This window comes from Anas platyrhynchos, chromosome 7 (assembly GCF_047663525.1).
Source record: "Anas platyrhynchos isolate ZD024472 breed Pekin duck chromosome 7, IASCAAS_PekinDuck_T2T, whole genome shotgun sequence".
In the NCBI taxonomy this organism is placed as follows: domain Eukaryota; kingdom Metazoa; phylum Chordata; class Aves; order Anseriformes; family Anatidae; genus Anas; species Anas platyrhynchos.
The window spans coordinates 1,469,171-1,541,259 of NC_092593.1; the positions used below are offsets into that span (position 1 = coordinate 1,469,171).

The 72,089-nt window shown below is 40.9% G+C and overlaps 2 long non-coding RNA genes across 2 annotated transcripts; both read left to right on the forward strand.

Moving 5' to 3' along the window:
- The first annotated feature begins 11,264 nt into the window (after positions 1 to 11,264).
- Positions 11,265 to 36,831, forward strand: LOC106017770 (uncharacterized). The gene is made up of 4 exons (XR_002403433.4): positions 11,265 to 11,468; positions 11,694 to 11,879; positions 34,444 to 34,535; positions 36,277 to 36,831. It is a non-coding gene; the product is annotated as an uncharacterized lncRNA (long non-coding RNA).
- Positions 36,832 to 68,294: 31,463 nt separating this feature from the next.
- LOC119717519 (uncharacterized) lies at positions 68,295 to 69,190 on the forward strand. Its single transcript, XR_011810557.1, has 3 exons — positions 68,295 to 68,363; positions 68,467 to 68,585; positions 69,074 to 69,190. It is a non-coding gene; the product is annotated as an uncharacterized lncRNA (long non-coding RNA).
- Positions 69,191 to 72,089: the final 2,899 nt, after the last annotated feature.

Below are 72,089 nucleotides of genomic sequence, written 5' to 3' on the forward strand. Positions count from 1 at the left end.
TTGACATTTCATCTATAGAAGATTACCTGTTGTCTCTGAAACCAGGCCATGCATTAATATTCATCTGTAAGGATTTGTAGTCCTTGGAAAAATGTCTTGTTTCTTCCAAGTGAAAACAAATCTGAAATGCAATGCTATGTTGAATGTCCTACTGTTACTTCTAGTCCCTGTTTCCCCATAGAAGTTCTTAACTAAAATCCAGGCTAGTGATGCTTTCTGACATATGTCATACATCTAGCAAACAGTTCATAGGACTACCTATTAAACTTCTCAGGTCTGGCCTTTACCCTGCTAGACCATATTGTCTTCTGTAGTCTTATGCAGAGTGTCAGCCCTGTTCATGGGCCCAAATCATCCCTGGTTTTAGACCAACAACAAATTCCAGGCTAAAGATCAAAATGCACAGTGTTGACCAACACATTTTTAGCAGTAGAATTGGCACCAAAGCAGTGAAATCCCAGTGAAACACCTATAAATAAGTGTTCTTGCCAATATGAGGCTGTGAGTATGGCATTTGTGTACTCCTGAGACAGGGTTTACCCTGAAGCCCCAACTTCTCCAATTTCCAACAGTAAATCTAGCTCTGATGCCTAAAAGCATATGAAATGATACTTTGCAGAATTGGAAATACTGAAATTTGAAGAGATGGAGATTGTGGAAAAAGTAAGGGGGCAGGTTTTCAGGTCATGTGGAGTTTCATAGCAATTGTAAGTGGTGGGTTAGAGTCCTGTGTCAGAGGATGTCTTCATGAACAGTACTGGAAAAGGGATTGCAAAATGCTGGGCTTTCAAACGGGAAAATAGTCACCAAAATGGTGCTTCCACAAAACATACATTTATTCCTCTCGTATGCATTCTGCAAATTCAAAGAACGTGTATATAATTGGGCTGTAGAAATTCTTGCTGTGGATAAATCAGTAAGTTCCTACCAGTAAACTGTAACTTTGCAACAAAACATTTTCTGACCTTCACACATCCTAGACTGGTAGTGCTTCCACACTGACCCACAGCCAGAGAGCATGCAAGGGTAACAAGTGCTGAGAATCTGATCACAGAAATGCTAGCACTGGCACAGCAAACTGATGAGTCACTTTCACAGGAGTTTTTCATAACTAATTACTCTTTAAGCATTAACTATAATGCTGTCCTCACAGTAGTAAAAAATGTTTTAGTGAAAAAGATGCATCTATATGGCAAACAAATCGTTAAGTCTAGAACCAAACAGTATGTTCCATTAATTCCAGTGGGACCACTGGTCTACTAAGATCTGCTTTGTGTGGATAGGTTAATATTATTTGTGAATAATTATTCAAAGGCAAATAGCCAAAATTTCCTGCGCATCCTCTTTGGCATAAATTTCTCAACTAGAAAAAGCATTAAGTAAATTCTACAAGATTTGATCTTAGAAGCAGAAAAATGTTTGCAAATGCAATTGTTTAGAAACAGTGGGCAAATTACACATATTCATATCTTTACAGTTTCTCAGTAGGGTCTGAGGTAGGGCCCTCACTTTTAAGCATGTAATGGTCAAGAGTTAATTGATGTATCTCTTAGGTGTCTGCACAGCTTAAGTTTCAAACTGGGAATTGTGCCTGGTGAAGTGCCTGTCTGCGCTATGAATTGGAGTGACTTACTGCTCCCTGACTATAAGATGTATGAACATGGAGTTTTTCTGGGCCACAGAAAAAAACATGCTAACAATTTACACTTTTTTTTTTTTTTTTCCTTCTCTTACTGAGACACCTGAGGTCACCAGATCACTATATGCAACTCAGACCAAGAAAACTGCCTGTAATAAATTAGGAGTTCAAAAGTGTCAATTTCCAGGAGCTGGAAATAGGATGTAGAGAAGCGATTCATATCTCGCATCTGGTGTGTGTTTTTTCACATCCAGATACTGGAGTAAACTTGAATACTTGAAAAAAAAAAATGCCCTGTGAATACTTAGGATAGAAGGTATATCTGATAATAAATCTGCAGAACAGTCAGTGATCCTGTGTTCTCTGTACTGCATACAGCATAAGTACTCGTGATTTGTTATTGCCTTGCCTGGTGATTTGCATGCAGGGGATCACTGTTGGTCATGGTAATTCCAAAATAAAAATAACTTGCATTTCAAAAGAATATTTTATGTCTCATTTGTAATTCTCCCATGCAAATTATAACAATTCAACAATTCTACTTTCGTATGTGTATTGCACAGAAAGCATATGAGATGCATTCATACACTATTTATTGTAATTGACTGCTTTTCATTGGCAGGATGATTGCATTTTCTCAACTTACTTATAAGAAGTATTTTCTAATATTGGACTCACACCTTAATCATTTGCCACTTATGCTTTTATCTTAGCATATATTTATTGCATTTCTCTTTGACATTTTTAAAAACCCTACACTCTACAGAAACTTTTTGGATTTTATAGCTCCTCACTTTATGATTATTTCTTTTTCTGAGATTAAATACTTTAATGGGAGTTTTAAAAAGGTAAGATACTTTTACCAGTCTTGCTGTGATTCTGGCATCTTTGGGGAGAGCAGGGACAGAAGAATGTGTGGTTTTGTATTTAAACTTTTCTCTCATGGATCTTCAGTAAAATATATTACTTGGGACAGTGAAAAGGATATCAAAGATCTAAGTTTTAAAATGGTGTTCATGAGGCCTGGCCTCTGTATCAGATATAGCTGAAGTGTTAGGGAATTTGATAGATTTAGGACATATGCATATGACAAATCTTTTAATATGTCATCTCTTTCCTTACAGTCTGCATCTATTTCAAACTTACTTTAAGATCCCTGTGATATTATTAATGTAGTGTTCTTAAACTGGCAAAGCATGAGCTTACATTTCATGAGCTTACATTTTATGAGAGGGTTAAAATTCCTTCAGTCTACCTGCTACGTTCATTCAGAACAAATTTAGAGGTGCTTTAGGCATAAATCTGAAGCCTGAACTGTTCTGTATTTCATGGGTTTACACGGGTTTGGACTTGATGTACTTATTTAAAAGACAGTGCTTTGCATTGAATGCAGTGTGGAAAAGGAGTGACACTAGAACACAACGAAGTTATGAGGGTGAGCTCTTCCAGGTGAATACACGGGACAACAGATGGTGTCACACTTTAAAATTAAGCAATGGTGATCCTGAAGCTAGAAAAAAGTAACACAGATCTGATATTTTAAGATGAAGATTCAATGAGGTTCAACTTGGCTGCAGCATTAAATCGGCTTCTGTATGGTGTTCTCATACTTCTGGAGAGTTCTGAAATTCTTTTGACTAGAGAGGAATTTTTTTAAGGTTTGGGGGATAAATTTCATGTTTTGAAGAATTAATATAAAAGAGTAGCTAGAATATTGTTAAACCTAGAATGTTTTTCTCTCATGCAAGTTTAGGATAACCGGCACTTGCACACCATTCTTTGCTGCTGTAAGCAGCTCTCCACCTCACCTTTAGCAGTTCATTTTCTTGTTTTGCTATTCATTATTTTAGGATTGTAGTAGGAGAGCCAGAGTTTTAGGGTTTATTGAAGTATGTGTGCTGTCTCCACTTTCTTTTCCTACACGTGAGCACTTCTACTGAGATCTGTTAATTTAAGGGCAACGTTATTGCACCCTTAAAGCATCATCGGTGTTCTTTCAGAGCTTCCTACAAGACCATCTCCTTTCAAAGTCCCTATTTATGCAGGTGTTAATTAAAAATCAGTTTGATCTATAGATTTGTGCCGAGCAGAATTCAGAAATCAGACTACCACCCAGGTGGGACCTTGAAAGCAGCCTATTTGCAGTCGCCCATGCTGTGCGCCTCACCCTGCGTGTTTCTGCCATGGCAAACGCTGCGGAGCACTGCAGACCGTACGGATTGTCCACGTACAGACATTTGGCCTGGCATTTGTCTTTCTGAACTGGCGTGGGGGAGATCGGTGACATTTTCTGTGGCTGCCTGGAATCTGGGGATGTGTGAATGAGCCCAGAGCCGGTGGCTGACGTTCCTGCAAGGCGAAGGCTGTGCTTCATCTTCCCCCATGCTGGTCCCTCCCTGAGCTGGAATCACTGAGCCCAACCCAGGGATATTTTGAGGTTGTTCATGCTGCACTCCTGTGAACTTTCCCTGGCCTAGTCCGAACTTAAGTATGTGTTTGCAGGCATTTGAAGAGTTTTTGCTGCATCTCCTTTCTGTGACCAGTCCACCCATGTACCTAGCTGAGCAGTGAGCTGAAGGTCTTCTGTTGAGAGCATAGATTAATTCAGCTGGTGGACTGTATGTTTATGAGGACATTTGCAGAAGAGTGGATGCCTTCACGGAGTTCTGAGTTGTGTTGGCATCTCTGTTGCTCACTGTAGGACAATGTTTTCTCCTTTGCAATCTCTGAACAGTCAGGGCCATCTGCTTGGAGCTGCAGCTTGGCCCTCACAGACCTCCCTTCAGCAGTTCAGCACGTGCCGTGGGTGTCCCTGTTTGTTTGTTTTGGATGACACATTCCAAAACACGTATGATTGCAATGGCATAATTATTTTTGAAGGTATGTGGATGTTGGATAGGAAATATTAGACAATGATAGCATTACGTGATGAGATCTATGAGTTTTCTTGGAGGGGAAAGAACAGCTCTTGTCTGAAAGTGGGAGCGAGGCCCAAAGGCAGCATAAATTCGGGGGCACAGTCCCCGCAGTACTTTTCTGCCTGGGGGCTGACTCATCCTTCAGGCTCTCCCCAGGTTATTCACGTTAAGCAGATTTGCCCTTCCCCTGCACCCAGCCCAAGCCTGTCCCCTGAGCTCTCAGCATCGACTGCGCCCCTCGCTCCGGCACCGGCCCAAGGGGGCACGGAGCGGCGACCCCCAGGCAGGGGGCACCGGGACACGGCCGGGCAGGGGGCGGCGGGGCCGCTCCGCATCCCGAGCGCAGCCCCCGGCCCGGCGGGGCCGCCGCCGCCCTCTGCCGCCCTCTGCCGGCGGCCGGGGGGCCCGGGGGGGCCCGGGGGGGCCAGGGCCGAGGGTCCCGGTCCTGGTGCCGGTGTCGGGCGGTGCTGGGGCACCCGGAGCTTTGCAGCTGCCGGAGCTGCTGCCCGCAGGATCGCGGTCGGTCTGGTGTGCAGGGCTGGGGCAGAGCGGCTCTGAGCGTTTGGTGTTTGCTTTAAGAGAGAAACATCCTTTTTATTTTATTTTTTTTTTCTAATGCAATGAATGGCAATCTGAGTAGAACTATTTTATTTTTGCTGACTAGTTACAGTTTTTGAGCGCTAATAAGAGCCACCAGCTGCTGTGGAGGCTCTTCTTGTTCCATTTATTTATTTATTTATTTATTTAAATGTGAGGCTCAGGGTATACCTGAGAATGGAGAAAACCGTCGATGTGTTATTTGTTCAGAAATCCTGCATGACGTGGTGATTGTGCTCCGTTACAATACTTGTGCTGCATCTCCCCTGTCTTTGTACCCCGCGCCAGGATCACAGGCGATGCCCGGCTGCCTGGTTTTTATGTACCCGTAATATGCAGGCCGTTTTTATAAACAACCGCGATGCAGCCAAGCGAGTCCTATTAGATTGTTTGTTTTGATCCTTACTAGTTTCAGGAGCAGAGCAGTGGAGCTGCAGAGCGATTGCACTTTGTCCACGCAGAACAGAGGGATCCGTGCATAGAGGCAAGGTTATGTGTTAAAATGTTTTAAAAATATGATGCATTGAGCTATTTAAAATATGTATATTGTTAGAGTTTAATGTTAAAAACAAAACAAAACAAAAACACCACAAAGCATCTCCCTCAAAACAAACAAACAAAAAACATCAAAAACACCCCAGAACAATCCAACTCAAGCCCTATCCCCTTGCATTAAATGAGCTCCATGGTCGGGGGTGAAATGAAGTAAAGTTACCCACAATTTTTTAGAGCTGGTTTGCCTGAAGACTGAGTGGACAGCTTTTCTGTGCTGGGCCGACTGGGGTGTTTCCTGATGCCTGCTATTTACACGCAGGTAATATCCATCATCTCCCAAGCCTGGTGTACAGAAGCTATGTGAACTTGAAGGTTTGAGTTATTCATTGTACGTAACTTGGCTTCCCACGTCACATAAGACAGAGTGCTGCTGTGACTCAGCCACAGAAGTATTTATTTACTCACAGTACTTTACCAGTCCTCCTGAACCATTATTTCGGGCTCAGAATTATTCCAATCAACTGCTTGTTTAAATCACATGTTTTAGTTCTTGGTCTCATGATCTTTTTTGTTAATGCTTATGTAGTTTGGGTCACCGTGCACAGGACGCCACTGAGGCAGAGGTAGTAAATTGGGATTTTACACAGTAAAGGTGTTCAAGAGGCGAGCTGAGAATCAGGCCCTTAATAGCCATACAGAAGTGGGGCCTCTTCTTTTGAAGGTTTTGCCCAAAAGCTTCCTGACTTAGTAAACTGCATGGAAATGAATGAATTTCCTTTCAGAAGAAGAAATGAGGGAAGTGGCTCTGGAATTTAATTTTTCAGTTCAGAAAATATATATATTTTAAACCCAATACTTGAAGCTCCTTTTGCTGCTCAAGGTAGTCACAGTAAAATATGCTAACTATATTTTCAATGTAAATTGCCAGTGATGGCAGAATGGTGAAAAGTTGTTTAGCACATTGGTCAAAAGATGGATAACTGTTCACTTTTTAAACTTCGAGTCTGTTGACCAGAAGAAATTAGAGGTAGCTGAGTCGAGCTGATAATGTTAGCATTTCTCAGCCTTCTGTTCATTTGAAAGCATTTTTAACCCTTTTCCAAGAACTTTTGTACTGAGTTGCTCACAAGCAAAGCATGTTGAAAGCATGTGTACTTCCATGCACGTTAGTGTTGGTTAAGTCGCATATCACTTTGAAATACTCTTTGGATTGGGAAACATTTCATAGGGTGCAGATACTGCCATGCCTGGTCACCACGTTCACTGCTAGCAGAAAGTGCAGCTTGTAATCTCTCTAGGTTGAAGTACGGTTTCATGAACTTCTGGACTAATTGCAGACTGTGAATGAATGAGGGCGTGCTAAAGTCTTCAGAGTTAATGGAAGAAAATGAAAACTATAACTGTTTAGAATATGTTTTTCTCCTGCATGTGCTCGTATTTTCAGTTTTTATCATTTTTTTTTTGTTTTTTTTAATGGTAGTCTAGCTTTGCTCTGGTTGACCACTCTCTGCATTTGAAAATAGCCTTATGGTAATTGACAGGTGTGCTGGCAAATCCAGTGGGATCGAGGTGGAATGGGTGTGGGTATGTGCTGGCAAAGCCCAGGGCAGCACTGCCACGGGGAGGCTAGCAGCTCAGGGTCTGTGGGGTGGTATCACACTGAAAATGGGGGATTTCAGTCCGCACAGCTCTTGGGGTGGCCTTCCTCCCAGGAGTTTCAAAAGAAGATACTGGGGAGTGATTAATAAGGCTGAAAAGTGAGCACTTTCCCCTGCCAAATTAAATTGGCTGTACCCGGGACGTGTTGATGATCTCAGTCGCACACTGGTGAGATAGTAGAGGATGCTTCTGGCCAGCATCCCAGGCTCGTGGAGCAATTGCCAAAGAGGTCGCTCCTGCTCTGACCTCTCTGTCTCTTCTGAAGTCCCGTCACAGCTGATTTCTCACTACAGACATCTTTTACGTTACAGAGCTTATGCTTCAGAGCTGATGCTAAATTGTTCATAACAGAGAAGAGGACGTGTGTAATTTTTTATGTGTGTAGCTAATTCATCCAGATTCACATTTAGCTGTAATTAAATACATTTTATACATCAGGTATAATTAATATTCTAGGACATCCAAAAGACAGTGCTTAAATACCTAAATTTTGTTAATGGATTCAGTATATGAGCCTGTTTTGTAAGCACGGGACTACATAATTGGTCAGGGATTACCCTAGATCTTTCATTAGTGATCTAACGTACCACCCAGGCTAAACCACCTATTTATCTGGAGGGCAATTGATTATAAACACAGATTTAACTAACAAATCAATCATAATAGCTGAGATTATACTGCCAATCCTCTTTTAGTGGATTTTTATCAATGAGTACCTAAACTTAGCTTTTTAATGTCTTCTGTATATTTGTTGATGCTTGATAAAATTTGGGTAGGAAACTAACGTGTTTAAAAAAATAGTGGAAACGCAGTGTTTTGAGGTAATTTCAGAAATTAATTATTTATCTGATTTACCAACATTCCTTTGTTTCACAAATAAATATGTAAATTGAGATTAAGGGCCTGTTCTGTAACCACAGATAAAATCATCTCTAATGAGCATGTGGTTTTGGTCTTGTCACAACACTCCTTGCTCCTTCCTGTAGGACATAATCCAAAATCTATTCATAAGAGAGAAAGAATCTCCATTGACTTCAGTGGGCATCGGATCATCAAAGTCAACATTGCTGTACGTGAAGAAAACAGGCAGGAGTCAGGATTGGACCTTTTTGAGAACGTCTGGTCCTCTCTGACCATCTGGGAAATATTTGTGTTTGACAGTGAAACTCAACGCGCTGTATTTCCTGTATTATTTTTCCAGAGATACACGCTAAAAGAAATAGCCAAGCCTTGTAAAATAAGCAAAGCTAAGATTTACAGGGCCAGGTTCTCATACTTTCATGTGCTCTTGACATGATCCTGATTTGTTCCCTGTTTAGAGATCTATAAAATCCGTTCTCGTGGTGTGAGGGGAATGTAATCTGAACACAGGGGATGAGAGGCTGGCGCAGAGCGCATCTTGTGGGATGTACACAGTATTGCCTGGGAGGTGCTGAGGGTGTTGCTTATGAATGACCAAATTCTGAATGTTTATGGCCTCCGTGTCATGCCAGAGAAACTCTTTTTTCCTCAGGCTGCAGCCTTGCAACCACAAGCAGCAGGCACACTCACCCATCTGAAATCTTTGGCCAGCGGGCTGTGCTCATGCCTGTTGGTACATCTGGGTCACCTTCCCATACAGCCACGTGCGGGCTGCATTTGGCGACCCTTAAATCTCCCACTAGCCCCTGAGCATGTGTAATGCTCATTCCCTGCGTGTGATTTAGTCTGTACCGCTTTTAAAATAAAGCAGCTTCGTACCTGCTAGGTGCAGAGCAGCTCTCTGTACTCCGTGTCACGTTGTGGAATGTCCGTGTTCTGCATTATGCTGGGTAAGCACGTGCCCCATGACTAATTTATACCATTATTAATGGGTTACATTTTTCTTCCAACGGCTTCCCGGTGCCTTTGTAGATTGTTCTGCCCCACAACATCAGTGACTGAATGGAAAACAGGACCAGAATGTCTTTGTATTGAAAATACGGGGCTACCTGTATAGCGGTAGGTAGTTGTGTTTAAGAATCCAGAGCTGGACAATCTCATCTTTGATTTTCTTCTCCATGTAGAACAAAAATTGAAGTCTTCTGCTATTTAGAACCAGAGATACCTTTTATTGTGTTAGGCTCAGCAGTCAGACCAGCATGTGACTGCTCTTTATGATGTCAACACTCTGGAAACAATTGGAACCAGCAAAATTGTTAATATTCTTCAAAAATGCAAGTTTAATTTTCAGTCTTTCTAGTATATGTCCTCAGCTGATGGCTCAGGTGTTTCTACCACTGAATCTACGCTGGGATTTGTCTGAGCATGAGCAACGGAGTGCATCGTTTGGATGCATGCAGGGAAAGACCACAGAAATGTAAAACAGCTCTTGGGTTGCAAGTAGAAGGTAGATTGTTAAAGGCATAGGCTTGTCACCTATTACCTTTGTCCTTTTCTCCATTCATTTAACCAATGGACACTCAATTTTATTGCCTATAAACCTCTTATTTTAATACATGCGTTTAGCAGCTGTCTGAGGGTTTAGTGAGAAATGTAGATTATGTCAGATTAGAGGGTAGCTGGGGAGTGGAAAAACAGTTTTTATACACTGCTCTCATTCTGTGTTATATTCAAGAATTTGATGTCAGTCACCTCCCATTTTCTCAAAATAACCCCTTATCAGTGCAGTACTTGTGAGGTGCATTTAGTAAACACTGATATTCTTTGGACTACTGTTGTTTTCTGTTTTCTACTGTCTGCTTGGTCAGCTGTACCCTCTGACACCAGCATTACAGGAAAAAAAAACGCTCTTCTAGAAGTGAAATCAAGAGTTTTTACTCTTCATCTCTCTCTTCCCCCCCCTCCCCCCGTCAGTATCAGAGGTGAACAGGAAGATGATATTTCATGAAAATAAGGTCTCTAAAGATTTCAGAATTTTTCACAAATACTCATCTGTAACTGGTAGTAGATTCATAACCCCAGGTGGATGATTCATGGCTTGGGGATGTGTGCACACCTTGAGATAATGTTAGTTAGATAGTTTTTATGGATATGTTGAGATTATTATGATCATCCTCGTAGCACATTTGATAAATGAACGTAATTACAAATACAATAGCAATTGATGTGATCACAGTGTTTACCAAGTGTGGTTCATTTTTTGTATTGATTGGAACATTCAGAGGAGATACGGAAGCATTTGCTGAGATCTCCAAACAAAAGCCACGGCGGCAGAGGAGGTCAGGGCGGCTGTGCCACTTCATTCACGCTGCAGAGGCTGCAGTTCCTCTCCGTTCAACTTTTTGAGAGAGTGAAAGTGTTCATTTTGGTGTCTTTGCTCTGTAGTTTCATTTCCAGAAATTTTACATTCAGTTAACTTGCCCTTTTTGTTCCTGGAAGGCAAATGACAAAACGGGTGGACTCTGCCTTGCTGCAAACACCAGCCTTGCTCCTCCTCAACTTAAGGGTGAGAAGGGTCATTTTGGGGAATCACATCAAAAAATTAGTTTAAAATTGAATAAGAAAAAAAAAAACAAACACCATGTTTTAGTTAGATTGTTGCTAATTAATACATACAGTAATATGTTTTGGAGAGACCTTATTTTTATTTTTATTTATTTTTTAGCTCAGGCTAGTTAAGATAGTTTTGGATGTCTGCAATTATGGGATACATTCATGTATGTAACAGTGGAGATCAGTACTCATTCTCCTGTTGGGGTACACGCTCCTCTTGTGAACTGGCACATGAAAAGCTGTGGAGAAAAGAGATCAAGGTTAGAATTATTCAAAAGGAAGGAGACAGCACTGCATCAGTCACAAAAATACTGAACTAGAGCAGAGATCATCTGTAAAGTTGTACCTGGTGAGATTTATATTGGAGCTGGAGTAGCCCTAAATGAAAGAAACAAATTTCTGAGTATTTCAAAGCAGAGTAGGTCCGTCCTACTGCTGGAATCCTCCTTCTATTGTGAAAACAAGACAGAAACTTCTCGCTGCTGTGGCAGGCTGTGAGTTTTGAGAAGCCTGACCAGTTCTGGAGTGTCTCCAAGGTGTTGATCGGTTCATCAGTGCCTTCAGCTGGGGACTCCCCAGCTGCTGCCTTCAGACGGGCAGAGTACTGCCGTGCTCCAGCTGGCCTCTGTGTGGTCTCTGCAGAAAAGGCTCAACTCTGTCCTGCTCCTGAGATCAAAAGGGCTGTGGTACAGTTTGGCATGGCTTTGGGTCAGTTAGAAAGCAATGGGATGGGATTGGAATACCTTACTCTACCACTGCTCAGGACTTGTCCTGACCTCCTGCTGGTTTGGGAGTCTGTGTTCCAGAAGCAACCTCTGATGTTGTCCATCTCCCTGTTCCCAAAGATATCCTGCAAAGGAAATTGCTTTTTTGTTTGTGTATGTGTAAATCTCCCTTGAATTTTGAGGTAGCAGTGGGATGAACAGTCCTGTCCAAGTGCTTGTTGAGAGAGGAATTCTTTAATTCTCCCGGTTCTCTCTGACTTCCCATCTTGAAGAAGGATGCTTGGCAGCACGCTTCCAGATCCCAGCTGAGACCTCACACCCTTGTCACGTCAGAAAAAGTCCGTCTAGTGAATCATTGATCTGGGCTGAAATGTGAGTACTTTGTACCTTACATTGTTTGGCTCAAAATGTTTGAAAGACATTTAAATTAAATTATTTTAAATAAGTGGCATTGAACGTTCAGTGTTGCAGCAGGTGGTTGTAAATTTCTTTAGAAGTCATTACAGTAACTCGGTCTTTGTACGTGCTGCCACAGATGGGAATGCTGATGGCACAGCTAGAGCTGTCCTGGGAGAGGCTGGCGGTTGCCACTGAGGTGTGTCTTACTCAGACCCAAGGCAGAAAAACTGGATGAGGCAGTTCTTGGGTTGCTTGATTTTTTTATTTTATTTTTTTCTTCCTGTATTTACAGAATTCTTGGCTTCAGCAGCCTCTGGACAAACAGGGAAGTGTCTATGCTAACTTCAGCTCTTAGCGATATGCTCACATCTCCCAGTCCTGTGGTTTTCCCAAATACTTTTTCTCGTTAGAGAGGAAGAGATGCTTGGAAAACTTCAGCAGGTTAGAAAGGAAAGAAGCAGTCACTCCCAGCAGCAGCCTGGCAAGGCTGCACAAAGGAGCAGTCTCAAAGCAGCAATCTTGAAATGTTTCAACCAACACATGATTATCAAGTAGCTCTTTGCAGCCTTCAGGAGAAAATGTTTCTCCCCATTAGAGGCGTGTGTCTCACTCTTAGACCATTGTTTGATTGCCCATTACGAACACAATGTGATCGCCAAGTCTCTGCGCATTTACCTGTTGTACCATTATGTTTTCCCTGCCAAGTTTCCCCTGTTCTGTTTAAGTAAGATTTATCAGTTTGATAAAGTAGTTGTACAAGTGCTATTGCAGGAGGAAGAAAATCTTACTCCACGTAGCCTTGACTTCTCCTTTTTATCCCATTTTGATGCAATCAGCTCCTCATAAACTGATACCCTCCGTGAATGTAAATTTCATTAAAGCCCTCTTGGTTCCTTGCCCACTTCTCCACTATGAATCCGATTGCTGTTATTATTTCTGCCTGTGTCACTTTTATTTTCTCTTACCTTTTTCCCCTCGGTTTTATGTAAATAATGTTTGGATAATGGAGTGAAATGGTTTCCATGGTGCTGAACAAATACAGGTCACAGTGTGTGGGACTTCTCTGCACCTGAACATAAAGGTGAACATGTATATAATTTTTAATTATTTGGTTTCTTACAACTAAGAAAGAAGTTTTGTATATCTTGTAACATCATTTTTGTTGAAGAGAAAAATTAGTTCATTATGAATTCTGCAAAAATAGTTTTGCCTTTCAAATGGTAATTTTTTCACTGTATTCATATCCTTTTTTCTTTTTTTTTTCTTTTTCCTTTTTTTTTTTTTTTTCCTTTTAAAATGACACTATCATGCATTACACCATCTGATTAAAAAATTTGCTGGAATAATATTTGCACTGAACATCTGTCATTGGCAGCTGTAAATATGTTCTGTATTTATCTACAAGAAATCGAGTTAAGAGCCCCTTACAGCCAGCAGAACTTTTGTTGAGCAGTACGAGGGGTCTGATTGCGTGGTTCTCAAGCATTTTCTTTAGATGCAGATGTCCTCAGATGGGTTAATCGTATGGACCATTAACTTTGAAGCCAAACTGACATTATATGGGCTTTTTTTAAACTGCTCCACAACACTTACTGTCACGGAGAACAGTTGCAAACTCAACTTTTGCAGCAGAATTGGGATTTGACTGCAGAGGGTCAGCAATCCCTGCAGGGCAGGCCTGGGGAACGTCACAGGCTGTAGCACCTGCGAGCACCAGGGCCCCGGAGGGCTGGGCGGGCTCTGCTGTGGCGTGCCAAGCACCACAGCACTGCACCTTTACTGCCACAGTCACACGGGGAGCACGAGAGCAAAGAGTTTTCCTGGGGTTACTGTCACACATGCATTTTTTGTGCTGGGTCTGAATAGTGGCCTGAGCAAAATCAGCAGATGATGTGTTGTGAGAAGAGAAATAGATATTAATGTCCTAGTCCGTGCTGCATGCACCTCTCCATAGGTTTTGTATGGCTTTCTTACCCACTGCAAACAGTGAAAGAGGATTTCATTGATCCTCAGTGAAAGAGGATGATACAATGGATTTTGTGATCTTTATCTTATTGTCTGAGTTGCTATCTAAATAGAATTTACATTGTCTATCCCTACGTAGATCCTGTCTTCCCCCATAAACTCTAGAGAGAAGTTCAATGGGTTCTGTGCTTCTTTGCCAAGAGCCAAAGTCACTGCAGCTGTGACTTACAAGCTTCTGGAAGCCACTCGTGTAGGCAACAGGCATGATCCTGATTCTTACCTTCAATCCATATATTCCTCACATAACATGGTAATGCAGCATCACATTGACCAGGTGGTGCTGATGAATCCTAAAAGGAAGGTGTAAGAACCTGCTTTTTAAAAATCAGAAGTAGTTGTTTTGTTATTCATTAAACTTGCTTCTTTGTTTTATGTTGGATCTCGGAGCAATGGACTTTAAATACAAAAATTTGCAGCAAATGAATACCTTGACTAGCAGATGAAAATACATTCTCATCAAGATATTATAGGAAATCTTTCAGAAACAAAGTAGCGCCTCCTTCTCTGAACCTCATCCTGGGATGTGTTTCAATAAAAAAAAAAAAAAAAAAATCCAGAAGGAAGGTTCCTTAATTGAAAATTCCCTTCCAAAATGTTTAAGGCATTTACACCCAGACCAAGTTCCACCTGCTAGGGATACACAAGCCATTCTGAAGTTGTAGGATAGCTATCGGTGACTAGAAACAACACCATGTGACTTAAACAACTAATCAGACAGAAAAATAAATGCTCAAGCCAACAGGCTCAAGAATAGTCTGAGGGCAATCTTTAGTTATCCTTGTTATTGTAAATGAGTCGTTGAATAAATCAAAGTAACTTATAAATGAATATAATAAATGAGTATCAACAGAAGTTTATATAGGGATAATTCATAAGCAGAAGAGGGTGGTACATTTGTCAAAAAAATGTTCAGTGCACGTAATTCATCTATTACTCTAATCATCACCTTGAATTGGTCCTGGTGATGAATAAGGAGTTAGTACGGCCTCTACCCTGATACCAAGGTACGTTGTCCTCAGCTGCTGGCCTTCAATGATCCCATTGCCACCTTCTGCACCAGATGGAGATTGAGTGAGCTCTTGGCATAGCCTCCTGCTGTAGCCCCTGCAGTAGCTGGTCTGAAGGTGACGGAGGGATGAGTGACTGCTGCGAGGACCTGATCTGAGCTGTGCAGTGGTGTGATAGACCCAGGATGGGAGGTACGCAGAGCACTGCAGAGCCCTCATTGTCCTTCCTCCTGCCATTCTCTGCCTGGAAGTCTGTTTTTTAAGAAGTCCAGTGAGCACAGTGCTTTGGGTCTGCTTCCACCCTGCTGTCAGGTGGCCCCTCAGCAAGTTCCATTTTTGCCCCACAATAGGTAACAAAATGCCATTAAAGGAGGGCCTGTAGCTAAGGTGTGAAGTGTAGGGAAGGAGCTAAAAGATTTGCTTCTGACTTCTCAGTGGTCACCTCAAGGTTATTTAAGCTCTGAAGTTATTTTATTTGAATTTTCCCTTCACCACTTTGAAGGGCAGTGTTTGTAGCTGCTCGTGTGCTGCAGTGGGTGCTCTAGAACATCGCTACGAAGTATGTGAATGCGGCTGAACCCCTGCCACACAATAAATACCGCTCTGCAGAGCAGGAGAGTTCTCCAAGGACATCGTTGCTTGGTTCGATGGACATCCCACTTCCATACCTTCTGGAAGCCACATCGTCTGCCTGCATTTTAGCTTCCTCAGGGTTTTTTGTGCAGAAGCCAAAACTTTGGACAATGGAGATTTGCCTCAGAGCTGTTACGAGTAAAAGATGCATCACTAATGCATTGTGCCACGGGACCAAATGAGAACTTAGTCTCATTACAATGTTGCTCAAGGAAGAGCATTGTAGATGTTCCCCACTCTGAATGAACACAGTTTGTCTGGGTAAATTACAGCAGGGTTATGCTGATCCCACTGTGTGCAGGATGGGCCAGAATTCAGGTATTTAACATGCACCTTATCTAATACAGTAAATGTGAGAGGCTGTGTCAGGCACTAAACAACACTAAAGCAAGACCTCTGGCTTTTGTGGTCTCATAGATAAGAAAATAGATGTTGTACAATGTTTTGTTTTGGAAGTGCTCTGTGTAAAAGAAGAAAGCACAGGAAACTGGTGGTTTTGGCAAAAGCACTTATGTCAGATGCACCTTAAACTGCGAGAGGTGATCGCTGTCAAGAGTTGCTGTGGTGTGGGACAGGCTTTCTCCATCATTTTACCCTGATTATGTGATGAGTTTAAAAGAAAAAGGGGTTTGTAAAGGAGGTGCAGAATATGCACTTGCACCAAAGTGGACTTGAATTCAGATCCTGCAGCTTTCAGATCCTATAGATCTACAATTAGTTCTTCAATTACAAAGCAAGTGGTGTGCAATTAGAAGTCCCTTTTGCTGCAACATTGAGGGTATCAGTGTAAATATTCCGCCTATGTACATAATCTCCTGTATCTCTTAGGATATTTTAAAGGGATTAGGTACTATATAATTTTTCTCTTTTAACACTGTGTTTAGAATAATGTTGTAGTTCATCAGTTTAAAACAAAACCAATAATATGGGATTAACGTAGGTCACTAAATCAGACCTCCCATCTTTGTCCTTACTATTTAAAGGAACAACTGTTTGAGCTCTTTTTGCACTGTTGAATACAAACATCGTATTTTTGAAATCATGTCTAGATTATAAAATGAAGATAGTTATCTTTTATTTTTTTCCTGTGTCATGTTCCAGATTAAGGGTACCAGACTGATAACAACAGTCTTTAACAGATATTAATAAATATAATTTTCCCTGAAGTTTTGACATCAAAAAGTTTGTGAGGAGAATTATGGCACTTATTATCAGCAGTATGTTATGGGCTAAATTTAGTTACTGATGTTATAGGAAACTATGGGAAGTAGTTTTGGTTTAGATTGAGGCTGAATCAAAGAAACCCACCCTTCTCAGAAATTAATGGATGCTTTCATTCTTCCTGGCAGAGCTACTTTATCATTCATATGACTAAACAGACAATCAATTTAACAGCAACGTATGGGAATGGAGGGAATGAACAAATAAGCTATGAATGATGAGAATAGAAAAATCAAGCCCCCCTCCCTTATTCTCTTTTAATGGCTAATACCAACAGGGACAAGACCAGTAAAAAGAGGTTAATGAATTGCAAAGATCCTTTAGAAAGTGATTGACTGGTATTGAAGCTCAGTCAAATCAGTCATAAATATTTACTTTTATTAGCAACAGTGGGTTGCCTGTTATTTTCAATTGATTTTTAAAGCTGTCAAAAATCTACCACTGTGACTATTATCAAGTGTTTTATTTAATCAATATTTTCAAGCTACAAAGAGCTGGATGAAGCACTGTCCTGAAACTATTTCCTGTCTGTTTTGTAAGTATTGCTCACAAAAGATTAAAAGAGGGAAGTTAAAACAAGATTCACTATACCATGCAGACTAATCATCCCAATCGTTTCTCTGCAACATTTAGTCACTCATATTTAATGTAACATCCACGCTGGGTGTGTTGGTCCATGATAATCTCCATTAGAGCAGTTAGGGTCCCTAAACCTGTACTTCTGTTACGCATTTTACTGGTTTGGAAGGAGCTGTAACAGATACCTACCGCACACTTTATTTCTACCTAATGAGATGAGTGGGATCGAGAACTCCAAGAGTTAAACTGGCGGTGGCGTTGCTGTTAGTGAGTACCATGCTCAGATCCACCCGCAAAAAATACCACATTCTGCTGCAAAAAACAGATCGAGAGAAGAGCCTTTCTGAAGTTGCTGCCTAGACAATCTGTGCCATGAAAATATTTTCAAGGTGGTGTTGGCTACATTAAAGCCTAATAATAAAATTCAAAGGAAAATAACAAAAGGAATTTCCTGGAGATAACAACAAAGAGTTAACATTTCCCAGGGCAGACAAGTTTCCAATTCAATTAGTTTTAATGAACCTTCTGCTCACTGGTTACTGAACTAGAAAGAACAGCAATAAATGCCCAGAGGAAAGAGAGAGAGGATATTAAAGGAGGGTTAGTGTATAGTATATAAATTTCCAAGTTGACTAAAAGAGTAGCCTTGATATAGTTTTAGGAACCAAAACTGCAATATCATGTATGCTTTCTCTTTTCAGCAAGCGTATTGGGTAAACCATGATCTCTTTTGATTCTGCCAAACTATTGACTCTCTATTGTCTCTGAAATCCTTATAGTTTGCAGAAAATGGCAAACTATATTTTCAGTTGATTTTGTAATCAACTGAATAGAGTTCTTAAAAAATGGGCTACAGTATTAGTATTTCATAAATCAAGCATAGAGAAAACATGAGTTAATAAAGAAATGAAAAAGCAAATATAAATGCTATAGTGAGAACTCTGCATTGAATGCCTTTTTAATATAAAATGCACTGTAATTTTTTCTTTTTAATCTTTGAAGGTGTTATCCAGCCTGTTATTAACAGTATTTCCATACAAATTTGCTCTAAGTTTAAACACTATTTTTATATGAATTTTGGCCTCTTAAATTATGCTATATAATTTCGCTTTTGTATTTTCAGAGCCCAACAGTACATGCTAGATTTTGGTTAACCTAAAACCACACAGAAGCATATATTTACACATCTGTGTTGGCTTAATATTTGACGTAAATAGTATATATTAATGTCCTGCATATTGTATTCTCCCTCCTTTTTTTCTCCCATTCACTGAATTTCCATGGAGTTAGTTATGTGTTCATTGCATATACATGCATCTTTTGAAACTTAAGATATTTCAGTCTGTTCTCTTCTATTAACCATTTAAAAGCCTGTTTAAACATGTTAAAAACAATTTTTAGTATGTTCTAAACAGATGCATATTGTCATTCATCTGCAATCTAATAGGAATTTATGAAGCACAGAAATCTGTTTTTTTCCTTTTCCGTGTAAGTTAAAAGAAAAATCACATGCTGAATTTTAATAATAATATTTATACGTTTAGTCACAATGCTGTTCAAGCAAGCAGATTTTCAATTGTATATAGTCCCAATTTATCTATACATTTCCATTCCCTGTTCTTCGTTCAAGCAAAGCTTAGGCTCCTACATCTTTAGTGCAGCCCATGTTTCAGTATAGCTATGTGCTGTAAGTGAAAATCATTTTTACAGCTACCTTAAAAAAATAAAATACTTATCCTAAAAAAATGCTTTAGCATTATTTAGGTTTAAGAAAGGAGATCTCACATCATTTTCTTACTGTTTAGTTAGCAAGATCAGCATCAAAAGAATGAGAGGTTTGGGACTGTATTTCTGTTTCAATTTTGCAATGTATATAGTAGATTGATTTGTTAAGATAAAAAAAATAAATCCAGTAAGTAACTGCAAACGCAGTTCTTTTTTGTTAAAGTACTAAAATAATCAAAATTTTATTGTCCATGCCATCATTTTAGCACTGTGTTAGCAGATGTTAGAGCATCTAGGTAGTGAAATATAGCAGATATAGCAGATGACAGCCTTTTATACTTTTTACAAGTCAGATTTTTTTGAAGTACAAGGAACTTTTCATTTTATTTTTTCATTCTGCAGTCTTTGTAACATCTCAGGAAAGTATGACGATAATTGTGCAGGCTGTTTATGAAAGGACAGATGAATGGGCGAAGCAAAGTTCTCTAGAAACACAAATCTTTATCAAGACTGTCCTGAAAGGACAGGACTGAGAACTAAAAGTGCAGAATCACTGCAGCTCCGCTCCCTGCAACAACTGCCCAGATAGCCAGGCTTCGTCTCGTTGGGCAGTGCTGGAGGAATGGTGAAACACATTAGCAGAGCTCTGCTGTTAACCTACTGCAGCTGGAAGGACAAAACTGGGGAACGTGAAGATTCCTGAAATTAGCCAGTGGGTCTTTAATTGGTGCCCTATGGATTTTCTTGTTATTCACTGAATTTGGTCGCTGTTTGCACTGGAAATATTTGTTCTGTTAAGTTGCATATTCAGTGGTGAGTCATATATTCATTTTTAACAGCAGAAACTACAACCCCGGTATACCAAGATTTCCAGAGCTAATATTTAGCATGAAGCAGGCCGACAACTTCCTTTCCAGTTTATTAAATACCAGTAAATCGCAGTGGGGAATTATGGGAAGGTGAACATGAACAATAGAGAAGATAAAATAACTCTGACTTCCAGTTTCTGAAATAGCAACTAAAACTCTAGAACTTGCCTCTAAGATATTACAAGAACTTTGTCAAGTAGCACATGAGAAAATAGAGCCCACAGCCATATAGTAAGCAAAAAAATTCTGTTTGAGTATTGACATGACAGTTTTTGAAAGTTCAAGCAGAAAACCAATTATAATGAGCACTGAAAAGCCCGAAGCCCTGCTGTTCAATAAATAAAAAAGTACAACAAACTATTTTCCAAAAAGGTTCTAGAGAGTTTCTTCTTGTCCCACTACTTACAATATGATTACATAAATAGTCTCTATTTGCTGTTGAATTGCCAGGCAGCTGTATTAAAGTACAAATCAAATCAAGTCAGGATTAGAAAGTAAAAGAGCATGGTTTAAAGTAATCTATCCCCCAGGAACTGTGCTCAGATTCATCAAACAGAGCTTAAAGTACAGTATATCTTATACCCTTGTGTTTCCATGCTGCACTGCTGCAAAACCAGTTATTATTTTTGATATCCAGAGAATGTTGCTCGTAGCTTTAGGAGGCTCACTTGCTTATTTAAAGTACTACAAACCTTATCTGTCACTTATTATTATTTCTCTTGGTTAAGATTCATGAGGAGGACGTAAGTGTGGAAGACAAGAAGCTTCTTTATTGATCAGATCATATTTGCCTCTGCTGAATTACTCTAAATATGCGCTACGGATAAAGGAATGATCTGTTTTCTTCTCGGTTACCAGTGATCTCCAGGTGCAGTATTTTTAAAAGCTTAGGTACCGCACATCGTTCTGCCTCCTCAGCAGCGGAGCACGCTTCCTCCGCGTGTGTTTGGAGGACCCAGATCAAGGAGCTTTGTGTGCACAACAGTGCTAACTCCTGTTTACCTCATAAAACATTTTCGTGTTGTTTTAGGAGCTTAATGAGTGTAAATTATATGTGATGAGTATGTTTTTATAAAGCTTTTTTGTCTTGCTGTTTTGAGGCCATGAAAGTGCAGAAGACCCCTTGTATTGAAGAGGATCGCACACTGACTGGTTTGCCAGAGGAAGGGCAGAGACTTTGTCTATTTGTGTGTCCTTGTTTGTTAGAACCGGGACTTGTACTGAGCAGAATCAAATTCTTATCACTCCTTACTGCAAAAAGCAACATAGAAAAATAAAAATGCATAAACATGAATTTAAATTAAAAAAAAAAAATGTCCTTCAATACTTAGCAGCTGTGTGCTAACAGATACCCTCTGTATTTCCTTTACGGAAACAACAGCCATCCCTAAGCATCAGTTGTCCGCTTAATAACAGCGGTGTGGGTTTATAAGGCAGGTCATTAAGCAGCGTCTGTTCTTTGCAGTGGGTGTAGCCACAGCCTGCTACGGCGCGCAGTGCTCGTCTCGTTGGTCAGCACAGGCTGCCGGGCTGAGCAAAGACAAGGAGTTTGGAAGTCGGAGACGTAATGCTGCCTGACAATGATTTCCTGCATGACCTGTGCCATCAGAATGACTGTCTGTATCGCTGCCTCTCCTTGTGCAGAGCAGGGATGCTGACAGTCACCCCTCTCAGGACAGCACACGCAGGAGTGCTTGCCACACGGAGCCCTGTATGAGTGCAAGGGGTTAGCATGGAAAGTGCATGTTGGTTTGGGCACACTGAAATCAGGGTAAAATCACGTAACCAAACCTTAATGACAACCAAAAGCATGTGCACACTCCAAGAAATGCTGTAATGGCTCACACAGTCCACAGGATGTGCGGTGCTCCCTCAGTTTTTAGAGGCAGTTGTGGTCTTCCCCATGCCAGTCTCCTCACAGGTGTCCCTTGTGTTCATTCTTTGGGAGCTCCAGCACGGTGTTGTTGTGAGTTGGTTATTGGCACTCTGCTGATGGAGAACACCCCAAGTTAAACACAGAATGGCACCTTGATAGTATCGTTGGTAGCTCCATCAGGAAGGTTAAAACACAGCAACCTGAAAATGAATCTTGTCGGTGACTTTTTCAGCTGTTGTGCACTGGGCTGGAGGTGATGAGAAGGGTGGTGTTAAAGTGAGCCACTTGTTGTAGCTCTTCCCCAGAAGCTTCATACAGGGAAATAAGTCTGTTGTATAGTTATTTCTCTACCACTGTGTAGTATTGTACTGTTGTTTCTTCTGGTTTCCCAGTGAGTGGAGAGAGAATGGGGACACACTCCTCCTTTTTGCCTTCTTCAAGATTTGCACAAATTACACATCTTTATTCATGTTATTTTATAAGCCAGCGGTGGATAGCACAGCGTATGTGTGATTAGACAAATGTTAGTTTTTTAAAATATAATCACCATCTTTCCTCCCCACTGCCCCTCCTGTGCTTAAATTAGTCTTAACAATTTTGGGGAATCTTTTAATGAAGTATTGATTTTTATCAAGGACATCAAACTAAAGGTAAATGTACCGTCGTGTCATGTTTAAAAAAAAAAAACAATACAAAAAACCCCGAGCCCCAGTATATTACAGGTAAACTAAGATAAATGACTTAAGTGCTCAGTTTGTGGAGTAAATTGAAACCATACATCACAGGCTTTCATTATTTTATATTATAAATACTGTAAAGAGTAGGAAAGATGATTGAACAGTAATGCAAAATTAGTATTAATTGTCATGACGCTGTTGATGAGGAAATATGTGCTTTTAATATAAGTAATGCGGAGTAATCATTATAACAAAAGTTATTTTTTTATAGCTAGTGATTGCAGGGTGATAATCAGAAGACTATGACATCCATTAAATTGCCCTTCCCTGATCCTGCATGAAGAAATGAAGGGATCTGTGTTAATTTTAAAGCTCCCTTTGATTGGGTGAACCTGTCTCTGTTTTGTGTGACACTGCTGCCACAGGTCATTGCCTGGTGCAGTGTACCATGAAACAAACAAATAGAAAAAGGCACCTTCTGGCACTTTAAGTTTCCCTGCCATCTGACTGCAGCCCCGGTGGTTTGAAATGATGAAAAGCATAGCCTTGGAAAAATCTTCCTATGGTTAGATTGGGAAAAATGAGTATGATTATCACATGTGCTGGGAAGGGCAGGATAGACAGCTGAAGTCATCTCAAAACTCAAGAGAAAAGAAGAAGACAAGAGGTCACAATTATATTCTAGTATCACCCTCCCTTTCACAGAGATCTGATATATTCGGTTTGTTCTTGTATGGTGCTTAGGGAAGTTCTAATTAAGGGAAGAAAGAATTTTGACACATGTGAAGCAGAGATCAATATTTAGCACTATAATCAGCAATTCCTGATGGTTTGACAATGTCACTATACACACTGTAACTATCCATTATTCTCGGAGAAGGGAGCCAGGCGGAGGCTAACAGGCTTACTGCAAGCTATCATGAATCACATAAAGCAGTGCCTCATTCACTTCTATTTGTCTTCCTTTTCATCTTCATTCATCCTTATAAAGAAGGCTGCACTGCCACCAGCCTTGAAAGCCACCATGCTTCTGTGCTGCAGCGGGAAGGAAAGCAGTTGCTAAAGGCGTGCGTTGCATGAAAGCAGCAGCTGATCCCCACGGAGCGGGTGGATGTTTGGGACACCCACAGAGGTGTAGTACCACCTAACGCTGACACGGCTGTTGGCACTTGGTGAGCAACAGAGTATTCCAACAACTGGTAGTGCAATGGGAAGTGGTTACAGGGACGTTAGGCAGTAGCCAAAGCCCCCAATTGCGTCTCCTTTAACAAGAAATGGAGAGATCAGGCAAGTTATTTTTAGGGTATGATCCTGTACCTGCTTAAATTGATGGCATCCAGCTCTAATGGTGTAGCAGTAAAAGAAAAATGGAGAGAGAGAACAAGCTGAATCTCCAGTTTTTGCTACTTGTACATCCAAGACAATCAATCATCCTGTTTACTACTTGAACTCGGAGCATAGCTGGTAGAGCATTAGAGAGAAGAATGACACACAAATGAAGCCCCTGTTTGCTTTCGTTTTGTTCTCTCGTGATCAGTGCTTTAATTATTTGAACGGGGAAATCTGCAAGACGTTTGTGAAATGCTCACGGGTCGCAAAATTTTACATGTTTTCATACAAATGGAAGTGTGCGTGTGTGTTCTGCTGTTCTCCAGGCATCATTTGCAGTTTTGCTTTAGAAATCGTGGTCCCTCCAATTTGGAAGCAGAAATAAGGCATGTGACTGGTCTTGTCTGAACAGACCATGAATACTGAATATTCAAGGCAAATTTGGAGGAAATTGTGAGCTGAAAATTATCTGAACTATTCAAGTTTACACAGATTATGAAGACATTAGCAGATGCCCAACTCAGTTTATGAATCTTTCATAAACAATGATAAATTTGCAATACAAAATGCCATCAGCTCCAGTTTGGGTGTAATGTTGATCATAATAAAATGAAAGCACAATTTGTTTGGGTATGAATGTGTGAGTGATATAGTATTTTGGATGACAGTGCTTGATGAAACTTGATTCTGGCAACAAGATGACATTTCCACCTAATTTAAATGGAAAGTAAAATTGTTAAAATAATAAGAATTAAAATGTGAAATTCAGCATGCCTTTACATAATGTCTTGAAAAATCTGCTGGCAAACTTCCAGTCAAAATCATTGCAATGGGGGTTATGATTTTCTTTTTCAAATTGGTAAATTACCATGGAGTACTACAGTATGTTCCTAATATGTGTAAGCAATCCAATGCTTTAACATGCTCCCTCTTTGTTTTTGAGCAAGAAACTAGGATTTCATATTCAAATAGCTGAATAATACTATTTTGGTTTTGATTCTGAGTTTTTAATATTCTCAAAAGTGATTTTGCTATTTATCTGCATATCCTAAAATCTCCAGTACTAATTTGGCAGTGCAGCTAACGTGCATAGCTTCAGCTTGAAGAAATAAACACTTTGTAAAATGTAATAGAATAACTCGGGGCCATTTAACATAGAGAACATTATTTCACACCGTTCTCTTAACGTTACCAGTCATGCAGCATGCATTGCCTTTCTGTTGGTGGGAGTGAAAAGCACCCAGTGCCCTGCGTTTCAGGTTGTCGTCTGGTTCTGCCTGCTCCCTGCCTGTCGAGAGGCCAGATCGTGGCCGGTGCTGAGTGTGCCCGCGCTGCTCAGCGCTGCCGTGGGCTTTGGCAGCGTCCGGCAGCACTCAGAACCTGGCAGGATTGGGATCTAAGTGAGATGCTGACACAGGCTCTCATCCTGACTATCCCAAGTAGCACTAATTAAGGGCTGTCCAACTGTGCTTTCTGTTGAGCAGTTTGCTCCAGTGGGTGACAGGAAACAGCCTGGGATCTGTCTGCAGAATGACATAACAAAGAAGGAAGAAAAAAAACACCCTCAGAGAGGGTGGGCTGGAATAGAAAGCCCTAAACTAGACTTGAATTGCATATTTTGTTATCATAAATATGTAATCTCAGATTAAGCACTGCAGCTTGTTATGTTACTGCTTTCATTATACATTTATTAGAGCTCCAGTGGTTACTCTAAGTGATAATTATAGAGAAGCATAAATTAATAAGGAACTTGGGGAATGATCTTCCCTTTGTTAGAAAGGTTATCAATAAATCTTCCCTTTTCTTATACATATATAGATATAACGATGGCCAGCATTGCCATTACTCAAGCTGTAGACTGGGAGATACAACACAGCGAGGCAGGGCTGGGAAGGATTTGCCTGGATGCTGTGTGGAGGCCAGCAGGCAGCTCCACAGGGAGGTTATAAAAAAGATCCATCGGAGCAGTTTGTTTGGAGACAAATTCAGCCCAAAGTTTGCTTTCCTGTTTATGAGTGGCCCTCACCCCCAGAATGATCCCTAAGAAAGGTCTTGCTGGAAATCACATCATTGCTCCTGATGCCCTGGTGCGGGTTGGAAAAGGCAGCATTACAAAGGGGTTCTCTGAAAACCAAGGAAGGCACCCAACGTGTTTCCTTGAGCCTAGCCTGGGTCACTCTGATCTTCATTATTGTCCTCCGAGATGACATTACGTTAGTAAAGCACAGCAAGACCCAGCATTGCTTACTGAGAGCCCTGAGCAATAACACCTCCTACTTGCAGCCGAGTCTCATAAATACTGTCTGGCCTACTCCGCTACTGTCCTTTTACAGTGGTATCATTTAATTGTAAACCAAAGATCAAAGGTCTTTAACTCTTTAACCAAATTCCAATGTCTGCCAAATTCAATAGCTGTCATTCCCTTAGAAAAAGACAGTGTAATATGTGCGTTCTGATCTAATTTTATAGAAAAAGACAGAATTTACATACTGTTTATTTAGTTAAGTCTCTAAAATCAATACCTTTGTCTGTAGCTCTTTTATTTAAAATACATCATGACATTGCAAACTGCTATATAAATGAATTTTTCTAAACCACACATGTTGTTAATGTTTTTCTATTGCACATTTTTTTAAAAGTTTGAATCATAGCATTTAATAGATCAACTTAAATGTATTTTAATATTGGATTACTAAAGAATGTTAAGTTTTACATTTCTAAAATTATAAATATTATTTCAAAAGGTCAGTCATTTGCCCAAGACTTATCTGTCCAATGGAGAACATATTTCAAACCATCCAGACACAGAAACTGATCATGTTAAATACTAAGAAAAAATGAAATCCTTTAATACTGTTTTTTTCAGTAGTAGAGAGGAGAGGAGCAGTCTTGGGTAAAACCCTTAATGAAAGTACTTCAGTAGGCTACCAGCAGGGTTTCAGAAAAACAAAACCTTTTTTTTTTTTTTAGTGGAAATGAAATGTAATTCATGGTCTTCATTTACATGTAGGTTAAAGAGTATTGTTGAGTCTGTAAGCAGATGTAAGAAGAATTTTTATCATTGTTGCTTTGGCCTGAGCTGAATATCATTAGCCTGGGTGACTGCACTGCTTCCAGTGCCCAGGTTAGCTTCAGCTTAGGTGTGCTAAATTATTGATATTGTAAAACATTATTTAGACTCGTGTTTGATTGAAATACCATTACTGTGATGAAGACAGTCACCAAAGACCTGTCAGTGCCCTAGTCAATCAGTGTCCTCGAGAGCCTTTGTGTAAGGCAGGAGGGAACCAGTTGTTGTTTGTGCAGGCTGAGGTCTTTGACTTCAGATCAACCACGTATGGATTTCGTGCACGAAGATAGACTTCTCCTGGGCCAGAGAAGGTTCTGTGCAAGCAGTGCAGAGAGCCCTGAAACTGTGCCTGTGTGCACGGGCTGCCCTCCTGCCAGGTGGAACTCAGCTGGGTTGATCTGTGGTGTAACCTGCCCTCCTGAAGGGTGGAGGAGGTCGGGTATGAGCAGTGTGCTGAGGGTCCAAGCCTGGGAACAGTTCATTTGGGGCTGCTGAACTGCCCACCTCATCAAAACTGAAATCTCATTTGTTTCTTTTCTTGATTTCACCTCGTTTCCCCTCCCTAGATTTCAACTCTTCTAGGATAAAGTCATCAATTTTTCTAGCCAGCGTTTCTTACTTCTGTTGGAGTTTTCATTGTCTGGAGACTTATTTATTTATTTATTTATAATCTAGGGAAAAAGTATTCTTTTTAGCATTTACTTTTTATCCTTACTTCAGGAGTTCAAGACCACGATGAGTCTCAGAACTAGTTCTTCTGCACAGTGACATGAAACCTTGCTGAAGTGGTTATAAAAATTCTCTTCAAAACTGAGGAGCTAATTATTTGTTCATCTTTTAGCTGTGTAAACTTTGTGTGAGGGTGTTTTGAAGCTTACTTGATTGATATCATACCCTTTTGCCCTGAATATTGAGCCAACCAGCAGTACTGAACTGGTTGGTGGGAGCGGAGCTGCTCATCTGAGAGTCTTTTTTTTTTTATTGTACCGCTCATCTCAGCGGACAGGTTGTTCATACAGCTCCAACAGAGACATCTGGTCCTAACGAAGCTCCAGCTGATTGGCCTTCTCTCTTCCCCAGTGCCTAGTGTCCATATAGTTAAATCCTACAGCAGTTTTCTTTATGCCTGCATGCACGGGATCTTGGAAACAAATGACGCGTATCCTGCAGGGTTGAAGTGACCATACGCGCACAGCAGCAGTGTCAGTTACAGATATTTGGGACTTTACTCCAGCCTATCATAAGTTTGTCTGATGGCCAGGGGCCTGTTGTTTTGTTTTATTTTCCCTCGATTTGTTCCTTTTCACTGGATGCTTCCATTTATTTCCCTAGAGCCATCAGTAACTTGATAGATGAATTAGCTTTTGTGCTTGGGCAGATAAAGTGGTGTATGATTGAACAAAACCAATCAGTTTCAAACTCTATTAGAAATGGAAAATCAACATTAACTTCATATTTCAGTCCCTCCTCCCTGCTTTTTAACAGATATATTCAAATTTGCTGCCTTTACTTTTTTTTTTTTTTTTTTTCCTTGATATGAGCCCATGTTCTGAATGGAAGTTTTAAAACCTAGTAAAAATTATTGCAGCTGTTTGCTATAAGCTCATAGTTTGTACAGTAGCATGCTATTAATCAAAGGGCAATTATTTAGTTGTAGGAAGTAGTAGAACAACTCCTGGAAGTATCTCTCCTTTGTGATGTTTAACTGCTATCTGAAAAATGGCTTCCACGAAGTTTTTCTTTTTTTCTTTTTTTTTTTTTTTTTCCTTTTTCCCCCAGGATAAATCATAGTCCTGACTAGTGTATATACATTAAACATGGAAGAACTTAATTTTCCTGCATAAGCAAAACCAGAGCAACTTGATAAATAATTTTTTTATGTTCATCTTGCATAAAATATTTAGTTTATGTGGCAGCAAAGTCAAACTATGTTGAGAAAGGAATTATAGTATAGTTATAGCATTCCTGGGCTGTTCACTTTAGTTTAAAAATCAAATGTGGGTGGTTTGGGTTTCTGCAATTTAATATTTCCGTTGATGATCTTGATGAAAGTGTAAAATAATTACTGGAAGAGTCTGCAGGTGATACCAAGATTAAATAGTTAGCAAATATTGAATAGGACAGATCTCTGGAATAGAGACTTCATTTTTACGTACCAGTATGTATTTAGACTACACAACCAGGAATAAAACGTGTTCAAGGATTGAATGCACGGAGGAAGGCATCATCCTAGGAATCAGTCTCCCTGGAAAAGGCTCAATCATCGCAGTGATGTACTGAAGTGCCACGTCCAGTTGTGCTGTGGTGAGATGGATGTTAATGAATTTCAGAATGCTCTGAAAGATTAAAGGAGTAAGGGAGCCCCATGATTTTTAGCTCCCATGATTTATACTGAAAGACTGTAGAAGTTCACCTGCCTATCTGAGTGAAGACATGGTTAAGGAATTATTTGATCAAAACCCAGAGGTCCTTATGAAGGTCAAACTTTCTTAGACTGACGAGCCCATTAACAGAGGTCGTTTTGTAGATGGATGTGTAAGTGTCACTTCCACACTCGCTCTTGCTCTCCCGGCACACACTCCTGTTGTGGGTGACGCGGCGGAGCCACTGCACGGCCGCCCTCCGTGGTGGGAGCTGCTGGGCCCTGGGAGCTCTCCCGAGGCGTGGAGAAGTCCTGCTGGCTTCTGGCCTTCCTCCCGATTCATAGCTGATGTATGCTGCTTGTCGTGCATCCTGGTGGACCCTATTTCTTGGAATATACTGGAAACAACTGTGTAATCAGTCCCTGCTCACGGCGGGGTGCTCAGGCCAGACTTCCAAAATTAGCCACAGGCATGCTTAATCTCTTTTAAACACATAATTTACGTGTTTATGCATTTAGGAAGTGTAAGCAGTTAGAAATTGTCTGATTCACAATTTGCGTACTAGTCTCACCTGACTTAACTGCCTTACAAAAAGTTCCTGCCTGTTCCTAGCGGTGTGAGGAAGACTCAGGCCTCAGGAGTCACTTTTTAAATTTTAGTATTCAAGCACTCGCCCTGCTTTTCTTAGAAAGTGAAGGGTTAGAGGGTTATTCTTTTGTGATTGCTCATTTAAAAATGCAAACAAAACCTTTTTATTGATTTGTGTGTATTGGCAGAATTACTGTAATTGCATCAAATGACATAATTGGTGTAAATAGGTGTAATGATGTCATTACCATGTGTGATTGTGACATTTAGCAGTGTAATTAAAAGGTATAATGACATGTTAAAAGTCCTTATTAAAGTATGCAAGAAAGGCTCTGCAGGTGGACAGAGCATGATTTTAAAAATTCAATATTGCTGTCATTCTTTCATATTCTTTTCAAAACAACAAAAGCCATTAGGTCACATCAAAACTGATTTTTAAAACCAAAGGTCTGAACCTGCAAAGCCTTTCTCAGCTGGGTAGGTTCTCGGCAGCACCCTCAGTGACTTTGGGGGATTTGGTCTCAGCAGGAAAGTCTGCTCAGGGAACTTGGGCCCATTTCTGTTTAAGCCTTCTTGTGGAACATTTCTCCAACAGCACCAGGTTGGTTTCCTTCATGAGCAGGCAGGTTTCATAAAGTTGTAGGATAATTCAGGTTGGAAGGGACCTCAAGAGATCACCAAACTCCTGCTCAAAGTAGCAGCAGCTCCGAGGCTTCCTCTCCAGGGATATTGAAAATAGTTTTAAAATTCCCAAAGGATGAATTGATACACCAGGTACCAAGAGACTTTCATTATATTTATCCAAATGAACATCTAAATGTATTTTTAGATCTCTGAATGCCCCATTTCCCAAGCAGAATGCTATATGTGACACAAAAGTCCTTTGCTGCATGCTTGCAATGACACTTGGTGGTTTGTACACATAAGAGGTACATACGTGCCAAGGTTTCTGTCAAGTCCCAGTGCAGGCTCTGACCATTCCTACAAATGTATCCCTCTCCAGAGAGTAAAACTATTTTTTTTATTGCTTAAAGAGCTGTTTTTTTGAAGACGATCCATGTTAAGTACAGCTTTTGCTTTATATCAGATTATAGATTGTGGTTTTTTAGTTTATATTTATTTTTTTCCATTTCTGTGTGAATTATTCAGATAACCCAGGTAACTGTTCTCCAGTCTTCTGCCTCCCCCAGACTTTTAAAACATAGTGCCTGGATTTGACTGATGTAATTCCAGGTCTTTTGGATAAATGTGTGTGTGTTGCACATTAGGTGGTATGATAAGCCAGTGAAAGGACTGGGCTGAGCAAGTGGTGCATGGGTGTAGCTGGTTCCTTGCATGAGTGCAAGGACCCTGCCGTGAACGCTTCCCTTCCCCCTTGAAGCTGCAGGTATGAGTGCATGCTATATTAAGAGGCCACTGTGGAATAAAATGTTAACTATTAATGTTCTGTTGTGTGAAAGGACTCTTGTACACATGGTACTACCAAGATTATGCCTACTGAAAAATTATTTATTTTTCACTGTGTTTATCTCATAAATTGATGGCTTTATTCATTTTTTTACCCTCTGTATTCATTGGTTTACATTTTACTCAGTTGTTAAAAATTTTCCTTTCTCTGTTCAGAGAAAACAAGAACATTTATCACTAGGACTCAGGCCAGGTGTAATACAGAGCGCTGCTAAATCAGGTACCTCCTGCTGGGGCTGTCCTTATGCGGGCTTCAATACCAGCTCATCAGAGCTTCTTATCTGGTTGAATATTTCTTTGATTTCCAAGCTTTGAAATAGATACAGAATTGTATTTTGGAAAATCAACTACTTCATTAAACGTTGGGATGGCTCAAAAACATTAGAAAAAAAAAAAAAAGAAGACTTTTGAAATTAAACCTGTTTTTGCCTTTATCTTGTGAGCTGCAGATTTTGTCTCCCTAAAAAACGGATATGATTAAGGAATGAAATGCAAGACTCAGGTGTATTTCCTAACCTCTTCACATGTTGGATGCTGCACTAGGTGGTGTGCTGGTGGTTGTTCTCAATGCTAGATTCCTGTGAAATATTACTGAACAGCCCCCTGCTCCCTCCCCACCCCAACCCCCCTTTTTGAGCATATCTGGTATGCACAGACACTCAAGCATAGCTTTACTTGCTCTAACAGTACATGCTCATCTGTTTTAGTGGTCTTGAGTTCATCACAGTTGTGTGAGTTAAAATATTTGCTGGATTTAAGCAACATAGTTCTGAAGGTACTTTGAGAGTAAACAAAATCTGAGGTACTGCTGAGGTTTTGGTTTTTTCCTGACTGAATCTATAGATCAAACTGCTGATGGGCCTTTGCACATTTAATTCCGACCTTCCTGGAGCATCACACTTCTGTGAGCTGTTGGGATAAACTGCCCAGTACACCGACAGCGGTTCACTTTGAAGAGGAGTTTTCTTACTCCTATGACAAGGGAATGTATTTTCTTATTATCATACCTTGCCATTGCTTTCTCTTTTTCAGATACTTATCTGCAGTTTTAATTACCAATGTGGTTGACATTGGAGTTGAACAGATAAATTGAATTGCACAGTTGCAGCATATAGACTGCCACCCCCTTTCTGAACAGTTTGTAAATAGGATATGCTTTCTTCTTGCTTGGCTTAATCATTCCCAGTTTCTCTGCTAGGAAATTCCCGGAACTGTGTTACTTGCTTTGTGTGGATGGTAGGCATAATTGGGAAGAGATTTTATTTTATTTATTTGTTTATTTATTTTATCTGTTAAGTGCTTTCTGTGACTTCAGTGGGAGTCCCGAGGAGCACTCACTTTCCTACATTCTGCAGATGTTCCTGTATAGACAATTTCTGATCTGTGCAAACAGCTCTGAAATGATGTGCAAAGTTTGCAGTTTTTGGAAATGGGAACTGTCCTTCAGCATCGCATGCAGCGCAGATGGTCTGGAGTCCCTTGTGTTCTGCTCACCATTTCTGATCTTTGCTTTTTCATTTTTTCTTTCTTGGTGTTGGTCAAATGACTTCTCCCAGCCCATAAGTATCAATACTTGTATATTTCCATTTAGTATTTTATTCTTGAATGAAGCCTTCTGGCGGAAACATTATTTAGGACTTCGCTTTCTACATTCAGTTTCTAGAGGACTGTTGTCAGCATCTGGTGGAGCACTTCATGCTTGTTCTTTTCTGAAATAGACTCCTGATAATGTTCCACTGCTTTTAAAACAGACCTTTGTGGTTCCAACACAGATCATTCTGGGTCAGAACTGCAGGAATCAGTCAAGATGTTGAACCAGCTGAGCTCTGTGATGGCTTTGCCCAGTGATCATAGTGAGATGGGGCCTTGTATAGCGGCCTTGTTTAATGTAGGAGTGCGTTTGGTGGTCTCGTGCCAGAGTACCACTTCAGAGTTTGATGGAACCTCCGACCAGTGCGGGATCCTTGGGATGGCAGGCAGAACGTGTCATGGCATTTGTTGTGAAGCTCAAGCTTTGCCCTGAAGTCGGTTCCTTTTCTGAAGCCCTGTCACTTTGCTTATATTGATTAGGAAGGACTGAAACCGTTGCTTTTCTCTGGTGCTCCCTCTTGCTAATGAGTAGTTAATTCAACCACAGGAGGATTTGACTATTTACTGTTCATAAATTATGAGGCAAAGTCCAACCACAATATGAATTATGTTCCAACTGATTTAATATTGCAAAATGTTTTTTTTTTTTTGTTTTTTTTTTTCTTTTTTTTTTTTTTTCTTTTTTTTTTTTTTCTCACCTAGTGTGCTAATAATAGCCTGTGTTGACACCACATGGGTAATTTCCTTCAGAGTATATGTTCTGTACAGAGCCCGTATGAAACTGTCTCACTGTTCTCTGAGACTGGGTACTGTCATCATGCTTTATTGCATCCAGATGACACAAGTTCTGTTCAGAGATGGGTATTTTCAGTTTAAAATATTGTTTTTATCACAATGTTTATGCAGTATATGTCAGCACTAGTAAGAATAACAGAATAAATAAATATTACCACCCCGGTACGGTTTGGGTATGCATTGAGTTATTCTCAGAGCACTACAGAGACGAACCAAGAAACTACATGCAAGCATGTTCTTTCCTTCCTACAAAGTTCACTTTATTTCATTATACTTCTGGATTGGAGCAGCAGTGTGGAGAGCTGTAAGCTGTTTATTACATCTATTCTGTATCTAGAGGTTGCTGTTTAAGCTCCTTTAAGTTTGAACCTGATGTTTTGATACATTAAATTGGTGCTGTATGAGATATGGGAAGGTCTGGCCCCATGCAGGTGGCTGCACAGCACCTGGGCTAGCTGTGGGGCTGGGTACAGAGGGGCTTCAGACTGCCTGGAGCATGGGTTTGCAACCCTCTGCCCACATGGGAATCTTCTGCCTTAGCATTCTCAGCTCTGCTTAGAAGTTCTCACCTCCCTTTCTTTCTTTAATTCTGGTGAAGGTTTTCCAGCCGTCCTTGAATGAGGTGGTCTGTTGTGCATCCTCGTGGAGACGTGGCTGTGACACAGACCATGATGGCCATGGTGCCCTGTGAGTGACACGTCTGATGCTCGTTTCTTTTACCAGGCCTTGTCAGTGCAAGTGAATGGCCCATACCCACAGAGTCCCTGCTGATTTCAGGAGTACAGATGCGGAATACTGAGTGTGAGACGCTGCTGGTGAGCTGTTCTTGATGGTTTGGTGTTGCTCCTAAAGAAAACCCTATTGCAAACGGCAGCCAACTGCAGATGTGCTAGGATTAGGCTGGGCAGCACAAACACTGTGCCTGCCCAACTCCAGTGTACAAAGCATTGCTGTTCTGCTGCGCTGTGCAGGGCTTCGAGTACACGGTATTAATTCACTGCCAAACAAAATAAATTTGACAGCAGAGAAAGCTCTCTCCAGACTCACTCCTCTTGACACTTGGAAGACTAAACTATTTGTAAAGATACCTGTCACCCACTGACTTTCTTCCTGTGACACCCTCCTGTTCTGTCGAGAGGCTTTTTTAATCCTGCCCCTTCAGTCAACACCTGACAGGACTGGAAATCTAGTCACTCATACGGTGGTCAGTCATACTTTGATAATGTGTCTGTCATTGTGTTAAAACAGTCATACGGTGACATACTTTATGGGCACGAACATGTTTTAGAGATGAACAAAAAGGATTGGCCTTTAAAAAGAAGCAAGGGTAGCATTTCCTCGCAGTGAAAAGACATATAATTTGAAATAATAGTATGTCAATAGTGCTTATAGGAAATTGTTGTAAAATGGGGATTTCAAAACCAGCCTTTAACTGGGCAGCAGGACGGTGGTGCTCTCTAAAGCAGCCCCTTGTCTGGGCATGGTCCTGAAAGCGTTTGGTGCGCAGAGCTGCTGCGGTTGGTTTTATGCGGTTCCATTAGCGGAGCGGCAATGTTGTCAGCAGCAGAAGTTAACGTTGCACAGCACCAGACTGACTCCTAATTGCATACCTTTTGACTGGTAATATTACATAATTTCAAAATGATTGAGTGAATGGTTGTTTCAGATCAGGTGTAAAAGCTTGCAGTTATGATTATATATACGTATCCGGTACTTAACTAACAGTGCTTTTATCATGATGTGTCTGAATATGTATTATGGATGTAATTTTAAGTGACTGCATTTATTAAATCACAGATTATCCATTTCTATCCCAAACTATTAAACTATCCAAACTATTTATAGAAGGTCACTATTAATTTAACAAATAATTAAAAGTGCAGAATGCTTCAAAAGGGTTTGCTGCAAGAATATGATCACTGGGTGTCATGCTGTAATTGCTCATTTAACTAATTTAACAAATCCCAAAGCACCTGGAGAATTTTATTTATTTAGATGTAGATTCTATATTATTTAAAGATGTTTTATTCATGTGATTTTAAATTCATTCACTTAAATCTCTCCAAAGAGAAGCTACAGTTCTTATAATATAGTCTCTTACATCTTCTGATTCTATTGGCTATATTTTTGGAAAGTTAATATTTTGATTTAAAGAGGAGAATTTTATTACGCTAATTATTGCTTGCTAAAATACAAAGTTGCTCACAGTTGTTTGAATGGTAACTAAGTAGTTCTTGTACTGTGTCAAAGTTAAAATAATTCATAATACTGTATGTAAATGCATAATTTAAGATGGTTAAAGATGTACCAAGCAAGGCAGTTAATGTAAGAGTTTGATTAATAATTTTCTAACTGCTTCTATTTTCTTAATACATTTATTCTATCATGTACTCTAAGCATATTAAAATGCATTATCAGTCGGTTAGCAAACCTGCCTTAAGATGTTTGTATTCATGAGGCAACTGTAAGCAAAAGAAACATAGCTTTATTTCACTTACTCTGCTGCTTTGTTCATTAAGCTAATTACTGTATTCTACATTCCTCTTTTTCATCTAGCTTGTTTCTGGAGCTTGATCCTTTCCCAACCCTGAATCGACTGTTACTGAACAGTTGAAGCTGAACAGGAAGGAATTGCAGGTGTCAACTCACAGTTTACAAATATGACATCTCCTCTGGCATAGCTGGAAATATGAAATATTGATTTATGTGCAGTAAAAGGTCTTATAAAAATGATCACATACACATGAGAGATTAATGCGCTGGAGATCAATAGAAATTTCATTCTTGACGCTAGACTGTCACCTATGGTGAAATGCTAAAATACAGAAATCAATATTATCTATGAAATGTCAAATTTATTATAATTATGAGGATGAAAGCTGGCCAAGTGGCTCCCAAGAGAGAAGGAAGGATAGGTTACTGTGCTGAAGCATCCTTCATGTCCCTTGTTCACTTGCTGCCAATTTGAGAGCAATATTGGTGCAGGGGGTTTTCAGGCATTATGTATCACTGTGCAGTAACAAATTCCTCCTGGAATATTTAACTCTTGAAACTGACAGTAACACAAGCATCTTCATAGTCAAATGGTTCGCAAGTTTTAGGGGAATACAGTGCCTGCATCTGTGTGTGCTTATGTACAAAATGCAGAGGCATTTCTCAGCGTAGTTCATAATCTGTTCTGCACTCTGTAGTGCATTGCTTAGGAAAACTGAGTTTTAAAAGTTAAGGTGATCTCTCTGAAATTTAACTTATGCTCACTTGTGTTCTTTGTGATTATATGCTGGGGATGAATTTATCTCTTACCAGACTGCATTTTCTGTGGTCTGAGCTATTAGCTAGTCTCTTAAACGCAGCCCTTCAGTCTGCAGGCAATGCAGTGATTCCCTGAAGGGATTTCTGCGAGTGTGGCAGCTGACCAGCCTCGTGTACCAAGTTTAACAAAGTCTTCCAAAAAGTAACACAAAGCTAAGATTTTGTGACCTTGTAGGAAAACAATGAAAAATAACAGTTTTTTCACATATTCTTTTCTTTTGGTTTAAAGATCTCTTTTAAGTGGGAAAAACTCCCCCCTCCTGAATATTCTCCAAGAATCTTAGTGCAGAACACTTGGACGCAGGGGATCTGTGTCTGGGACTGGTTCTGACATTTGGGAATGCTGCTAGAAGTATTGTGCCATAGCAAAGCTTCTGATTTCAAGAGTTCTTGCAGTTGAGTCCTGTCTATCTGTGAGTATATGTGACAGGAGGGACTACTGATTTTAGCCAAGACAGCAGAAAGTGGTCTCTTCCCATCCCAAACACTCCTGGCACCTGCACAGGCCGCTTAGGTACAGAAATTTGACTTCTCTAGTAACACGTTAACTTATATTTCTATTGTTCAGAGTATTTTATTTCGCTTATCCTGTGTTAGCCATATAAAATATTCCAATATGCTCCGTTTCTACCCTGTACTCCTTCGGTGCTTTTGTTCCTCTTCTGCACCTAACCAGCCAAAATATCCTCATAAGTATCTTTATTTCCCACTAGAGTTCTGTGCTCCATGAGAAGACCTGCTGCCTCTCAAATAGCGTAGGTAACATTCGCTAACTCCTTTTGAGTAGCTGTTGTGTGTAATGAGTTTCTACTTCATTTTTATGGCCTTTGCTCTACTTCTCTTATTTCAGTATTATCCTGTAGATGGGGAGGTGAGAATACTACTCACTCATCATAATGTGACCCTGGTTACTAGTGCCTTTATCTTGGAAAGAAAAAATTCTTTTTGCTTATCAGTGTTTCCTTTTCCTGATCTGTCATGCACACAGTCCTGATCTTGTCTGCCTTACTTGTGGCTTTCTTGGGGGGGCATCAAACAGATATTCCCATGCATCTGTAAAGGAATATAGCGCTGCTGCAGAACTGGTAACAAACTTGGGCTAGGGCAAGATCTGAATTTGCCTGTATAATAGGCAAACGGCCTTTGAATTATTTTTGTTAACATTCAGAAAAACAAAATGGGTGCGTATTCCGATGCAAAGAAGCATTGCATATTGTCGTACTGCTGGCTTGCAAATGACACCTATAGTCATGAATGCAGAGCTCCTTCTGAGTTAATGGACTTCTGGGAGGGACAAGTGCTGCCTTCCTACTACTTTTATGTACTGCAAATTAATTGGCAGAAAAAATATTGCTTGGTCCTCCTGAAAAATAGGGTTTGAACTAGAAAAATTATATAATGCTCTTTATTATTATTATTATTATTATTATTGTTATTGTTATTTTATTTTGAATAGAAAAACAATTGTTCATTAAGAATAATGTAATGGATCAAAGTTTATTGCCTGGCCAGCACAGTTTGGACCGGTGTCAGTCCAAAGACAGTAAGCTGCCATTGAAAATTGTAACCCTGTTTTATACAGAATGCAATTGAGTCAGAAGGACGTTCTTGCCAACTTTTTCAAAAGTACTCTGAATTTGCTGTCCAACCTCAGATGGTTTGAGTCTGATTTTCAGGGATATTATTTACCAGTGTTCCAAGTGAAGTTGTGAAAATCAGGAGCTCGAGTGAGGTTCTGGGCTTGCCAGTACAGATGCACATCACCAGAGACTGAATCTGCTCTTATGACTTCTGCTGGGATGCAAGGCACCTACATAGGGACACTAAGCCTGTAATAGAGCAGAGAGACAGAACCCACACCTTTTACAGCTGTGTCCTAACAATGACAGACTATACTCCACGGTCACAGTTATTCTGAGAAAGAACATTTCAAAAAATAAAAGCACTTCTCTTGAAAGGATGGCTGTGCTGGCAATTATGCATGCCAGATTCCTCCAGGAGGAGGATTCAGCCACTGTTCTTCACAACTGAATGGACTAAACAGATCATTACAGTGAGATAAAACGAATTCTTTATCACCTTTAATTGCTAAATAATTTCTTATTCATACATCATTAATTTCTTAATACTATCTCCCGTTACTTTTCCAGAACCTTCGCATTTTAGTGCACTGCTAGTTAAGACAATATGTATGCAAAGTTTACTTCTGCTTGCAACACACGCTTTTTCTTTCACTTGAGATGGGAGAGTTAGAGGAAGAAGAAAAACATTTTATTTTTCTTTTATTATTGCACTGTAGCATTTACACAGTTTTTCTAAATAGAGATTTGGGGAGATTTTTCACCTTTTTCCCAGCTTCTTAAGGTTTTCTGTACCACAAGTAGCCAAAGCAGTTAAAGTTAATACTTAATGCAACACACTTTAAGAGATAGGCATTTCTTGCAGTCAGGTCTCAATTAAGAGATAAAAGACAAAAAGTGCAAAGCACTTGATAAAGCTAAGAATACAAGGACCGGCATGGAAGTGCTTGAAGCTGTCCATAGCGATAACTGGATAGTCAGCTGGAATCTTCTTGAAATGAAGTGGGTGCTCTAACTTATCAAATTCCACATATGGGGAAATTATTGGTGCCTACAGGGGTGATTAACACTAACTCAGTGGGTCAGAAACAAGCTGGGATAAAGGTGAAAACTGTATCTGACTATCAACACCAAATACATCCATTTAGAGAAAGATAGCAGTATTTTTTCTCCCCACTATATATCTTCAGTTGTGCAGGTTGTCAGGGTAGGCACACAGTCGAAGCTGCATATATAGAGTGTGCTGTATAATGTGCAAATTGCAGCGCACATTAAAATGTAATCTATTTTAATAAGTCATATTAAGATTACATTTTAGATAATTGTATGTTTATCTTATACAACAAATATTTGCCCTGCTGTATATATTCTCTGTCTCTGTCACTCTCTCTCTCTCTTTAAATTAAAAGTACTAGCACCAAAAGAGAAAACGACGTAACATTTAACTGATATAATGAAACAACCCGCTGAAGCTCAGGTAATCAACCCTAAGAGTTAATATTTGGCTTGAAAGTCTCCACACCACCACCGAGACGCCTGAAGTGGCCACGAGCACGGGGCTGCGTCCATCCCTGCAGAGAGGGAGGTGGTAGCGAGCGTGCCTTGGGCCTGTGCTGGGCTGACGGGGGCCAGTCCAGGATGCAGGGTCCACAATTGGCCCTGGTGTAAAAGCACTGATGGTCACCGGCAGCAGATTTCTGGTCCTGGCCTTTGGGGCCGTTCCTGGCCTCTTCAGGTGCGTCTCTGGTTTCCCTGTGCTGGGAAGACCCCAAGGGGCCAGCCTGCGGGCAGCACAGGGCCGGGCTGTGCCTCGATGGGTCTCGCCTGCACCTTTGTGCTCCTTCCTGGCTGCCCCGGGCGCACAGGAGTTGCTCCTGTAAAACCCCAAAGTACCGTATCGTCTTCCTTCAAATCCCTCCTTAAAGGTCACCTCTGCCACGATTCCTGCAGAAAAACTGACAGTGGTGAGGCAGCTCCTGCGCCGAGACCACTGCTACTGCATTGATCGCAACCGGCTCCGTGCTCCTTCCTGCGCCCCCTCCTCACTGCATCGCTTGGTGTTCAGGTTGGCAGGTTTTGGGGGCTGGTGCTTTTTGGGACATCGATAATGCAGTGCCTCGCGTTGGAGAGCTCAGCCCTCTCACTACTGAGACACAGGCACGTAATGGGTAGGTCCTGTTAACATTGGATGCAAATTGGTCCTGTGTTCCTGGCCTCTGCTTCAAATTATTTACAAGAGTAATTGAGTTGTGCATCACCCCTGAAAGTGAAGCACCTCAGCTAAATTTGAAACTTAACACTGAAATTTGATGTTTGACCTGGGTGATGGGATCCATCCTTACGCACCGTGATGTGATTGACGTCCTTCCCGCAGTGAAGCCTCAAAGCCTGCCATTTCTCAACCTTTTATTCACACTCTGTCTCCCATGGCAAGATGTCTGAAGTTTCAGAAAAAGGCTTTCAGGATGTATTTGGTGTGCCATTGACGGCCGTGCCAGTTAGTTCAGAGTCCTGGATTAAGACAGTATTTGATGCTTATTTATGAAATGTCTTGAGTATGGGTTCAGGAATTGTGTTGTTGTGGTGCCTTTTTCAGGCCTTTGTGGCTTACTCATCAGCTCATTTCTTTTTGCTTTTTTGTGGTTACTTTTGCTCATCATCTCTTCATTTCCTGAGAGCTGCAGAACTGTTTGAGGTTTTTATTAGCTGTATTGGAAAGGTAGGAGTTGATTAGAAGTTGATTCCTGCAGTGTCTTTCAAAAGTGATGAGGACAATGGACTGTATGGCAGTAGAGCCATGATCCTGACAGTCTTTTAAAATGGCATTACTTCCATGGCTTAAATCATTAATGTATAATAAACTGACAGTGTTTGATTTTTAGTTTTGGTCGGCAGAAGCTGAGAATTCAGATAAAAAGATTGTTTGGCATTTGTTGCTGGAATGTTCAACTGCTTATTTCTTCTTTCTAGACCATCACAAATCCTGGATATCCACTGCAGATCCCATCACCTTTATTTGCTTACTCCATGAACAGTTTCTTGTATTTCTGATATTTTTTCCTACTTTATCAAGTACACAGTACTTTCTAAACTAGTATTTGCTCAGTTGACAGAAATTTAAACAATGACTGAAAATAAGACAAAATATAAACATTCGTAAGAAAGTGTTCGGGAACAAACAGCTGAACAATGGTGTCAGCAATAAAACTTGAGTGAAATTGGGCTGGCACTGGCTGACCCTGGCTGTGTTCTTTGTTCTTGAGCACCGGACTTAATGTCAGTAGGTTAGTCACAGTGACATCCTTCAGCCTGGAGAATTGAGGGCACCCAATTCTCACCCGTCTTCTTCCCTGGCCACAAACAAACTAACAACTTCAAATGCCTCTTAACCTTCATCTCCATGAGCTTCAAAGGATCAGCATGAGAAGTATCTGTATCCCTCATAGCTGCAGAAATCTGAGGACAATATGATCAGTGAGCTCAGGGGCTGTGCCTCCTTTTCTGGAAATGTGTTCTTTTATTCCCCTTCCCTTAAAAAGTAAAGGGAAGGGAGGTAGTATTTTGGTGTATCTCCTTACTTTCTGCAAGTATTACACCTGTGATAAAGTAGACCTGAATTGCTTATGTGAAAATGAATAGTATCTCATCTGGAGAGTATATATATGCATATATACGTATGGATATATACTTGCATTTATTTTCTGTGTTGCTGAGAGTATTGCTTATTGCTTATTTTGCTTAGAAGGGGAATTTTTTGATAACCAGTAACCTTTTCCTCTTTTTGAGTTTTTATTTATTTTCCTCTGGTGCTTTCAATTTTTGCTGTGAAAATTACCCATGAAGAACAACGTTAAAGCAGTGCCAGATTTAAATAATTCAGCATCTCCAAATCAGGATGTTCAGAGTGTAGGATGACCACCTAATACTTTTGTGCTTTATTTCTTTTCATTAACACTGCATCATTAACTCTGTTACCCCATTAAAAAGAAATGCTATAATTCGCCAGAGGTAGTGACAAAGCAGAGGAACAGCAGCACCATGTTTACAGTCTGTCCGACCGCAATGTTAATGTAGAACAGTGAAGGGGACTGGTGCTAACTCTGTCCTGGGATGGGGGTGATGCTGTTAGGAAATGAAGTTACATTAAGGGAACTTTCTCGTATTTACTTAATATTCCATGGAGGTGTTTTGTGTTGCTGGGGCTGGTGCCCGGGGAAATACCATTTACTCCCTTGAAAAAAGAGGAAATGTCTCTCGCAGCATGTTACACTCTAAGCAAACTCTGAGTGTAAAGTAAAGGTTAATAAAAGTTGTGTCTTGCTAAAAGGAAGTAAAAAGCTTAATTGTGCTCCTTGCATATGTGGCCAGAGGCAGCAGAAATCCAACAACAATCAGTAATATCGCATGTATTAAAGTGACCACATTTGTTGCTATTTCTTTTTAACCAGTGGAGTCAGTTTCCACCAGCTTACTGATACTTCCAGCTACTCTTCAGACAGCCCTCTGGGTCAGCCCCATCCCAGGTCTGTCTTACCTGCCTCGTAATGAGGGGCTTGTCAGAGATGCCCTGGTCTCACTCCTGGCCTCAGGACACAGCATTCCAATCTTCCAAGTATTTCTTGGAAGACCTGGTCCACAACAGTGTTTAATAAACCTGTGCAACCTGTGCATCCTCTGACCATTTTGCCTCTTGCAGTATGAGAAAAAAAAAATAAAAATTGAGTTCTAACTTGCTTGTGCAACGCTTCAGTTGCAAGTGCAGAAGCATCTCAGTCCAGATTGTGATGGTCAAGAATGTCAGAGATGCAGTGGGAATTGAGTTTGGAATAATATGGAATAATGTGGAAGAGCATGAGTACACGAAGTCAGGTGCTGCTGAAGATTGGCCTGTGTTGAACAGAACTGGTACAAGGGCTTTCAACTAAGCCCTCTCAGGTTGAGAGGAACAGCATAAATGTCTAATTAGTCTAAATGAGAAAATGAGTTGGCTGTTCATACAGGAGATAAAGACTTGGAGAATCAAGATCCTGTACACAAACATCTGTGAAACAGCAAAAAGTCCTTCAGCAGTAACACCTACCCCTGCTGTCTGCCACCAGCTACTGCCTTGCAGACACCTTGTAAAGCGTGTGGCACGCCTTGAAGCACAAGTCTTTTGGCAGTAGCTCTCCAGCTGGCCTTCTGAGGCAGTGCTGGGGTTATGTGGGGTGAGATCTGAAGCACACACGGGGGATGTGGTGTGAGATCTGAAGCACACACGGGTCCTTCTCTCTAGACCACTGTGTGCCAGCAGCTTCTCCAGGCTGCAGCTCCCCCGGTAATGCATGGGCAGCATTTCTTCATCTCTTCTTCGAAGGGTTTTGAGATGTTTAAATCTGTTTAGGAAAACCACTGTGCTATTTCTGACCTGTGTTTGCAAGATGAGGCAAAAGGGGCAGCAGGCAGCCATCCCCTGCTGGGTGGGCCTGGCTTTGCTGTGCGCTGCCATGAGGCAGTGACCGCTTCGGATGCAGGCCTGAGAGCCCCTGCTCTGCACATGCCTTGGCCAGGCTGCATGCAGAGCAACAGCATCTTCCCAGGTTAGGCATGTTCCCGTCTTCAACTTTTATTTCTCAGGTATGAACGTATCACTGAAATCACTGGGAATATCTCAGGGAAGCGGGAGAAATGGTAACTTATTAAAAGCTAATTGTTCCCAGTCAAAGGAACACTATAAACTCTTACACTGTCTTAATTATATTTATTATTTCAAGCAGTATGGACTGGCACTTCTAACATCACAGCTAATATAGCGGTCTACACAGGCTTTTCTTTTTCTTTTTAAGGCACAGGGCAGAAAGACAGCTCCCATTCCAGAGCCTGTTTGATAGCGTGCCACAACTTGAGTTAAGCAGGTGGCAGGGTGAAGTATAAAAGGCTTGCTAAACAAAGAATTTTTATTTCCTGGTTTGTGCCTGCAGGGGAGGAATTATGAAAGCAAAGCAGAAATCTGACAGCCGAAGAGCATCCAGAATTTTTAAATGAACTGTTTTATTGTTCTTTTATAAAGCTATGCAGATTAATTACAATTTACAAATAAAAGAGGCTTCTGCAATGATGGACTGTTAAAAAAAATTAACAAATGACAAAATGGTTCATTATACTTTAAGAAATTGGTTTCTGAAGCTGCCTAAGTAAACTGCCTTCATCCACTTGATTCTAGTCAGCAGATTGCGAGTCAGCAAAGCTCGGTTAGATCGCAAGCTTTTTAATCTAAGGAAGTGTGAAACGATACACAAACGGTAGCAGCTTCATTTTTCTGAGAGGTAAAATGGTTTTGCTTGGGCTGCCGACAATTGCCTTAGCAGCGCGCGTGGGTTTGGGGGTGACCCCGTGCTGAAGGCTCTGGTGCCACTCTCAGAAGCCTTTGCTTCATCCCCTCGCTAACAACCAAATACACAAATTGCGAGCTGCGTGGCCGTCTCCTGTTTGGAAACCATACCGTTTGAGCAATAAGCAAGCCTTGCATTTCTGAAATTAATAAAGTTAGTTTGAACCTCAAATGTCACTTATTTGCTTTCCTATTTTCATAGGTGATTTCACTAAGCAGCAGCACTTGCTAATCCTACATTCACATAGATAGAAGGTCAAAGTTGGTCAGTGAGCCAAGAAATACCATATCAGGGTTTCTTTCCTCTCCAATTGAAAGAGGTATAAATTGTGGAATTAGTGTATTGATTGAAGGCTACAACTTCAAGCAATCAGTTTTTCTGGCTTGACAAGATTATTTTATCCTACTTTTCTTTTATTATTATGTGTTGTATTTGAGTCATCCTTCAGGCAGATGAAGTGACAGCTTGATTTAACTCAATAAAATCCACCAGTTAGGAAACCTACTGAGCCGAACAAAAGGTGAAAACGACTGCAAGGGGAAGGTGCACAGTTAGTGTAAGCAAGCATAGCATGCTGAAAGGAGACAATATTAACTGAAATTATGCTCTAATCAATGCATTTCTATGGAAACTTGGGAGAAATTTGTAAGACCTCCTTGCTGGGCCACTGAACAGATCATGCTGTTTTTTTATAAAAAAATAAAAATAAAATTGCTGCGACTGAGTACTGAAAGCAATACTTCCATCAGAGCTGTGCTTTTGTTTAATTACAACGGGTTAGATAATATTTTTTGACAAATTCGAAAGGAAATGCTTAAGCAGGGTTCTCTAATGGTGTGGTAATTAAAACGATGAATTCTGCACCAAATATTTGGACATTCAGTCTTTGCTATATCCTGATGAACTCAAGTTCAGCGTGTTTCTGTAGCAGGTGCAGGACTGGGAGCTGACCTCATACAAGTGTGAGGTGACACAGGGCACCATGGAAGGGAAGGCCCAGAGAACTCTTCCCTCCGCTTCCACCATGCCTACAGAGCAGCTCAGCACCCACATCCGAGTTTCCCTGGCTGGAAGCAGGCAGCAGCAGGTCTGCTCTGCGCTCTGTGTGCAAGGACAAACAAGAGAGGAGGGAGCAGGTGGGAAAAGCAGAAGAGCAAAGCGCCACAAGGCAGTGTTTTGCCGCAGCACCCTGACTGCAGAAACCTGAGCAGGATGCACCGTGTCCTGCCCGCTGCTGCTGGGCCCCCTTCTGCCATGGCACAGGGGGGTGTCGGGGATGCTGCCCCTGCTGCTGCCCCAGGAGGGTGCCTTGCCAGAGGTACTGCTGGTAGTTCAGTGCAGTTCTGGAAATGCACTTAGACTGAGGCCCAAATAAATAACCCCCTTTTCACTTGTCTGCATGGGAAATAAGTAAGGTAATGTACGATGGAGATTGTAATTTGTTAAAGTGGAAAAACTTGCTGAGCTAAGCCCCTGAATTGCAATGTGTTAGCTGGGGGTACGAAGGTACAGGTGGCCAAGGTGTTGGCAGACATCACTGTCAGTAAAATGCGGTACAGGTGATGCCTCTGCCTTTCAGTGATGCGGCAGGATCTAGCCACTTGTAGCTTTTCAGGAGGTGTGACTGGGGAAAATGCTCTCTTGATGTGTAGAAAAATCTGGCTGTGCTATTTAGGAAGACAAAGTAGGAAAGGGTAACTTGAGGCATGTTACTTCTGTAACTATTTCATCCTGTTTGTAAGTAACACTACTTTCTCCTTGTCCCATTGGGAGCCCCTGAGTGTCCTCTGCCTATACTCTGCTAGCTGTATTATTCACATGGTGTTTTTCTCTGCTCTGTCAACACCTGTCATTGATCTGTTAGCAGCAAGGTAAGCAATTCCTTTCCAATGGGATGGTGAGAACTGTGTTCTTACAAATAACAGTTCAGTTGTTGATACCTGAGCGTTCATTACCTGTGAGCCAGCACCAAACAGTACCTGGTAGGATACCGTGTGTAAATATAGCAACTTCATGGTCTGCTGTGCTGGCTATTAACTGAAAGTATATGGCACAATAAATCAGAATTGTTGTACCTCGTCCTATTCTGGAAGGTTTCCTGGAGTGCTGATGCTGCCCTTAGCAATTGGCCTTGATTTCCCTTGGGACCATGTAGCTGTTTGATCTTTTCTTTAAAGAACTGCACCCAGAAGCAGGAAAACAAAGCTCTGACCATTAGCAGGTCACTGGCACTGTACTGCTGCCCCGCCAGAGGGACGTGCTGCCCGGCAGCAAGGAGCACTGGAAGCTGGTGCTGCTCCTGCACCGTGCATGGAGTGGGGCAGGTGGGGTGGCCCTGCAAGCAGGCTCGGTGCAGGAGCACGAGGTGAGCTCTTCTTGGTGGTCTGTGTGGGTTTCTGCTGGAGGGTGGGCTCGGCCTTCTCTCTTTGCCCCAACAGGGCAAAAGGCTGCTTGGAGAAGCCAAGCAGGGCCACGCTTACCTGTCTGCGCAGACACAAAGCCAGCCCCGCTGGTGCTTTGTCTCACAGTCATGCAGTGATGCCGCATTCAGGTTCCTGTTTTGGGGTTATCTTTTCACCACGCTCCCCTGTCAGCATCTCCATAAAAAAGGTGGGACCTGAAAGACACTTTGGGTAAGCCCAAAGAGGGGAAACTGTTCCGATTCCTCCTTTCCCATCCTGAAAGTCTTGGCATATTTCTGTATGCATTGAAGTAGCGTATTTTGATAATTATTTTATTTGGAAGTTGAGTGCAAGATCTGAATTCTCACTGCTAATTCCTAAATAATCTTCTGCTAGGTTATCTTGCAGAATCTTTGGATGTACTGGCAGATTTTTTTTTGCCACTTAGAAGAATATTTTGCACATGTGCAGTCTACGACATTCAGATGTGTTAGAACTGCTTTTAAAGTTACATCTCCTAGTGTATAAATACATATAAAATCCTCGGCTTTAAACAGTATTCCCATGACTAATAACAATAATTGCAGGCCAATTGTGTAACATTAATGTAGTACATCTGACTCTATTGCAAATGATTTGTGGAGTCTCAGTTTTCCTGCCTGTTCCATTTAAGCTCCTGTCATTAAGGTGATGTAAAAGCATGAAATGGACAACTCCTATTTAAGGTTTCATGTGAAAGACCAGATTGCTGCATGATTATTTTGAAAAACATGGTTTGTAACTTTCACGGAGTTAAGACCATACATTAACATTTGTTAACTTGTGTGTAATTTCTCCCACCCAACATTTCTTTACCATTTAAAATTGCTTTCATCTTTCTGAGGAAAAGCATATATTACCATGATCTCCTTAAACTGCAGTTTGGTAAATGACTTGTTTAAATTTAAGGAAAAGAGGTTGTTGATAAGTATAGTTTTCTAATACTCTTCCTCAGCTGTCATTTACTTTGACTAAATTTATTTAAACCACCTTAACCTTTCAGAGAAAGGCCAGGAGATGTTTAAAAGAATAATATGTGTCTGACATTTTGGTTTACCAAAAGGACACCATCATAATTCTGTAGTGCCTCTGTTAAAAATAAGCTAAGAAAAGGAAACTAAAATCTCTTTTTCTTTCTGCTTAATTTTGAAAGAATGGAAGGAAATTTGATAGATAGTTGCATTAGAAAATGACCTGCAAAGGTAATCACCAAACACATTGATTTGTCACTGCACCGAGATACTCTGAGTATCCTCCATATCTTCTTTCTCTCTCTAATAAACACCTGAGTGTTTCATGGCCAAGAAAATATGTTTTGGTGTTTTTTCTGGCACTGACCATTGGCTTCTCCCACGGCTTTTCCCTTGGCATGGCGCTACCAGGCGCTACCTTGTGCTGTGTCACAGGTGTGGCAAACGCTTGCTGAGGTGCAGGACATAGTTTTGATAAGGCAAAGTCTTCTTAAAAATATGGTGTGGGGTTTTGTTATTATTGCACTATAACTGCTTTTTATTTTCTTTCTATTTTCACGTACACTGCAATTGTTTTGTGTAACCCAGAACTGTGAAAAGCAGGATGGGGACCATAAGCGAGTATCCGTGATTTATACGGAGGCGTAACCGGGTGACTTCGCGACTGAACTCGAGAAGCAGTTTGCTCTGCAGGAGAGCCAAGTGATAACTGAGCTGTCTTCTGTTAGGTTAGCGATGCCTTTGACTTTGGCATGGAAAATACAAATCTAGGCCAGATTTCCTGGCTGATTTTAACCTAATTTTGTCTTTCTTTTAGAGTAGTTCTTCTTCGTAGACTTTTCTATTTAAACTTTCCAAAGGCTTGACAGTTTATTGTCAAAAATCTTTAAAAGTTAAAAAAAAACACCTTATTTTCTAATGGAGTTCTACAGCTTCTTTTACTCCATTGGTGTTCTCAATTAAACTACAAATTACAGCTGTGAATCAATAAACTACACAAGCAGAAAAGTTTTGCACATTGTAGTTTTGTTATCCTCTGATTCCAAGTGCAAAAATATCAATTAAATTTCTACTACTTTTACTGTTTTTCAACAGATCATGGCAGACATATCTGAATTTCAGCACTGGGAGCAGTAGTAAAACATTGCCATATATGTGATTTTCTTTTTGTGCTTATTATTTACCGTTGGTCTCGGGAGAACTGCATGGGCGATGTGGTGGTTCTGATGTGCTGTCGCAGGAGAAAGCAGTGAAGAAGAAAGGAGTTTCATACACAGTTCTAGCTAGCTTTTTTTTTTTCAGCTTGTGCTGAAAATTTATTCTAATTATGCATAATTCCTGCAGAAATAACTGCAGCAAATATTTGCATGCAGAAAAGATGACTGTGCTTGAAGCTTTGCAGTGCAGCTTGGAAGGGGTGGCACTAGGCAGAAATACCTCTCCTCTGCTGAGTTGGCACTCATTGAAGCACCAGCCCCAAACCCAAATACTGCTCTTTGAGAACTTAGGGGAGAATTGACTGAGCAGATCTATAACTGGAAACTCCCATGTTTCCTGTTAGTCTGTACTGTTTCTGAGAGATTTATTAAAAAGAGAGAAAATAAAACTAGAACACAGAAAAACTAACGACACAAAAAATGTGTAGGCTCCATTTCACTGTTTCATTATGCCAAAACATAGTGGATCATCTGTGAATCCTACCCAGAAAACTGTGCATAAATTATTGCACAGCATCCCATTAAAACAAATGAAGTCTCTAAACGAAGTAAATACTGCAGAGAGAGTAAGTGGTTCTGGCATGGGGAACCTTGACTATGTAACTGGTAAAGAACCAAAAGTATTGTTTTATTTTCATTTTTAAGAAGTGAGTAGATGGTAGTGTATACTAACTTGTAAATAATCAGGAAAATGCGGCCTTTTCTTTGAGCTGATGGTTTGCTGTCTTCTTGTTGAAGTTCATAAGCTCAGCTTGCAGATAGTATTTTGATTATATTGTATTTCTTTGTGGGAGATTTCATTTTTCATTTCTTTATAACATTCACAAGGCACAGCAATGTTAAAGCCATACATTCTGTCCCACACTAGCATTCACATCAGTAGTAGTATATAATTTCCACAATAAAACTGGTGCAATGAACTCCTTTACAGGGTGAACACTTAAGGATGTCCAAGTTCTGCCCTCTCCCTGGCTGGAGCAATAACGCCGCTCTGCTGCAGACCTCTGGGCAGCAGGCAGGTGGACACGTCATTTTGCGCACAACTCAGACTTCCCCTGGTGCTCTAACCTTTTTACTTACAAAATACAAAAGATAACATAATTTGTAAGTGCATGGCCAAAACGAGATGTAAGAGCATGTATACGTGGCTTTTGGTCACTCTGACGTGCCAGTATATTCACCGAGGCGGCCCTGGGCTGGAGCGCGTGCCCTGGGAGGCCGGGCTGGGGGAGCCCTGCTGCTCCATGAACAACTTTGGGGCATCCTGCTAGCAGCCCGGCCTGGATTTGCAGCCCAGGGCAGCTTGCTACAAGCCCTTTATGCCATTTCTCCATAGTTTTTCTGCTTTGATCAAGCCAAGAGCGATAAGAGATTCAGCTTTTGTAGACAATATCTTGGGTAGTGCTTCTGGGCAGTATATTTACCTCTGGATAATGCTATTAACTCCTGCTTTAGGCGAGGAAAAGAGCAACCCGTGAAGCAAGCATAGAAACTGCATTAAAAGTAATTGGTAATTTCTGTGAAAATGTTTTCTTCTGCTAAATAGAAGGATTAAAATTTCTTTAAACTATATTAAGGCATGATTACAAAATGACAGAAATCAAAGTCTGCAGACTTAAGACCATGACTGGAGTTACACTCTTGCCCTCCTGCCCTTCCCAACAGTTGTGTGAATTAAGGACAATGTCAGCTGTGACTCTGCATTTCCCAGCTTTTGTCAGCTTGTGTCACAGCCTTAGCATTATTTAAATGAACTTTTTTTTTTATTTAATATTCATATTCAGGTATTTAAGCCATAATTTCTGTTAGTAAAAGTGACATTTTGTAAAGTTCATTATTTTTTTACAGAGAAATCTCAGGCACTTAAAAAAATAGACATTAAATTATGGAACAGCAGTGTCTCCAGGCTAGCAGTCATCCCTGCAGTTTGTCATTTTAATACCTGAATACCTGTGAAAAAGAAATTTGATAATACCTGGGTTATTTAGCCTGACCCTGGCTGCTGACTGCTTGGGAGCTGTATCCATCAGCGCATCTCAACATCCTAACAGCTCCTTGCCATGCAGTGGAAACCCCATAACTGTGTTTCTTTTGACACTCCTGCATGGCATTTTCAAGCAATGATGCGCCGTGAAAACCTCTGTCAGATTTGTCTCCAGCTTTGGTACTGGGGCGCACGGCACAGCAGCACTGCCCTTCCCGGGCACCCACGGTGTTTGGTGGGTAATGTGGAGGAGTTGCTGCGTATGGGTTACTTTCTCCAGACCCGAGCTATCATAAAGTGAAGTTTATAATTAATTTTTATCACTGAGAGGACAGGTGACGAATCAAATAACTGAGAATATATGGGACAAGTGGGCTAGAGATGCACTGAATTAGAGAGCCAGTGGCACATTCAGAAGCCCCCCCCTTGTAGCTACACCTCTGTTTACTCTTAAGTGACTTTGCAAGAGGATGCTACTGACCTTCCTTGTACAAGGAGTATGCTCGCAAAGGAAAGCCACCCTTTTATACATTTATCTCAGCATTGGTTTGAAAAAAGTGAAGGAAAGGCAGTTTTGCCTATTCGCGCAATATTTTTGAGTAAATTGTTATGTAGAATTTATCCTTGTTGGGGAGACCGTAGGAGTACCCACCACCTTTTTTTCAGTTTGTTAGAAATTTTTCCTCTATACTTAATCTTTTTGTGGTGTTTGATAGCTGTGAATGCCAAGTGAGACCAGCAAGCGCAGACATTGCTTTTCCAACTGTACCTTATTTTGCTGCAGTGTGCTGAGATCCCAAAGGACTTTCCTGAACCGTTCAGGTGATGCAGGTTTGCCAAGCACGTAATCCCACCATCTGAATGTTTAACTCAGCCTGACCTCTTCTACATTTTCACTCTCAGGAAGCACTTAGCAGGCTGTAATTCCTTTAGCCATCTCAAGTCCTGAGAACATGACTGCATGCACACCAGTTTCAGATGCAGTATGATCAAGAAGAGGAGTGGTGAGTAGGACATGAGCTCTTGATGTTTCCATACAAAGTGTCTGTTCATCTTTCTGTGAGGCAGGCAAGGAAGGTTTCAGGAAAACCATTGTTTCCCAAGTAGAAAAGTGACCAACCAGCCTATAAAGTTTAATATTTTTAAGTGTCTTGTCTTTTATAGGAACACGGGAGTTTGCTATATGTAGTAGGGAAGTACAAAAAAGAAACATTAAATGAAAGAAACTTAAAGAAACTTAAAGAAAAATAAAGAAACTTAAAACATTACTGGCATGATCAAAACATAAAATGCATTTAGCCTAAAAGTAAGTGGAATAAACTTTCTTGATGTCACCAGAGCTGATCATATACTTCAAAAGTGAATTTGTTGGAAACACTAGATTAATACTGAATTGCTTGTCTTAAGTGATTCTGTGTTTTAAGTATTTTTAGATTTAGTTTACCTTTTTAAAACCATTTATAAATCACAATACTTAATAGTTTCTTTGGCCGTGAGCTATTCCTGTCTCTCCAGCAGGTGTTTAAGATCATATGACAATGTTTATAGACTTAGCAAATTACACAGTTCTGAAAGGTGCCAGTTATCTGAAAAAGATACGGATTTCTGACAAACACAAGGAACATATGTATTAAGTCTTCCTTGTCTTCTCCAGTACTGTACGAGGAATCTTTTTTATTTTATTTTATTTTTGTGTCTTGAAAAGATGTTAATATAATATTTCCATTGTTTTTGATGGGCCATAGTAACTCCCAGAAAATATTGTCATTTCTTTTCAGAAAACTATTCTTATGCAAGAACATCATATTCATGTACTGCTGGGCTTTCATAAATGTTGGCAACAACCAAGTAAACACTTGCTTAGAGCCATATTTCTTAAAGGAATAGCTTCAGTTCATTCTTTCTGTAGGTCTTGGTAATTCCTAAGGAGACCTCGAGTTAATGAATATACATTCTCCAACTTGTTCTAGTATCCAGGAGTGCCAAAGGCATGATTTCATACACTGGTAGTGCTTTATGTTCAAGTCCCCAAGCACCAATTCTGAAAGAGCCACATTAATTAATGCCCTGTAACGTTGTTGTGAAAATAAATATCCTGCTTTTGAGAGGAAAAAAAAAAAAAAAGTGAAAATTAATATTAATTCATTTTCAATTCTACATACTACAAAATAAAGGTCAAATGCTATAGAGGTCAGATGCCTGGTACAGGCAAGATGTTTGGTGAGAGCAGAGTGATAGCTTAAATTTAGATGAAACCTTGTTCTTTTTATTAGCCTTCAAAAACAACAGCTTATTTTTTCATTATGGCAAATAGTTTGTTGAAATTTTTGTATGTACCATATTTTAGACTCCATATACTTTGTGAGGTCTCTCATTGTGTATTAACAGACAGAATACCCTCAAACAGTTCCTGTAATTATTTACAATCTACAACAATCTTTTTTTCTGTTTTCCCAAACGAAGGCAGATGAAATACAAAAAGTTTAGGTGTGGCTCTGTGGCTGTGTTCCCAAGGGCCCATTGTCCAAAGGGAGCCTGGAAGATGCTCCATATAATTCACCCAGACACCGTGGACAAGTAAGGTGGCATTTCTCCCAGCCATGTCAGGAGGAGGTATTTTTGTAGATTGTTTTATATTGAGGTCAAAAACAGATAGATCACTCCTCACAGGGGGGAGCTAGTCTATGTGATCTTGCTTAGACAGGTGTTGAAAATTTGCTTCATCTAGAATCTTAACTCTACATAAAATAAACATGTACATAAGTGAGTAAAAACTATATTTCTTGGGTGGTTTTGCAGACCTCGTGTGTGAAGTCAGGCAGGCTCTTCAAATGAGATATTTAAAAGCATCTGAAGAATGTAAGAGCTTGAATTTAAGAGGACCAACACTCCCTAAATCACTGTTTCAGCCACTAAAATAAATAGCCTTACTCTGAGCCTTGTATGAGTAGAGTGTAATATCTCCTTTTAGGTAGCAGTTTAAAAGAAATGAGGAGAAGTGTGCAAACAGGTCCTTGTAGGAAGATGCAGTATTACAAACCCTGCGTTTTGATCTTGCGGTAGCCTCTGTAACTCAGGATAAGTAATTCATAATACGCTATGAATATTAATAGAACGGTGGAACTTGAAATTGTGACTGTGTCTTAAGAAGAAGGAAACACAGAAGCTTTTTAAATTTGGGAGAGAGCAGTTTACTGTGCCCCGGAGCTGTGTCTGTGAAATGGCAGCGCGTGGAAATGACAGAGGGGTTTTCAGCTCAAATTGTAATATTTATAATTATGTAATAATTATAATATGGCAAATCCGTACAGCTTCTTCTGGTTATTATAACCCTTGTGACATGTGCTACAGTAACTCGCTGTCCAGGCACACAGGTAAGGCAGCTGTGACCCCGTGGGGTGCTGCGGGCAGGCTGACAGCAGGTCTGAGACCACGCACACGTGCGGGGCACAGGCACAAAGAGCCCAGGCCCAGAAACTCGGGCCCTTTTTTGAGACCTGGGGCATCTCTAGCAGTGATCTTGGGGTTTTGAGCTGGCTTCTGATACCTACTTGCAAAGGTGAGAATGGTACCAGTAGGCACCCACACCTGCAAACATTGCTCATTGTCCGTGTCCAGAGCTCTGTCCTCGTGCCAAGGTTTCCATCAGGTGACATTTTGCCAGCTTTTGTGGCATTTAAAGGAGAACTCTGGGTCAGTGCTTGTAATAAGATGCATCTTTAATGAAAGGGCTTGGTAACTGAGGGTACAGGGATCCTGTAGGTAGAGTGAGAGGGGGATCTGCTTGTCACTGCCTATGATTACTGTCACCGGCTGATTTTTGTAGGATCTGAGCTGAATATTGTAAGCCTGTTACGGGGCAGATCCCCCTTCAGTTGCAGTGATGCTCCATCAGGTGCCTGGTGTCACATACCTTGTATGACAAACATTTGATGTGACACTTATGCACGCAGGTTGCTCCAGAGATATTTTTATAGGTCAGACTAAATATCACACATCCAACCCTTCAGTCAGGTAGTGGAGCAGTCTGTGATTGCAGCTAATGGTCTTGGAAGTTGCTATGGCTCCTGGTAAACAGCAACCCGTGGCTTCTGCTCTCTTCTTCGTCGGAGTGAAGGGGCAGATAGCAGCGGGGATAGCAAGGGACTTAGAGCCAGCATTAGCTCCGGGTTTCTCTTTGCAATCAGCTAATTCAACTGCTCGTAATTTCCATTTCCTCCTCTCTGATGGAAACTCACCTGGTATCTAGCTATTCCTCATCCCAAAAATTCGTCTGCACCCAGCTTCTGCAGCCGTTCAGCATTCATACATACCTCATCGTGCCCTACAGGCTACCTCAGTACTCCCCACATTGCTTGTCAGCCTGGACTTTTGGTGAGTGATTGGAAAAGAAGTGTATAGTCACGAAGTCTAGCACAACATGAACAGGCAGGGCCTTAGAAATGCCTTCACTCTCTGAGATTTGGATAATTAGGAAGTGTGTAGCAGTGCTAACTCTTATCTGGACCCCTTGGGTTGGCATGTGTGTCCAGGAGACCCTGGGAGACCCCGTGATGCTTTGGCTGTGGTTAGTGCATGCTGGGGCCAGGAATGCAATGATCGTTCAGCCACGTCTCTTTCCAGTCCTCATTGGCACCCCGAAGCAAAGAATGTAAAATAACTTGAAAGCTAGAACAAAGAAAATTTTTAAAACATAAAAGATGGCAATAGTATCTTACCATCTAATGAACAAATAAGGGCAGTGATGGTTAATATTTGGAAATGTAGTTGCATAAAACAAATATGTGATGTTTTTACATTTTATTTTAATAATCTCAAGGATGTATTGTCTTATGGGAGACTCTCAGAGAAGGGGAAGAGAACATTCCAATGTTGAGAGCAAGCAAGCAATCCTCTTTGCTTTGTCTTCCCTCTTCCTCCCACACTTGCAGCTTGCTACGGAGGTAATTCAGCACAGAAATCTCTGATTAGCTCAATTTTCAATTATGCTTTCCCGTCACCTTTAAACAACCGCTGCTTAACCCATGTTACAGAGAATGAGTTGCAGATTCAGAAACAGATATCTACCCAATTATATTCTTTTATGTATTCCAGATAATGCCAAACAGGTTTTGTATTTACTTACGTAGCCTATTCTCAAGCTATGTGTGCTGTGGGTGTTTTTTTATCTACAGTTGACACCGCAGGGACTCTATTGCAATGTGTGTCTGTGAACAACTCTGTCTAAACATCTTAAATGCTTCTAATGTAAATATAGAAAAACTCCGTGTAGCAATTATTAAACTAACACAAATCTCTTACTGATTTTACGGCATTCAAGTGGTAGTTTTTTCTTCATTAAGATAAACAATGGAACTAATTGGAATGGCACAAAAAGATCTGTTAAGTAGAGTATCAGGAGCTCTCCCTGCATGAAGTGATCAGAGGTGGGGCAGGGGTAACACACTCCTGTGTTCAGAAATGTTGCCGTACACTCGAAATTTAGGAAACAAGTGTAATATATGGAGTTTTGGAAGTGTGAAACTTGCAAGAAGAAGAGAAGCTATAGAAGGAGAATCTAAAGAATGGAGACTGAAGTCATACAGTGGGAGTATCTTTTTCAAAATGAAATAATAAAGTGAAGACAGACTATTAGTTTATTTTCTACAGGACAATATAATAATTTATCGTGCAAGGCACTCACCAATGCATAAGAAAATCTTCCTGACCAAGCTTCCAGCAGCTCAGTAGGCAATGAAATGTCTGGGTAGGAGAGGGCAACAGGAGGAGTTCCTCGGGGTGTCTGTTGGAGCAAGGAATGGGATGTAGGGCTGGTTTGAGGGACTAGAAAGAAGAACCTAGCTGGTGTTGATTTCTGATCGTTTGCAGGTTCTGCTATCACTGAGATGTATTTTTTAGGTTTTGCTATGAATGATGTGAATTGTAGTAGCTTTCAGTGTTTATGAGTTATGGACCATACCGTAGTGCTTTGCAAACTGAGCCAGAGTCAGCAATGTTGTGTTTTTCTGAAAAAGGCTGACTTCACCCAGGACTGTGTAAACAGGAAAAGAACCCTAAGATCATGGGCTACCTGTGCCACTTGCTTACCATGGGTAAGAGCTCAGCTGAAGTACAGTATCCAGCTTTGGTTGGACTGGTTTGAGAGAGTTAGGAGCTGTGGGAGAGGAAAGCAGAACCTGTGTGTGATGAGGACTGTAGCAAATAAAGAAATTCTGGGAGAGGAGGCATTGCCTATTCTACAGGATTCTAAAGGAAAGTGCATCAACAGTCTTGAAATACATAGAGACACCACTGCCAAAATGGGGCGGGTGATTGGCTTTCACATTCGCCTTGTTAGGATGGGAAATGGTAAATCAAATTGCAGGAAGGGAGAGCTGCTGCGGTATTACAAGGTTCCAGTCTGTGAGAAGAGGCAAGCACAGAAATGGGTTCAGCACGTAGAGCACACAGGTTTCATTGCTAGAGGTACTCGAGACGGACATTGCCTGGTGTGGTTGAGGCATGGGTGATGCTGTCTGGGTGTGTGAGAGAAAAGCACAGCGTTTTTTAGGACTCCTGTGTTGTTGCTGGTGGATACTGAAGGGTGGTTCAGCTATAGCTTCATTAACACCTGGTAACCACCTGCTGCAGGCAAGGGTTAGCTGTTCTGCAGGTTTCCCTCTCCAACCCCAGAGAACAGAATTTTCCTCTTCCATGTGAAATCTCAGTACCTCGCAGCTCCTTCCCTAGTACTTGTTTTATGACACAGCAAGTGATAAGGTGCACTTGTTAAGCTACCACGTGGTGCAGCCGCCCCTCACCTGCGTGTTCCAGCCTGGCGTGCTGTGCTGTAGCAGGCTTCAGCACAGGCTGGTCGTGTTCTTAATTCAGGGACTGGGGCACTGCAAAGTTCTTTTGTTCCAGTCCTGTGCAACCAGCAGCGATCATCAGCTCATATTTTTTTCCCAGGGTTGCCTGATATTGTCTGGGCGTGCCCGACACCATTTTTTCCCCCTTGATGAATATCCAGAGAATGGTTTAAAACATAGCAGTTACTGTGCTGCAATACAGCATGCAATGCTATGGCAGCAATATATGTGCTGCCATATAGCCTGGAGCCGCCTCGGTGGCTTCTCACCCGAGCACCCAGAGATTGCTCGCTGTTGTTGATGCTGGGTGCCTGTGAAGTCTGGCTAAAGTAACCCCCTGAACTGCTGGGATGCTTTTAGTTTGACCAACACCATCAGCATGCCTGTTGCACCTTTCTGATGCTCTGTAATACCTATGCTTTCTTTTGCTCTGTCTGTCTGTATTTCTGCAGTCCTCACACAGTTAGCACCCTGCCTTTCTTCCCTTCTGCCATCCCCAAATATCCTTTGATACCTTCCTGAGCGTGAGCTGTGTGGTTAGCATTGAGTGTTTCCGTCTGCTCTTACTGATTTTTTTTCAGATTAGGTGATTGGTAATTTTTTCCCTAACTTTCTTAATTTCCTAATAATGCTTTGTTTTTATATTTTATTTGCCTCCATGGGATGTACCGCAGTGCATTTACTGGTGCACAGAATGGGTGTGGAGTTTACCATTTGTGTTTAGTTTCTGTGTTGTCAAACACTGTCTTTACATCAGGCATTATCAGTTCAAAATGAAGAACCCGTCCCTTAGGCGAGGCTTTTCCTGGGTAGGGAGGGAGGGATGGGGGTGGGCATCCTGATGCCCTTGGGTTCTGCTCAGGTGCATCAGGCTTCCTGAATTAATGGTGCCAGACTTACTGTCATCTGGAACTGATGTTAGACTTACCCCAAATTGTTTGAACAAAGCTCAGGAGAGGAGGTGGCTGTCTCCAGACTCACTGTCTATGCCTTTTATCCAGTTCTGACATAATCTATTGGAAACGAGAGGAATTGTTTCAGAACAAGCATCTCTGACAGCTTGGCAGATTGATAGAGAGGTTTTCCAACTCCATCTCTTTTCCTTTTTATAATAATGCCTTCTGACCACTTGCCAATCGCTCAGGTATCGCTGGTGTCACGACATCAGATGCTGAGATAGCAAGTCTCGGAATTAGTACTGCAGGGAGGAGATTATTTAATTTACTGTGCTCTGCCTTTTGGCTATTTATCCTCTTATAAAATTATGAAGTTTTCTAGTGACATGTGGAAAACATGAAACATGAATTTTATTCAGTCTAGGAAGAGCCCCACCAGGTCAGCTCACATAGCTGAGCTGAGCTGAGACTTGGGCAAGACATGTCATCTAAAATCCTATCCTGCAATGGAGAATGAGGCAAAATTCTCATTGTCTTTCTCAGGAAAACACCCCATAGCTTCAAAAATGAATGGTAATAGTTCTGTGGTTTAAGAAATCCCAGACATTGCCCTGGAAAGCTACCACAGTGCTAATGCAAAAAGAAAACTATTTTTTTTTTTCTTGTTTACATAAACCAGAGCAACCTGGTCTAGCGGAAGGTGTCCTTGCCTGTGGCAGGTATTTGGGATTATATCATCTTTATAAGGTCCTTTCCAATCCACACTATTCTGAGATTCCGTGAGACATAAAGATGACATCATTTAAGTAGTGCTTGGGATTGTCTGCTCAATGAGGAACATTCCCCAGAAGAGCAGTGTCCAGCATGGCTTGCTTACCAGCCACAGACTGTCACTTAAAATGAAATCAAATGAGGAAATATATTGATAATGACACATTGAAGAATTTTACCAAATCTAGTCATTTTTAAAATTTTCTTTTTCTTCATTCAGAAAAAAAAAATAAATAAAATTAAAAGATTTCCTAGAGAATGCCCTTTAAATATGAGTATTTCTATACAAAAATGAGCAACTGGCTGGCAAGGTTCTTCCTCTCACACCTGTCTATTTATCTTCAGTTCTGATCCTGTGAACACTGAAACTGAGCTTAAATTCTGGTAACATTCCGTGCCACATACATGTAAGTATTATGCACAGAGGTGAAATTTTGTAGATTTACTCCCTTGCTGTTTTAATGGCTTACCTGATGAGGTGACTGAGGTGAACATAAATTAGAGGCCCAAATTGTTTGTACTCAGAATAAGGCACGGTGAACTAGGTTATTTATGTCATTCTTGCAGCCATTCCTCTTTCACCACATGTGCCATTTTCATGCAAGACCTTTGATTTTTTACAAATATCTGCGTTCTGTCCCCAGGTCCTGATGTGGAGGTGCAGGTGTGCAGGGCAGTGGAGCTGCACCCGGCGGGCTGCGGTGCGGAGCGTGCTGGATGGGGGCACAGGAGCGCTGCTCAGCATCCCGCTGAAAAGAGACATGCAGCAGCATCTTTGTGGGAGGGCAGCAAGCCAGAAGAAGACATCGTGGTGAGAAATGTCGTTACGTTTAGGTGTATTTCCAAAGGAGAGGTGGCCGGAAACAATTTTAAAAATATTTATGCTCAGTCTGTGCAATTGCGGTGATATATCTCCACCTGAGTTTAAGAACGCTGTGTTAGTATTTCAGCTGGCAGTTTACAAGTAAAAAAGAGTACAAATGGAAAATGTACAATCTGAGTCACTGGGCTGATAACTGTGGGTGCTGAGACAGTACCGGACTGACCTATATTATCTGTGTCACTTATAGTACTTTCCTCCCTCTGAGGCTGCGTTAGGTTTCAGTCCTTGTTTCCCACCCACATGCCCAATCACACCCTGTTTTTTGTAAAGTCACTTTCAGGTGTCTGCCTAGTAGGATTTTAGCAGTATTTATTATTCTCTTTCCTAGGTTTCTCCAGATGTTTAGCTACAGGGTAGTATTACTGAATAGATTAGTGCAGCTGGTTAGGAGACGCTGTGCTAAATAAGTAGAGCATCTGTGGTTTGTCTAGGGAGGTTGAATTTCAATTAATTAAATGTGCACCTAACCTGCAAAGATCTTTTGCATTTCAGTTAAACTGACTTCAGAGCAGACCTACGATTTATTCTTGCCTTTTAAATTAACTGCTAGATCCTTAGCTGATATAAATTGTTGAGCCTCTCTTGACATCAGTAGAGCTCAGTTTACACCAAATAGGGATATGGATCATGACAGAAATAGGTTTTGTATGATCCCAAGTAGTATGTGGATGCTGTAGTAGTTTAACAGAAATAAAATGTTTATTTACTTGAGAAGCTGAAAGATGTTATTTTTTATATATAGTTTCTTAGTATTTTCCCTAGGACCATAATAAACTATATCTTTGTGACTGCAAGAGATTAACATGTTTTTAGTTTCTTGTTTGTTTTTAACCAGATTTTTTTTTTTTTTTTTTTTTAAAAAAAAACAACTTTTATTTATTAGAGTCATAGAGGAAGTCAGTAATATTTTTCTCGTAAGATGATGTTGGCACAATTATTAATCAGAATCATAGCTACAGTCTGCACCACTTAAGGTTATATCATGATGTTTAGATGAATTCCTGCCTTACTACCTGTTAAGTCTTCCATCATTATTCAAATATTTGGAAAATAGATTTTTATGAAAAGGCGTTCTAATACTGAAAGATTTCCAAACCTTTCCCAGAATTTCTCCAGTAAATTAAATTACCTGATACATAAATGCTATATATTAAATAATGTGGGAAGTTTAGAAATAAACTTGTGTTGCCATTTTTCTCAAATGCATGAAATGCTTTCAATATAAGTCATGTTGTAATACCAGATTGGCTAACCCTATCCCTTCTTCTCCTTTTTGTGACCTTACACAAATTGTCAGTCCTGGATGTAGCAGGGGCTGATTACCTGTATGTGAAAACATTTAAAATCGCTTTTCCTCTGACCGTTTCCAAATCCATCCATCGGGCATTGCTTTCCATTCGGTAAGGTTACAGGTGTGCTGGGTACTTAGCACTCGGTTCCCTTGACATCCTGAAGTTACCAAGACAACTAACTTGCCCTTTAAGCCATGGGAGAAACCTGCACACCAATTTATAAGAGGGTGCACTATTTCTCAAAATTTTTGCACAGTTGTCTTTCCTATGGTCTCCGGCATTGCACATCTCTAGCCCCTGAGCTGATCCGTTCTGCAAATGCAAGCATCTTCTTCCTCCCCCTGCCCTTCTGCAGCCGCAGCAGGAATGTGAAAACACTTTTCCCCTCAAAAGGCTAACCAGCCCTTTTCAGATTCTTTTAAATAGGTATCAATACCTGGCTTTTACAAACAAGAGAAATTAAACTTTGTAGCATTTTGCTATTTGAATGACCTACTCAGTGGAATTACAGCAGCAAACTAATCCTTTAGGAGAGATGGCTCTATCAATCTTTGGATTTTTCTAATGTGGAAGCTACTCAATTGCATCTCAGAAATCAGGGAGGTAATTACTCATGCAGACAGCACAAAATGAAAAAAAAAAATGCAAGTTCTGCTGAGTATCCCTTTTAGAACAAGCAGTGGAACAAGGAAAACAGCCTCTATAATCAGTCAAATTCTTCCACTAATTTTTCAGGTGTTGAAGGCTATAGTGAGGATACATGCTATGAAAGTTAACAAAGCAAAGTGGCTTTAATAGAGGGTTTTACAAGAGAAAAATGCCTCTTATTAGGCAAACATACTATTTTAGAGCTAGTTCTCTATGTTACAACTTCATTGTTTAAAATAAACATGTTCTGAGATAAATATATTTACAGATCTCTTCTGAGGCATTTTGCAACAGTGACAACGTTCAACTGTCCAGTGACCAGTGCACTGATCCTGCCTGATGGGTGTCACCGACTGCCTGGTGAAGGCAGGAGACAGAGCATTAGGGGAGTGCTCATGCCCTGTTATTGCTGATAAATGATGGTGTATTTAACTTCAAATTCATGCTACTATATTGATACAAGGTAAAGAAAGAGCATACAAAAATATAAAAACATAAATAATAGGGGAAACAACTGAAATGAGAGAGTTTTACTGTACATCTTAGATTGCTTTGAATCCTATTTAGATTATTAGCCTCAAATATTTTTACCAGGATTGGATATATTTTCCTGCAGGAGAGGTTCTGATAGCGAAGCGGATGGCTCTATCTAGTGAATAAGGAGCTTCCAATCCAGGGAAGCATTTCGGTGAAACATCTAACATGAATATCTATAAACTTGGTGTTCAGGTAGGTATGGACCAACTTCTCCAGCATGACTCCAACACGGCAATGCAGTCTTGAGATTTTTCTTCTTCCAGTCTAACGTGACTTCAGGCTAACTGCAGCCATGCTTTCATCTAGTTAGACCAGCCTGAGACCATGACTGGTAGTTCTGTTATACTGGTGTGTACTTTTCCATGGTATACTGCATTTCGTGATTGTTGGTGCAGGAGATACTGACACTTAATTGGAGATGTCAGTGCTCACTTTTTTAGGTAATAACACATTTATTTTCCTATCCTATTATTATTTCTTAAATATATATTCTGCATTGTGCTAAAAACTGAAAACCTGTCACTGAAAAAAACAAACAGATAACACTGTTTGAAGGGCCACCAGGAATGATCACAGTCACCTGAGATGGACGCACAACACAGATGTGGTATCTCTGGAAGTATATAATAAGGTTTCACTTTTCAAATAAGCATTCCTGGGATTTTAATTTAGGCTGGTTTTGAATATCTCCAAGAACGGAGGCTCCACAGCCTCTCTGGGCAAACCAGTGTTTGACCACTCTCATAATAAAAAGTTTTTGTTAGGTTTAATAGAATTTCCTTTATTTTAATTTGTTCCCATTGCTTCTCACTCTCTCTTCTTGTTCAGAGCCTCGATCCATCTCCTTCATTCCCTCCCGTCAGGTATTTATATACATTGATCAGATTCCCCTGAGCCTTCTCTGCCCTAGGCTAAGAGTCCCAGCCTCTCTCAGCCTTTCCTATAGGAAGATGCTACTCATCATCCACACAACTCTCCAGTGTGTCAGTGCCTCCTCCTCATGTTGTGTTTCTGCAAATCTGCCTCTCCTTCAGGCACCCCCATCATCCAGGTCGTTAATGAAGATGTTAAATAGCATTGGCCCCGGTACTGACCCTGAGGTACTCTGCTAGTGGTTGGCCTCCAGCAACATTCTTACTGGTCTTCATTTCGGTGTCGATGTAAACACATAAGGACAACAATCAGGAGACTGTTCAAAAATACTCAACTCTCAGTCTACTTTCCCTTACTTGTAAAGTGTAAAACATGCTTTTAATGTAAGCCGTGTACCTTTAAACATCAGTAAAAGATTAAGCAAATACTTTGGGGAGCGTAAAGCCAGCAGTGACTGACATGTACCGTTGTTGATATCAGTGTGGGCCTGTTGACATATGCAAGGGCCTTTTTAAAAAATTCATGAAGTGAGAAGTCTTACTTTTTGTTTCAATTTTGAGACTCCTGAGGAAACAGGAAGGTAGCAGGGCTGCAATCAAATGCGCTGTCAGTTAGATTAGAAATCAAAGGGATGCTTTTGAATGAATGTGAGGGCCCAGAGGGTCTCAGTCACTTTATGCCAGCTGCTAGAGCAGGGGTGAAAGTCTGCTCGGTGCCTAACCTGAGAATTCCTTCTGTGCTTTGCCTGTGTTTCAGGAACCCAGCTTGTTAGCTCACATGTGGCTCCTAATTTGAAATAATGATATTTGCAAGATATTGATTGAGCATAAATAAAGAACATGAAGTCCCAAAGTTCTTAAAGCTTTCTTCATTACAGTAAAGTTATAGTAATTTATGCCCATCCAAATCTAGCTCTCAAAGGTAGTGAAAGTATATATGAATTTCATGTCTTTTTTTTTTTTTTTGAAGATTTTTTTTTTTTAAGAAGTTTTTTTTTTTTTTTTTTTCTTAAAAAAAAACCTAGAAAGCACTAGAAACTAGAAGCAGTGTAGAAGTATGCTCTCTTCTCTGCATGCTGCTTGGGACATGAGTGTTGATGTACCATTTCACTAAACCTCCAAATTGTCAGATAAGAGATTCAAAGCATTCACTCTGGGGCCAGAACCATGAAGGGGTTCCCTGGCTGTGCCCCGGGGTGGGCACCCCCTGCGCCAGCTCCACTGGACACGGCTATCAAACACCCAGTTTTCCATGGAGGCGTCTGCTCATCACGCTCATCAGGCACTGCCCCCAAAGGACTCTTTCACACTTCACATGCCCAGGCTTTGAGCTCTGGCACCACAAAGACTGTCCAGGCTGTGGCAAAGGGAAACACTCACTAAGAAGACCTTGTGCTCAAGCCAAAAAGTCACAGTTCTGAAAAATGAAAACCTCTGGGTGGGTGTTGCAGGCTGTGCAACTCTTCATGTGACAGAGAAATTTACTTTCCTAACCTGCTGCTTCTCCTGTTGACTCCTGTCAATGTTTAGTTGTGTTCATGTCTGGTACCCACCAAGACAGCTGGGTTTTTGGCTTGTTTTGCAGGTTATTTTTGATAACGGTGATTGACTCAGCCCAATCTAGCCCATGCCCACCAGGGACGCAGCAGGAACTGTGGAGCAAGGTGCCTCCTGAGACCAGTGCCATCTCCCCAGGCTGTCTGAAACAAGGGGACAGTACTCCTGGTCTGGGCAGCAGCATTCAGTCTGCCCAAACCTCCCATGTTTTCTGCTGACAGTGAAATAACTCCTGGCTTCTGTCCTAAACTGGTAACAGCGCTGTGCGTGTTGCAGTTATCCATTTCTGTCACCCAACTCGTGGAACGGTTCAAGGCTTAATTATTTAGTATCTGCAAAGCACCTTGAGATCTGCAGATGAAAGACTCCACAGAAGTGCGAAGTATTATTTTTATTGTAGGTTTCACAGACAGAAGTGGGTGCGTGCTTGACCTGATAACGTTAAAAGCCTGGTGGGCTTGCCAAGCTTTAATATGATCTGTTAAGGCAGTATTAGTGGGGTGTCTGGGTCTGAACAGCCACAATTCTAACGAGAAATAATTCACATTCCCTCGCTGTTATAGGCAAAACTCCTTGTGCAATGCAATTACCACTGGGATTTATGAAAGGAGAAGGTATTTTTCACTGTTTTTTTTTTTTTTTCTTCTTTTTTTTTTTCCCCACATCGTTTTTATCCATTCATAGCATCCTTTTAAATATTCAGACTGAGCGGATATTTGCTAACACTTGCTATAAGAAATGGGGGTTTATTTTTAAAATGTCTTAAGGAAATATAATTTTTCTCAAGTTTTGTCCAATGTTTGCCAAATTTGATGGAAATATTTCTTCTTCAGTATTTATAGATGTTATATTTGTGCATAATTGATACAACTTATGTCTGCATGTTAGCAAAATAATTGCATAGTTTTATATAATTATCTATATATCTAATTAAAAAAAAAAAAGATTAGCAAAAAACATTAACAGGGAAGATAGATCACCTCTCAACATGCATACATTTATAGATATGCAGCCACGCTCATTTATATGTATATATGTGTATGTGTGTGCATGTGCTCTAATGATATCTGTTTGGGGTATAAATAAAACCTTGTAATTTGTACTAGCTCATCCTGCATAAAATCACACATCCTCCTCAAAAGCCATTGCATTAATTGCTAGAACAAGAACAGAAAAAAGCATAAATAATCTTTCAAGTGTATCATTTTCTAAAAGTCAGAATCTACAAGATAGCTTACCATTGCTATCATGAGCATAATGGAAGTATTCATAAAGGTAAGAAGCTCCCTGTTTCAGGACTGAAATCTTGCTCCTTTTTGCAGGGGTGGGAGATTCATGTTTTCATTATAATGATCTATAGTATATTTAAGGGTCTAGTCATATTTAAAAGTGCTGCTTACTTAAAAAAAAAAATACATATTTGACACCAGAATTATTTTAGATTGTAAAATAAAGCAAATACATTTAGTGCAGCACATTCTGCAGAAGCAGCTTTTAGGGGGAAAAGAAAAAAACAAAAACAAATTGCGTGCACAAAATCCACTGCATAGATCATGTTCTTGTAAGAGCATTTAAAAATTATAATCAGATTGAAAATGCTGGATAGAGCTAAATTAATCTATAATCATGTGTTTAATTACAATCTCAATACATGTCGGAACGATATCCCAGAAAACAACGCTAACCAAAATAAATAAAGCATGCCCAGATAAGTTCAAAGTCATGTGTTACTGCCACACTTAATTCCTCACACTCACAGCAGGTTACTGCACTGCTCATCTCCATACCGGAGTAAACCTTGTTCTGTGTTCTTTAAGCACACAAAACTTAAAATATTGATTTACTTCTTATTTTTAAGTATGTAACAGGAACTTCTTGGGCTAAACTAGTGACAGAGTCCCTTCCACAGTCGATGGAGCTCAACGCTACCCCAAAATGCCTTGAGATGAGTGTAAGCATGACTCTGGACACCTGGTTGCTGGTGCCTGAGCTGGGCAGAGCCAGGCTGTTGGTGCAGGGACTGCTGAGCCCTGCGCTGCAGGACGCGCTGCCCTTGCCATGGCTTCTCCTGCGCCTTGGAGGCTGAGTGAGAGCCGTGTCTGCCAGGGCTCTCCGGCATCATCAGGCCTCCAAGCAACTCTTCTGGGCCAGCTACGTCCCACCTCTTGCTTTGTGTAAGCACTCGAAGCAGTCTAACATCCTTCTGTGAGCAGCTGAATCATGTTACTGCATGGCAAACTGTATCGATGAATATTTCCTACTCGGTTAATTTGCAGAAAAGGAGATCCAAGTGGCCTGTTATTGGTCTCGCAGGGATTTAGCAACCGTAGATTTCAGCTGTTATTACCAATTTATATTTACTTTTTGTACCTTTTTTACTTTTTCTTCCAGTTAGGTGACACACCGCGGGACTCTTCATATGAGCCAATGATGTCTTTCCAGTTGCTTCTCCCCTAAAGAAAAGTTTGTATTTATGACTATGCCTCCCTCCCCCCTCTGCCCTTTAGCCGATGTCAATCCATTTTATGTTACATTTATGTCTATTCCGCTTCCTTTCTTTCTTTAGACCTCAATCTCTGTACAAAGACCTTAATCTCTGATGTGGAACTTCGTCAAATGCTGTCTGGAAGTCTGAAGGCAGGCTGCCCACCGTGGGAAGTCACAAGTCCTCCTCCAAAAGCAGAGGTACAGCTGGGCTGGGGAAATACTGCAGGCTTGCTTTCGCAAAGGTTTCCAGGCAAAGCCAGGCTGCATCAAGCAAGCTCCAGTGTATGCTCACAAACACACCTGCTCTGTGCATTATTTCCCATTAATGCACATCACCTTCCACCCAATGCAATTTCTTCTGCTGTGAGACAGTTGTGAACAAAATAGCTCAGCTAAAATTGATTGTAGAAGGGACTTTGGCCCCTGTATTTGACCACATATAGAAGAGCTGGCCGTGATCTTGCCTTAAATATGAAACAGAAAAGAACGACAACTTTTTCCTTCTCCACATGGTCTTTTTTTTTTTTTTTTTTTTTTTTTCTTTTTCCAAACAAGCTGTTGCTAAATAATCAAATCTATCAAAAATGCAAGTTGATTTCAGCATTACCAGACCCACATTGTTTTGTGGGACAGTTTTGTTTTATGAATGCTGTTTACCTAGTCCAGCTTTCTCTTCTTTCCCTAAGGTTTTCCAAGGGAACACAGAGATAGAAATTTTATACAAAATGGAACTGTTGGACAGGAGGTTTTCACCCAATTTGCAGGTGAGTTTAGTTCATGATTTGCAGTGCTGTAAAGGACATACCAAATGCTATTTTTCTTAAAGTGTGTTTGTAAGGAAAAGTTAAATTGATGGCAGGAAAAGTGTTTTTTTGTTGTTTGTTTTGTTTTGTTTTGTTTGTTTGTTTTGTTTTTGTTTTAATATCAGATTTAATTTGTTTAGGACATAAATGCTATCAAGTTTGTGCAGAGAAGCACTTGATGTCTATAGCGTACTGTTAGTTTTGTCCCTGCCAAACATTGGAAAGTCTCTTAATCTTTGTGTGGATCAGCGTTTATAAAACAAACAATTCTTATCAGTTGGTGCGAGCAAGAGATTTTATAGTCTTTGCATAGGAGATGTCTTGGAAGTACCAAGAACTTTGGTGCCTGCGATTTCTTGCTAACAATTCCCCTTTTCTGTCTCACCCATGATTTTTTTTTTAAATATTTCTCCTAAACAATAAGCAAAACAATATCACAAATCACAAAAATGCAATAAACAAACCCATTTATAGGCCTCCACTTCATCACACCCTGCTTTCCTTCCCACATGCCTGGCTAAACAAAGAAAAAAATGAGAAGCTGCTTTCCCAAAGCGGGACAACAATAACTGAGAACCCACTGAAAGTGAGGCAATGTGGTGCATTTTCATTACTCTTCAGCTACTCGTTCTGTACATTTCCATAGTTTTTCATCCACACCTACATGAACTTGCTTACTCTGTTGTGAAATGCCCCTCTCTCCAGCTGAAGCCTTGCCGATCGTCAGGGTATTGATTCAGCCCACGAAAATATGTTGCATGTTGCAAGTGGAATTTGCCCTATGGCCCTCAGCTCCCCCTCTCCTGTGACCAACAGTATTGTTTTCTCCTGTTTTCCCTTCTGCTGGTGAAAGCTGCTTTTAGCTCGCTGCAGACACTTGGTTCTGAGCCAGTGACGAGTTTCCTTCACGCCTCTGTCTTCTGTGGAGCCAGAGAAAAAGCAAGGCATACCATTTTCCTCTGCAGATGGACACAACCACTTCTTCCCAAATCCCCTCCCAGCTCACCCAGACGTTGTCTCCGCTTTTCCGTGAGCATAAGAGTACTGCTGGAGTGGGTGTACAGCATGCTGGGGCTCAGCTTCCTCGGCCCCAGCCCTGCTTTTGTCCCCCCAGCACCACTCCTGAGCAGCAGGGCTGCCCCTTACTGCAGACCGAAAGCAGGGGAGCCGGGCAGATCCAGTGAGTTGCCTTAGCTGGGAGCTGAGCACTACACCAATGCCCTCAGCCTCTTCCTCTGTTGTTGAGAGATGTGGCTGAGGTGGTCGCACTTAAAACAGCATCGTTTTACCTCCTTTCGTAACACACAGCCAAAGAAGCACTTTGTGCTGTCAATTTAGGAAAAACTAGAGGCAATGCCTGCTTCCATGCCTGCTGCAGAGGGTTATCATCAGATGTTGTGGTGGGATTTAGAAAAAGGCTCAGACAGTTTTAGGGCCTCTAATAACACTTGCAGTTACACAAAGTAAGGTAACAATAATGGTAATTAAGTCTCATGCCTCTGACGTTCAGCATCCCCCCTCCCCGTGTCCCTTGCAAACACTCGAGGACGATTGGCACAGCACATTCCCATTCTGAACTCCTGTGGTTTTGCACAGTCGTGTGCTGCAAGGAGCACATCACAATCCTTCTGTAAAATCAGGCTGTGGTGCTCTGAAAAACCTCACCAATGTGTTGAAAAGGAAAACCTCTTAAAAGGTTCCTCTCGTCACGAGGAAGAAGTTCTTCCCATGGGATGCTGCTTTATCAGTGCTGTGCAGGCATGTAAGAGGAGGTTGGGAAGGAGGAGTAGAGAGAGTTAGAAAAGGGCTCCAGAGAACAGGAGAAACCATGCTGGGTGCAGAGGAAGGCCGTGCTCCATTTGGAGCCTGGTGCCAGGACAGGGGACCCGTCCCCTGCTGCATGGGGGCTGGGTGCTGCAGTCACACACCCGCAGTGCCCAAGGCGCTGCTCAGTCCAAAGCTCGCCTGCACTGGGTGGCAGAAACCTGGCTGCTGGAGGGGCCCTGCTGCTTGTGGGCAGGTGGGAGAGCCTGCACTGCTCCTCTGCACCTTCCTCTGGGGTTGGATGATGGCAAAAGTGGAAAAAGTGGTTTCCAAGCAAGATGAAGATGCAGGCTTTCATCAGGACAGCTCTTTTCTCCTTTCATTATTAGCCAGTCATCAGTCTTTGGGTGATGATCTCTTTTGTTGTGAGCTGTGTTAATATAGCCAAGTTAACCCTGATTTTTGCATTACCTTAAGTAAACTGGTATTTATTTATTTATTTATTTTCAGCTGAAAGTTTAAATCTTGATATATTTTTACCTGTAATTTTGGTGTTGTGTCATTCCTAATAATAAAAAGGTTAGTAGATATGTTCATTGATATTCTGCATAAGAAATGAATGGGATTTCTTTTGCTCATTTTTGGAAGCTGTTGCTACTATTGCCAATTCATCCAGCACAATGCTGCTATTTTAGACATACTTGCAGAAACCATTAGTTTGTAGACACCGTTTTCTCTATTTAGCATATATACATGCACAAAAACTGTGGCTATAAGGAGATGAAAATTTGTTGGATTTCAGAAAACTTTAAATCTGATCCTATTAAAAATTATTCTTAAAGAATTGTATGAATAGTGTATGAAAATTAATCATAATATCAGAAAGCAGCAACAGGTGAAAAATTAAAAAATAAATAAATAAAATTGGCATGCTATAATTTCATGTGCCAATATTGCTCAGTTCATATTTAATTCAAATAGAGCCTAAGCCCGTTCCTTCCTTCTGTTATATTGTTTTATTAGAGAAGATGCTAGCCTGTATTAGCCACTTATTAGATAAATACAGGAAAACTGCTTGTCATTTATGGGTTTATCCATTATCATCTCGAACATCGGATAGAGTAGCCTGATTTCA